At 36.2% G+C, this 61,507-nt stretch overlaps 2 long non-coding RNA genes and 1 pseudogene across 3 annotated transcripts; all 3 read right to left on the reverse strand.

The window, feature by feature from the left end:
• Nucleotides 1-20,243: 20,243 nt before the first annotated feature.
• On the reverse strand, nt 20,244-20,773 carry LOC133837914 (uncharacterized). 2 transcript variants are annotated; one of them, XR_009893883.1, is made up of 3 exons: nt 20,673-20,772; nt 20,340-20,621; nt 20,244-20,271 (listed from the first exon to the last, which is right to left on the reverse strand). It is a non-coding gene; the product is annotated as an uncharacterized LOC133837914 (long non-coding RNA). The 2 variants fall into 2 exon arrangements; XR_009893884.1 differs by having other exon boundaries at nt 20,249-20,271; nt 20,332-20,621; nt 20,673-20,773.
• A 13,373-nt stretch (nt 20,774-34,146) lies between these two features.
• LOC133838856 (uncharacterized) lies at nt 34,147-34,947 on the reverse strand. Its single transcript, XR_009894009.1, has 2 exons — nt 34,278-34,947; nt 34,147-34,194 (listed from the first exon to the last, which is right to left on the reverse strand). It is a non-coding gene; the product is annotated as an uncharacterized LOC133838856 (long non-coding RNA).
• A 22,991-nt stretch (nt 34,948-57,938) lies between these two features.
• LOC133836678 (uncharacterized) lies at nt 57,939-59,082 on the reverse strand (annotated as a pseudogene).
• Between the last annotated feature and the right edge of the window lie 2,425 nt (nt 59,083-61,507).

The following is a 61,507-nucleotide window of genomic DNA, read 5'->3' on the forward strand; positions in this document are numbered from 1 at the left end:
TTAATTTAATTTAATTTATAGACCGCAAAAGTACTGAAATATACTGGAGGTTATATGGTTTTTTAATATATATAACAATTAATACATTCCAAATTCCCAAAGAATACAAAATATACCAGATTGCCATTGAAAACAACAACAACAATTGGCACAAATATGATCTGTGTGCAAAAATATCAAGTTGTAGAACAAAAAAAAATATATATCTCTATCTCGATATGTCGCCTTCTGCCTCCATTCCCTGCCTAGTCAAAGTTTTAAGATAACATAAGCAAAAGAAATTTGCTACTAATGAATAAATAATTTATAAAATAATAACAAAAAAAAAATAAATACAAATTTCGTATTTTTTAAGGATAACATATTTATTGATATTTTCAGATTACAATCAATAGAAAGAAATTATCATAATATCTACTATCGACTATGTCACTTTAGCTATATACTCTAAGATAAGCATTAATTGAAACTTCGCTATATCAATTTAATAAGAATACTGATAATACTATAAAATCTGACACAATTTTTAAACATATTGTTGAATGCTTTTAAAGTTTTCAATAAAAACGACGATGGCAAAAGTTCGATGCTTTAATCTCTGTCTGTGATACGAATCAGGCTTTGTCTTAATCAAAACGAGTGTGGAACATGTAACCCATTTTCAGAGGCACGGTCAACAACTTGCACCACAGCTGCGGCAAGCTAGCTGAAGCCAAAGCCAAAGCCCCGCTCTGTTCCGCTCCGCATTCGGGCGACCTAACATGTGGCTGAAGGGGGCGGCAAAACATGTGAGTGGAGCTCGACCCAAATATCATTTAACACGCGTGTAAACAGAATCGCTTAAATACATGCGGCTGAACAGAGAACAGCGAACAGTGAACAGCGAATGGAGAACTGAGAACTGAGAACGCCCCAAAATAAACAGACATGCGTTGGCCACAGAGTTGGCTGTGGCTGAAAACGCTGTGGGCCAGATTGAAAATGAAATGGAACGAGCCGAAAGCTGATGATGATGATGATGGTGAGCAGAAGGAAATTGGCCAACAGACGCACTGCAGCAGCAAAAAGCAAAAGCCGTGAGCACACACACGCACACTCGCACACACACAAACACATAGATATTGTGGGACAAACATCGAGGGAGCCGCAAAGTCTGTTTGTTTATTAGTAACTGATGACTGAACTTGCTCATCATAATAATCTGTTGACCAGCGACCTTCCTGCCTTCCTGCCTGTGCATACTCACAAATCTTCTCCGATTTCTAATCAAACCTTAATGAATAATTAAGGTTAAAGACGAATTTTCCTGCTCAATCGGAAATTACTTACCACGCGAGACTAGAGACTGGGTAACTCTCAGAATGAGATTGTATGCAAAACTATTTTTATGTTTAGCTAAATTTATGTTTCACTTGGGAGTAACGAACTTTACATTTTTGCTGCAACAAAGAAATAAAGAAATAAGTCAAGCAATTAACATTTTACACTTTGTTTGTTTGACTTTACCTCAAATAAATGGCATTTATAATGTCCGAGTGGAAACTAAACTGATACCTTTTAGGGGTATAAATTGCATCTGATGGATGCAGCAAGTCAATGCCCCAAAGCATTGCTTTTGCTTACACTTAACCTCGTTTTTTTTTCCACTATTTGGGTTATACAAAACTTTACTATTCCCTGCGATTGCTGTTGAATTGGTGCCCACATTGGGTCATTGTTTTGGAGCTCTTGCTTCATGTCCTATTTTGTTGTTATTGCTGTTAATAATTAAATGCAGTTTATGCTGCATTCAACTGGCTCGAATTTTCTGTAAATTCCATTTGAAAGTATAATCGAAATGCAAACAGCCAAGAGAGGAGAAAATTAAAATTATTTTTGCAACAGCCGTTGCTTTGCTTTCCCACACACAAAAACACACACAAATGGAGTTCTTCTCTTCCTCCTGCCTGTCTTCTTGAATCGTTCCATGTTAATGTTTGTGGCAGCGCCCATTGCTGGAATCGCAGTCGCAGTCGCAATCGTAATCACAATTGCAGAAGCTGAAGTTGAAGCAAGGAGCAGGAGCTGGAGATGCTTTTGGTGTTGTCCTGTTTCTGCCACTTGAAGACTTTGCACTCTGCACATGGCCTGCATAATGAATGGAGAAGCGTCTCACAAACAGTTTGGTGTCTGTTCGCTTTTAGCTTAATTTTCTTCAGTTTCATGAGTTTTCATTTACCATTACAGCGCGCAGTAAAATTCCAATTTGTGGTCACTTTACTAAATTGATAATGCAATAAGAATTCGAACTATTTTGAATAACGTATTGTTTAGGATAATTTAATTATTTTAATTTTCCTTATTAAACGTTGATCTGAAAAATTAACTGATCCTTACATTACAAAACTTCTCTATAGTTCCCTTCTTCGTCCGATTAGTTCTTATATTTCTTCCCCAATATAAAGTTAATTAAGTTAAATTACAATCCGTCAAAAATCAATTCTTGCTCTTCGCACTTCGTGCCCTGAATTGGGATTTCAGTACTCACCGGTACCTATATCGTAGATTACTTTTACTTATAGATAAATCTCCCCCTCTCTCTACGTTCGTGGGAGCATGGTAAGGGTAATGAAATTGGACAAATTGATTATTGGCAAAATCGATTTCTCTGAATCAGTTTTAGGTTTCCGATTAGAAACCTTAAAATTGCTTACCCCATAAATTTCTTATGCCATCAACAAGCTTTTCCGAATTCTTCTATTGTTTTGCTCATCATAATTTTTATCGAATTATAATTAACGACATATCTAATACGTCTGTTTGTACTATTTTCTTATCTCATTTGTCTAGTTTATTTATGTAATTCATCTTGATATTGTTTTATAGAAATATATTAACGCATTCCAATTAAAATATATGTGTATTTCATATTTTTCAGTTTATCACCGAAAATAGACTTTCATTCCATACTGTTATTCTTATAACTGTTATGGCACAAAATGTTATTCAGCTCGTGTTGTACTTTCTTGAATGAGCATTTAAGTTCATTGTTTTAACACTGCAATTGTTGCCTCACAATGGCAAACTACAACTTCCGCCAGGCAGCACGAACAACGGAAATGTCAGATAAAAGCTACTTGCGGTAGGCATCATCTATTTCTGTACCACGCAGGATAACGTTCTATGTACAAGTACATATAAGTATGTGCCCCCTAGTAACATGAAGTACACACTATTATCCTTCATGGGGTAAAGAACTTCATGCAGTGCGATCTTTTTTGACTACTGGATAAAAAAGTATTTGAACCACCTATAATATTATCAATGTGATTTGTTAATAACAGAGTTCTTATTGTTGTATTGAAAGTATATAAAATAGTTGCTTGCTACGTCGTGCGCAGAACTTAAAAAAAAGAGACTTCAAATAAAATTGTATCGAACTATCGATACTTATTGACAGTGTGCCCAGATGAACATTAGTAGAATTGCCAGATGCACATTCAATAATTATATTATATATATTTAATTATTATATTTGCTTACAATTAAAATAAGAGTAACTGATATTGAAATAATTTTTATTAAATTAGATTTAATGCTTATGTAAATATTTATTTTTATGTAATTGATTTGTAAATTTAAAAATTTCATTATTATTCATCGCTTGACAAATTACCCACTTTTGAAAATACTTTACTTTGTATTCTTGTTAAAAAATAAAAAATTTATAATATTTTCGATTTATTTATAATAATTTCGATTTATAGCCCACAGCAAATATTTATTTTAGTGCTCGTTTTGAAAATTAAAATATTTAATTATTAATCGTTTTGACTGATTTTCCAACAAACTTAAACAGTTTGACTACGCACATCCACAAAGTAAATGTGTATTAGCCGCAGATGGCCGTGATTAAACGGAAATTTCTCCGGGTGCTGCGTACGTGCAATGTTTTGTTGTTAAAGGATAACACAGGAACTCTCTCTTGCACTCTCTCTCTCTGCATTCAGGGTTGTAGTCACTTCAATGGCAGTCACAAACACACAAACATTGAACGCATATGCTGCCAGCTATGCTTAAGTAGAAGAGGAAATGTTGCCCCAGGTTATGCAGTTGTTTGTTTGTTCCTGCTCCTCCTCCAGCTCCAAGTGAATGCCGCTCCAAGCTCTGCCCTCAAAGTGATGCATTGCAATTCGATTTTGGCTTTTGATCGCAACAGATTGCACGCTGCATACACACACAGCATTGTGGGCCAATTTGCAGTTCACCTTTATGCCCTTATAGGACATATTAAATTCAAACCATGTAAACGAATATGATGGATTGAGTTTATGCAATTTATTTAATTTATTTTTGGAAAGCTATAATATTGACATATTAAACTAACAAGTAAATACAAAAGTTCGCAATAAGGTATCAAATTTAAGATTAAATCGATTATATAAATTTAAAAAAAGAGATTATATTTGGTTCTATTAAATAACTTTAACAAATCAATGTATACCAGTCAAATGATAAACTAATCATTTCTATATTTCTTTCTTTCTTTCCTGTATTTCGTTTCTTTGATTGTACGGACTTCACCTGTTCAATTTATTCACAACTACTTAAATGCTTTGGTGATATATTTTCATGTTTCTTTTGTATTCGCATGAATATTTCACAATATGTATTTCAGCACCAATATTGCTAGTAATATTAATGTCGCAACAGGTTTATTAATAACATTATAAATATTATATAATAAAAAACAAGTAAGAAAGTTACAGTCGAGTGTGCTCGACTATGAGATTACCCAGGCAAAATATTGTTCAAAAATACCGAAAATATTACTAAAAATATACCAAATGGTATGTTTGGTAATCTACCATTCAAAATATACCATAAACGGCTATCAGATTGTCGGCCAAAGCAACTCAGAACCCTAGTAAGTAGGGGTTTTTGCCCATACAAAAGTATTTCCTTAATAACTTCCACAATTTTTATCTGATCGCAACCAAATTTTGTACTACGTATATACCAAAATTGGTATATAAAATTAAAATTAGGCTTGTTAATATTTCGGGGGCGGAAGTGGGCGTGGCAAAATTTGAAACAAACTTGATCTGCGTGCGAACATAACAAATACTTCGAAAAATTTAGCTCTAATATCTCTATCCAGTTTTACGGACGGACGGACAGACACACAGACGGACAGACGGACATGGCTATATCGTTCTGTTGACGCTGATCAAGAAATATATATTATCGGAGATGCCTCCTTCTAATATAATATAATACCCTTCTAAAGCGGCTAAAAAGAAATAACTCATATTTTATAAGAAAGTATTTTTAGTTTAAATATTCTGTATTTTTAAATTCAATTATTACCTATACGAGTTATTAAGATGTCACTATTCTTTAATTAGAAAGTATTTTATTATAAATTACCTTTGATTGTATGTTGAATTACTAATATATTTATTTATATATTTAGTCAGTCCTTGTTAAGTATGGAATACTTATTTGGTTCAATATTTATGCCATGAACTAGAATCACAGACATTCTTGCTCTTTTCACGCTTCGGCAATTGTTGCGTGCTAACTGAAAAAAAAAATCACTCATACGTCCCGTGTGCCACGACAAAGCAATTGCCAAATCGCATTTACAGTCGAGTAACGCACGTTTATGGCCTCACATTTCCGCAATTCAGTTGGCAGTTGGTCGTTATGCAAATTGCTTGCATCACAGCACTTCGTGGCTCCATGATGTAAGACAAGCAGTTGGAAGACTAGCATAGTGAGAGGAAGAGAGTGAGAGAGGTAGAGAGTGAGAGTGATAGAGGTCGAGAGGGATTCGAACTTTAAAGTGGCTGTGCCTTAAATCCACTGTGACTTCAACTACGACTGCCAGTGGCACTGGCAATGGGCATGAAAGTGGCACATGCACATGACAGATTTGATGTAAATTTGAGTAAATTATGACCATTGCGGTCCCATCTGCATGTCAAGTAGTAGAAGAACCCTTTTGCTTGAGTCCCTTTTTGCAGGCAGTCATCTCTCTCCCACTCTCTATCTCCGCTCGGTTATCAGTCAGAGCGCTCAACACTAAATTACAGCCAAATGAGCAGCTGCCATTTTTTCTCATTTTTTCCCCGTCTTTTTGCTGTTTTGCTTTCGTTATCAACATAATAAACGTTTGTACATGGCCAACAACTGAAGGCCAAGTTCATTGTGCCCCTCTTGGGGACTGTGTGTGTGTGTGTGAGTGTGTGTTTCAAGGGCATCCGCCGGCTGGCATAACTGGTCACATCCGCAGACGTGTGTGTGTACCCAACGAGTGACCCAACTAATTTTATGCCCATTTGCCAGTGTGCTGCAAAAGTTCCCTCCACATTTTTTGGTCCAAAGAAATGTGTTAACTTTATCTAAATTGTTAAAACATTTACCAAATGACCTCACGTAGCAAAATTTCAGCATCCTGACCGCTGCCTTCGCTGCCATTTTGTGACCGGGTCGGGTCGAGCCCAAACTTAAACTCAGACTCTGACTCGCAGCAGCCTCGGGCAGGATGAATATGTGTGAGATGACTATCGCTCGATCGGCTTGCGGGAAGTTCTCTCTGCTCTGTGTCCTATGTTGTATGCATGTCTTCCTGCGACGTGACGGAAGACCACCGAAAAATGTTGTATTTGTATTTTCGCCGAGGCGGCTGCAGTTCATTTAGGTGCCGGGGTATTTTTTTTCAGCTTCTTTCACAGTTGTCTCCGCTTTATTGGTTTACCAACATGTTCTTTATGGCATTTTGATGCACGCTGCAAGACAACCCTTCTTCCCTTTTATTATTTTTCTTATTTTTTTACCACTCTGACGTTTATTATGCTTGTTGCTGTCGAGCGGCACGTCTTTTGCGTATTAAGTATACACTCTGTTTGACGTTGCTGCCAGTCAAATTACGAAACCCTTTAAGAACATGCCCATAGCTATTTAGCCAAATGCCAAAGGAACTTTAACTCCTCGCCTGCGAAGGTTGAAGATATTAGGGAAACCGAACTTATAACACATAAGCTTCAAACGTTCCTCATTACCGATTCCTTTTTTGCTCTAAATCCTCAATACAATGTTTTGTGAGCCACTTTGCAAGCTGAATACTATTTTGCATTGCGGTGTCAATGAATGTTGTGCAGAACCAATTGAAACTTCCACTTTACAATCCTTTCATCAGTTGTCGAATTGGAAGTTTTTCAAACAAATATTTGAAAGCTTATCCTAAATGCACAGCCTAAAAGTTGCACTTCGTTTATTTGCTTTCAAAAGTTTTCACTTTGATTTCAAATATTCCAGCTGAATTTTGATTCAGTATCATTTCCATATATGCTTTTAGGAATGTTTAAAAAATATTTGTACAAATCAAGGCAAAGAAGAAAACTTTTACAACCTTTTACCCTGGAAAAGAAAGTAATCTATGGAGTGTATTAGCTAAATGAATGATACACAATTGTTATTGTATTTAAATGTGTTTTTTTCTTATATTTTTTATAGAAGACTAGAGTATTATAAGAAAGATGTAGTCTTAGTTTGCTTTGGTTAACAATCTGGTATATTTTCAACTGACAATCCGGTATACTTTTAATACAGTACTTTATTATTGTACCAAATGTAGCCTTAGGTATTTTTTGATATATATTTTAAGAATATGTCTTACTTGTTTTAATTTGTATTGAGAATTTATTTTATATAAATATTTACATTGTAGTTCAATCTCTTTTGTCGAAAGGTATTTGTGTTGTGAGTTATCATATCAGAATATTCATTGATATCCCCAAAAAGTAGACACATGTTACAACCTAAGCCTAATTCGATAGGACACATAACAAAGCGCACACAAAGACAAGCTACCTGGAACGTAAATATGCAAAGTTGGGCAAGAGTGTAAATCAGATTTGTAGATACAATCTACCGGGTGCGTAGGTGTTTTTTGTGGCTTATGAAAAATTATGCTTTGTTGGTTTACGAGATGACTAAATGAATGCGTAGCAAGGCCTCAAGGCCTCAGCATGCTAAAGGTTGTGAAGTGAATAAAAAAAAAGTAAATACAAGTGGTCAGAAAAGAGTTCAAATTGTTGAAATTTCATTCCCAGCTTTTGCTTTCATGTTAATGCTAATGCCCACTACACGATTCGTGTATGTGAGTTCAACTAGAATATGAGTGAGTCTCTATGTATGTGTGTGTGTGTGTGGAGAGAGAAGTCTGAGTGTGTGTGTGTGCGAGCGTCGCACTTTAATGTTTGTGCAGGGCATTTACAAAATGTTTCTGGCTGCGCCTGAAAGTATGTTATAAAAATATTTTATGACATGTAAAAGCATCAATAAAAAGGTTGCTTTTTCGCCCCTCAATTTCCCATCGCCCTCCCCCGCTCCTCCTTCGACTTCTCCCGCCGCAACGCAATGCTTTTGTTGCGAATGTTGCTGGGATCCTGGATCCTGTTTATTGCCGCTGTTGCTGCGGTCGCGCTTTATCCTTTGCCAGGCTCGTTACTCATTTCGTTTTTGGGTTATGTTTCATGGTTTTTTTTCTGCTCCTTCCTGTTACTTTTTTTTCGGTTTTTCTTTTTTCTTTCGCTGTTTTTGTTATTTTGTTGGCCTTTTGGTTTGCCGTTTTACGGAAAATTACATTTAAGTATGTGTTAGAATTGACGCCGTAACAGGTTGTAAATAAAATTGTATAACATTTGACTTTATTTGGACATACATTATTTGACTGCCGATGACCACGCGCCACGTGTGCGCTGAGCACAGAGCAGAAATTTTACATTTGCAGTAATTTCCGAACAAGAGTAAATCACTTGTGCTCAACAATGTGAACAGATCCAGTTGAAAGTTTTTCAAGTAATGGAGAAATATTTGCGTCATATGCGAGAGAACTCGCATGTAATTAATCAGACTTACCATTCGAATGCAGTGCAAATGTTGCCAAGGACGCAGCTCGTTAAAAGTTCAAAAATAAATTTAATGTACTCGAACGCACAGGCGCAGCTAATACGATGTGAAGGGCGTGGCATGCTACTGCGAGTTACGCCAAAAGAACGCGACAAAAAGCGCATTTTGATAAGCGGCTTATGAGCAGGCATTGCTTTCGGGGACAGGTCTCCTCCACCTCTCTCTGCTCTCACCCATGCTTCTTTACATGTCCCTCGACTCGCCTGGGGCGTGGCAACATTTTTGCGACAATTTTTCTGAACAACTTTTTGGTTGTTTTTGCTGCTGCTGTTGTTGATGTTGTTGTCTTACTTTTGCTAATTGTCAGTGCAAAGCCGCAAGCGAGTCGCGTTTTTGTTTGCTGGAATGGCAAATGTAAAGTAGAAATTAATTTCACTGTAAATGCACATAATCAAGTGGAGTCCAACCAAAAAATATTGCAGAGCAAAGGATATCAGACACTCCATCAAAAACTTGCAAACTACTTTCACAACCAAGTGCTTGATAGACGAGCCTTAATGAAAAGGCAATCTTGTCTGGTTTGCTTTAGACTTTTGGGCGAATGACGTCAACATGACATGGTGCTGAAACTCAGTTTGCAAAATGTCTAATTAGAAAATAAAATTGCAATCATTGCTGCAAAGAGAGAGAGAGGCTTTAATTTCACTCTGGCAAATATCACGTATACGCAGTGAGTTATCTTCACTTTTCAATCATTTCACATCCTGACTTTGCTGTTATTCTTCAGGAAGAAATCGTATCCGGGGCAAACAGCAAAAACATGCTTTTTTAATCATGGCGCAAACAATTGGCTTTTCCTGCCACAGAATAATGCAATGGCTAGCGAAATTTACACTCCAGCCACTTATAATCTATGCTAATTTCGGTCTTCTTTATGCCCAGTGAATTGTTGCGCAGTTTCCATTTCTTTCTTTCAATGCAAAAAAAATGTGGGGTGAGGGGGAAAAATGTGAAAGAAGAATGGGAATTAAAATTAATGAAGTTCAGCAAGCAGCAAACAATTTTCATGAGCAACCAAATGCAAAGTACTATCAGAAAGGGAAGTAAAATAAAGTAAAAACGAGAGAAAATCTTAATCGTGATCTTATTACGCGCGTTAATTACGAAATACAGCGGCAACAACGACAAGTACAAGCAAAAGCATCAGCAAGAAGAGCAAGAGCAACAGCAACAAAAGAAAATACTCGCAGATGGAGTTCAAGATAGAGATGGCAATGCTGAGGAAGAGTAATGGTAACGACTCTGAGGCTTCTGTTTCCACTATATGGTCGAGCTTGCAAAAATAGAGTTCCTCGGTCAGTGAGCGAAAAGCAGGCAACGTGATGGTGAAATTAAGAAAATAGACGACGCATAGATAAGCAAGTGCAATGTGCCGCATTTTGCGGGTTGTTCTTTTACTTTTTCTTCTTCTTGTTCTTCTTGTTCTTCTCGTTGTTATTGTTGCTGTTGGAGCTGCACAAGTTTTATGACCCGCTGAGCAACATTGTTGTCGCAGGCCATTTTTCATTAGAACAAAGCAAAGCAGCGCATTTCTCCCGGTTACGTTGGCAGAGGGTGTGAACTGAGCATAATAGAGAGTTCAACACATACCCAGACAGCAGCAGCAGCAGCAGAGCTTTAATCAAAGACACAGCGGCTGCTTCAGGGCAAGGTGCCAGACTTACTTATAACCAGTCTCTGTAACTAAATTATGGGCAGACAGAAGTGATTACACCCAGAGTCAGGGTCTGTAATAAATCATAATAAATTAAATTCTAAATAAATATATAAATCAATGCATCCCTGACATAGCTGTGAGTTTGAAGTAAATGTATATTACAATATAATTGAAAAATACAATACATATATGTATGTATATAAACAATTAGCAGTATGAATAACACGTAAACAAGAGATAACCGCTATCCATTTTAAATAAAAGTAAAACCTTTTGACATTTTTCTTAAAATGTACCAAATTAATATACTAAAATATGCAAAAGGTACTAGAGGCAATGATGATGCTACTGATGATGCTATTTTTGAATTTTGCATCTAAATTTAATTTAATGTCGGTACCAATAAAAGATACAAGTAGGAAAGCTACTGTCGGGTGTGCTTGAATGTGAGATACCCACTTCCCATTTTCAATCATAGCATATTCTCAAAATATACCAAATATATACCGCAAAAATTCTAAAAAACTACCGAAAGTCATGTTTTGTATATCGATCAAATACTACATTCGAAAAATACGGTGGGTCAGATAGACAGACGGACATAGCAATATAGTCTCGTCTGATGACGTTGATCAAGAATATATAGTATAAATATATTTTATAGAGTCGCAGACGTCTTCTTTTGCTTGTTAAATATATTTCCTGCCGGCACAAAGTTATAATTCCCCCTTAACCCCATGAATAGCGGGTATACAAAGAAATTCTGAAAAAATGACGACTTTAATTTTGAGAGTTTTCTTGGTTTTGTTTTTAACATACAAACTACACTCAGAATTGGAGCAAGTTCCATTAATTATTCTGCTTAAAACTATAAAGCGGAGTAATCAATTTTGTGCATCTCTTTGCACTCCATTTTTGGGCAAACTTGTTTTAGTTCGTTTTGCGAAAATGATAGACAGTTTAATTTATGATTCGGAATATGAGAAGTTTCCCTTTGAAGGTCCTCGTTAATTAGAGCCTGTTATGCAGCTTGATTTCGAGTGAAAGCTGACAGGCAACTGGCATGAAATATAGCCACAAAATGAGAGTAAAGAAAAGGCTGAAAAGTGAAGCTGTCAATGAAACTGGCAACTGTTATATACTATGACGATGACCAACTAAACCGACTACAAAAAAAAAAAAAGAAGGAAAAAAAGATAGTGCAAGGTAAAACAATTGACTGTGTATTGCAGTTGGTAAATCCGAATAAACCGCTGACCAGGGATTACACATATAAGCGGCTTGGTGGCACCAACAGAGCAAACAGACAAGCAGATAAACAAAGCAACAAAGCAACTTTAACAATAAAAAACAAAGGGGAAAATAAAGAGCGAGGGAATTAAAGTCGTTCTCAAATATTTATATGCTCAGTTACTGGAGCAGAAAACATACATTTAAAAAAGCCAAATAATTTACAGAGGCAGACAGAAGACGCCTGGGCAAATAATTATAAATCACAGGCTGTCTCAGTGTTTTGGCCGAGAGAGCGCTCAAATAACTTAACGCCGGCGTTAGATTTAATGCCAAGCAGACATTGAAAAGCCATCATCAAGTGCATGTACATGGGGAACGATAACAACAACAACAACAACAACAACAACAACGACAAGGACTTGATACATATCGGCAGGACATTGAACGACAAGTATAAATGCTGGCCCATCAATAGCAGGACCATGCAGACCAAAGTGAAATTGGCGTTGACATACGTGAAGAGGAGACACAGACACACAGATAGATAGAGGACAAGTCTCGTCCAACGGAATAAATGGCAATAGGACGCTCAACAAATGGAGCAGGACCCTACATGCTGATATGTAGCAGAGCAGCATCTAATATTTTGTGGCCATGTTGTGCTCTACTCTGCTCCAATGGAATGGATGCTGTGGTCAGCTGCAGCAGCTGGTCACAAATTTTCGAGTATTGGTCGAACTCTCAAATTGTCGAATTGAGGAATTCAATTAGCATTTGCTTTATGCATGAGACACGTAAAAAGTGGAACCTGCATATCTGCTGCTGTTGTCCGATTGAGGCAATCTCAACCCTAAGCTAACCCGAACGCGTATCTTCTATAATTGCCAGCACATTTGATGCCTCGCTCTCAACTGTAAAACTTTCCTATTTGTATTTATCTTTGGCAACTTTCATTTATACGCAAACACACGTGGCTAGCACACAAATGTGTAAGCTCACAGACAGACAGAGACAGAGACAGAGACAGAGATGGGAGATGAGAGAAAGAGAAAACAGAAGGGATATGCGTGGCAGCTGTTTCTTATTGCATCACCAGGGCGTATGCGTAATTTTTCTTTTTTACTCGGCAATGCAAATAAAATATTCTCGTTGCGTGTAGGTTTTACTTTACATTTTCTGCGTTTACATCAGTCCAACCAGAAGAATCGAGGGCGTTGCAACTTTGTTGACTGCCAGTTTGTTACACATCGAAATGTGTTTCGCCACAAACAGAAGCGGGATATTCATTCGTTCTTAAACATGCGCTAAAGTTACAAGAGTTTCCGTTTGTTGGCTGCCAAAAATAATACATAGTCTTCGCTTTGCATAAAAAAGCGGAGAATTGCAGCAATGTTTTATTTGCTTAGCACTTTAATTTTATTTGATAAAATAAAGTATTCAAATGCAATTAAAAATTAATTAAAAATAATATTTAGGAAATACGTTTTATATTTCTAAAACAAAGTAGAGTTCTACATATTGGTATTAAATTTTTCAAAATTATATATTACTTAATACATAGAAAAATTGAAACTAAACACTTTGTTGTATCTAAAAATTTAAAAAAGTATTTTCAAATTTAAAATGTTATTTATTAATTAAAATTATATATTAAATGCAACTAGAAGTATTCTTATTACATACATATTTATATATATATATATATAAATATTATAAGCTACAAAGTTTCAAGTTTCATATATTTTCAATTTCTTTATAGTAGTCATTTTTTTTTTAAATTTTTAATAGCATGCAATTTAATTCAAAAGGATTTGCAATTTAATGAATAAGCAAATATGAGACGAAGCAAAAGAAAAGTAACGAGACGTCTTACTGCCAATTATGCGTGATTGTAAATCAAAAGAACATTCGATGTAGCGCCAGAATTCTGAGAAAAGAAATCTGTAATGAAAGCGGCAAATGAAATAAGTATATATGAGTGTGTGTTGCTTTGTAACTAACGGAACGGATAAAAAATGGCAAAATAGCATCTGAAGTAGACGAGTGTGAGTGTGTGAGTATGTGTGTTTTTGGCGGCTCCTACTGCCTGTTTGCCTGTTGTCCTGCTGTTAAATTGATGAATGCGGCACAAAAATAACAGCATCGACAGAGAAACAACACAATGAACGACAACAACAACTAAAGCAGCAACTGGCAAACAGTCTGCATACATTTTACAATCAAAGATGAAGGCGCAAATAATGTAAGCCTGCTGTGGACAGGACTCGTTTGCTTCCTGTTGCGTCCATTCTCCTTCTCTCGCCCCACACTCGAGCAGTAATAAAACTGGCCCATACACGTGTGTGCGAAGGTGTGAGAGTGTGTGCGAGTATGTGTGACTATGTGTGTGACTTACATGTAATGCATGTAAACAATAAAATGAACAAATCAACATTTTATGGAATATTGACAAGTGATATCAATCATTGTTGCCGCCCTCTCACTCCTCCTCTCTTTGGCCAGTGGCTAGTCATGTCTGATTTTTGTGCTGTAAATTGATGTGGATCGTTTCAGGTGCCGTTTGATTAGTCGTAAAGTTGTTAATGCCTTCCACATAAATAACAGCCATCACTTGAATGTGCATACTAATGTGTTCACATGTATTTTCGTCTCTATATTTTAGTTTGAAACACATTTTATTTCAGTGTCAATTATTTAGCTACTGTGGGAAAACTTTCAGCAGATTAGCAAGTGATGGACACAAAAGTTTTTTGACAAGTGTATGTTACAGACTTGTTATGTGCAATTTAAATTCAATTTTACTAAATTTGAAAGCAAAAGGAATATTTATTACATGAAACGTGCCAAAGAAAAGCCTTTATATTTGGATGCTCAGTTTACATAAAAGAAAAAACGAATTTAAATCCAAAATTACGCATACGAGATGGATGAAAACTAATATAATAAATTGTAGAAAGAAAAAATAAATAAATAAAACATTTTCATTGGTTATTGCTCTTTGTGTTCTGCTAAAATATATGTGCAAGCCTTTTAAATAAAATCCAAAATCAAATCTCCTATACGCAAAAGTAACGAACTAATTCAACAACCAAGTATAAAATGTTACTAAGAAAAATTAGTAAATAAAATGGGTTCCATGTCTGTGACTCTTTGTGCAACATTATAAACCTCTAATATACATTTCACTAATTTAATTTCGTTCTTCTTGCTCAAAATTCATATTTTGAAATAATTTTGCGAACACATTATGCACAAATATCATAAAACAATTGCGCAATTTTGGTTGTCCAAATTAATTAAATTAAAACGCTTATTTAATTTTAGCGGGATAATTGCAAACTATTTTCGTGCTGCATAATTTTGAATTTCGACTCGTGTAGAGCAGATAAATGAAATTTCGAGTGCGTGTATCTTAATAAATTTCAACAATTTTTGGTCAGCAAAATTGTTTATTGTTTGGAAGCTGCTGCTGTTCTTGTTGTTTTCCAGTTGTTGGTCAACGTTTTTTTTAATTACAAATAACCACATTTGTAATAATTTTTGCCTAATTAAGTTCTATGCATAAAATGGAATATTGTTTCAACAACTACTATATTTACATAAGTAAAGTGAAGAGTTTTATATTAATTGCAGCAAATATTATAAGAAATTAGTTTGTATATGGGTAATTCCATGGCGGAATTCGTTCCGTGCGAGACTCTTTACATTGAAAATAACATAAACTGAAACAATTTTGAAAATAAGAAAAGTTTATTTTTATAGCTCTAGATAAGTACTTTAATTAGAGCTAAGAATGGTTTTTGAATCTTCTTTCTGTTTTGTTTTCTGTTGTGATAATTGCAAAAATTAACCAAATTCGTACGCAAAACCAAAAAAAATGAACGAAATTATATATTTTATCGGAAAACAGATCAAGTTCCTAAAATCAATCTTAGCTCTAAATATAGTGTTTATCTAGAGCTTTAAGAATAACATTCACTTATTTTTAAAATTGTTTCAGTTTATGTTATTTTCACTGCAGTGCACTGGAATTACCCATATATTAAAAACTATTCAAAGATATTTTCCAAAAATTTCTAAATAGGTTCATAGGTAGTTTGGTAGGACCAACTGCCGGAGCATAGATCAGAAGAGATCGGTAGCTGTACCTGAATATGTTGGGTTTGTCTCAGAAGTTACACAGTATGGATGCATCATCCAGCATTCTAAGGGTTAGCCGTGAAACGTCACGAAGATCGTTTAGACATAGTTATTTAAGGTCTTTTGGCTGTTAACGCCGGAGAGATGCTTCACAGAGGAAATGCTTCACAGAGAAGATACTTCAGTGTTTTCTTAAGTCCAGTCTCGTTACATTGCCTGATCACTGAAAACAGTGAACAGTTAAAATACCGAGAATTTGCCTGAAGTGTTTCCTTGATGGATGCATGACTTACTTGGATACGTGGATGATGATTGAAGCACATCAGCCTGCCAGAATCGCATGAGTTAGTAGTCCCACCTAAGCTTAGAGTGTGCTTCAATTTCCCTGTCAAGGGATCTCAAGAATATCGGAACATTTGGGAAAGATGTCTGGGATCTTAATATCTTCGATGACTTTGGATCGAAGAGATGTGTACAACCGCAGTTGTGTTCAGCGATTGTATTGCTCTTCTGCTCTCCAGTACAACCTTGGATTTGACCACATCAGAGTGCATTGATCTTATTGTAGCTTGGCTGTCAACAAATATGTTGATGGCATTGTGATTGGGGAGTAAACTCCTGACCACTTTGCAGCCTTGCGGATAGGACTAACACTCAATGACAATAAAAACCATTTAATATAACGACATCATAGCCGTTAAATAAATTTCATATATTTATTTATTTATTCGGTGCTTGTAACAAGAACATAAACGTTTCAATTCATACTCAGTTCTCAAAATATACATTCTGTCTCGCTAAGCATCCTTATTTATTTAATAGTATTGCTGCAAGCTTTTGTAGAATTGTAAGCATTTGCATAGCTAGCAAACAAACGAAACATATACAGTTAAATATTCGCACGCATACATGCAAATCAATTACTTCCGCTGGCGCTTTGTTTCCGCTTCGCAGACATTGCACAAATAACGTTCGGCAAGGCGTCGACACACTTATTCATGGTCCAAATTTTAGCCAACGTTCTCTATGCTGTACGTTCTGTTCCTTAATCGCCCTTCTGGCCGCACCCTTCACACGTTGACTTTCTTTTTTTTCATTGTTTTGGTGTAATTTTATTTGTTTTGGCCGACGGCGCGTATACGCAACGCACTGCAATATTGAAAAATTCCTTTGTTGTCATTTGCGCAACGGGTTGACGTTGGCGCGGCTTTCTCTTTGTGTATTCTAACATACATACATATGCGAATTTCTCCTCCTTCCTCCCTTTTTACAAACTTTCCTATAATTTCTATCTGTTCGTGTGTGTCTCCGTGTGTGTGTGTGTTTGTGTGTGTGTGTGTGTGTTTGTCTGTTTGTTTGTTCGTTTGCTTTCCTGCGCACGGTTGTTTCCATTCTAGAATTTTTTGTGTCAATTGCAATAAAGCCATTTGGTAACCGACACACATTTGTATTTTGCCCATGTGTCTGTTTGTGTATATGTGACATTTTATTTACGATTGCGTGTGTGTAGCATTGAACTTTGTTTCCCTTCGGCAAATTTAACTAGCTTTGTGCTTAAGTTTTATACCATTTTCAAACTCAGTAATTCGGTTTTTTTACAATGCAACTTTAATTATTAGTAATTATACCCGCTACCCATAGGGTAGAAGGGTATTATAACTTTGTGCCGGCAGGAAATGTATGTAACAGGTAGAAGGAGGCATCTCCGACCCTATAAAGTATATATATTCTTGATCAGCGTCAACAGCCGAGACGATATAGCCATGTCCGTCTGTCTGTCTGTCCGTCTGTCCGTCTGTCCGTCTGTGTGTCTGTCCGTCCGTCCGTATGAACACCTAGATCTCAGAGACTATAAGAGATAGAGCTATAATTTTTTTTCGACAGCATTTGTTATGTTTGCATGCAGATCAAGTTTGTTTCAAATTTTTGCCACGCCCACTTCCGCCCCCGCAAATCAAAAAAAATCGAATGACAAGCGTAATTTTAAAGCTAGATTCACGAATTTTGGTTTATACAATAATTACTATAGTAGTTATGATTCCTGAAAATTAAGTTGCGATCAGATAAAAATTGTGGAAGTTATTAAAGAAATACTTTTGTATGGGCAAAAACGCCTACTTACTAGGGGTCTGAGTTGCTTTGGCCGACAATCTGGTACATTGTGCCGTCTATGGTATATTTTGAATGGTGTACTATATCGATATACCAAACATATCATTCGATGTATTTTTAGTATTTTTTAGTATTTTCGGTATATTTTGAAAATGATACCGCAATATTTTGGCTTTATTAAATTTGGGTAGCGGATATCTCACAGTCGAGCACACTCGACTGTAACTTTCTTACTTGTTGAACTTAATTACTCGTAAATCTTTATTTGTATACCCATCTTGTTTTCTTTATATTATTGTGACAAACACGTTAAGTGGGCAGCAAACTGGAGGCGTACTCTGCCTACATCGTCGACTTCAGCACAGGAAAAGTGGGGTGGGTCTTTTGTCACCTAGTAAGCCACCGTGCCACACAAATAAAACAAGTAAGAAAGCTACAGTCGAGTGTACTCGACTCTGAGATACCCGCTACCCATTTTGAATAAAAGAAATATGTTTTGCGGTATTTTTCTCGAAATATGCTGAATATACTGAAAAAATACTGAAAATATACCAAATGGTATGTTTGGTATATCGATATGTTACCGCATTCAAAATATACCATAGACGGCACAATATATCAGATTGTCAGCCAAGGCAAATTAGACTCCTAGTAAGTAGGCGTTTTTGCCCATACAAAAGTATTTCTTTAATAACTTCGACAATTTTTATCTGATCGCAACCAAATTTTCAGGAATCATGACTACTATAATAGTTATAGTATATACCAAAATTCGCAACTCTAGCTTTAAAATTTCGCTTGTTATTCAATTTTTTATTTGCGGGGGCGGAAGTGGGCGTGGCAAAAATTTGAAATAAACTTGATCTGCGTGCAAACATAACAAATGCTGTCGAAAAAAAATTATAGTTCTATCTCTTATAGTCTCTGAGATCTAGGTGTTCATACGGACGGACGGACAGACACACAGACGGACAGACGGACAGACGGACAGACAGACAGACGGACATGGCTATATCGTCTCGGCTGTTGACGCTGATCAAGAATATATATACTTTATAGGGTCGGAGATGCCTCCTTCTACCTGAGTATAAAAGGTAGATAGAGTTAACATAAGATAGGAACAGACTTGTAACAGCTTCTGGAGCAATGCTTTACCCAAAATAAGCAACAATAAGTAATATCAGGTGCCCATTACTTGACAATTTATATTAAATTCATGATTATTTACCGTTGACAAATTCTGAAGATTTCAAAAATAACTTAATGAATATACATAACTTCATTGTATGCAATTTTTGCCTATAGTATTTCCTAATAGGATGGGTATGTATCTCACACCTTATAGCTGTCATATATTATTTATAAACGAACTTTTGGCTATGCCGTACTAACACATACTCTTTATACGCTGTTTTCTCTTACTGCATCGATATCGATAGGCCCGTGACGATAACAGCTTTAATATGATTTTATATACATACCCATTTGAGGGCCTTATGCTTCAACTAAATGTAACTTAAAATACTAAATAGAAAGCTCAAATTGAAATAAGAATTGCCTATTACTAATAATTTTGGTTTGAATTTATGTTACATTATAATGGCATTACTCAAGTATTTAAATTTAAAATTGAACAATTTAGGTTAATGAAAAATCATATAAATGCAAAAAAAAAGTAAGAAAACAACAATCGCGTGTGGTCAAAGCAGGGATCAACTTTATTATCTGATCGTAATGAAATTTTCAGATTATATATGATTGTGATTATGATTTATTAATATTTTTAATAGTTTTTCGTAAAGGAAATTAATTGACCCATCGGATAAGCGTTCCCTGAAACAATATTTCGAAGTAGAACCAAGACCAAGACGATTAATTTCGACAGTTTCTCGTTGTCTGCAGACAACGAGAAACGATAGCGATTTTTGAGCTTTGGTTTTGGTTCTTAGTCTTGGGTTCTATTTCCATTTCTTCCAGGGAACGCCTTTCCGACGGCTCAATGAGATTCCTTTACGACTATGAGAAACCGATTTATGGGTTGTATTGATGCTGATAGTCATTTTTGTCAGCCGCAACATCTTCAGTACATTCTTCTTATGGGCGACTATTATCTTGGGCATTCGATTCGGATTCGGGTTCGATTCAACTGGATGATGCTTGTCCGGGAAGAACTATAAATAAAAAAAAAAAATAAAATATTGCAAAAAAATATTTACAAAAATGTTCACAACCGAGATACTTGAGAAATTGAGGAGCATTTTAGTTAAATAGTTTTATTTTAACTGACTCTGAGCTCTGGACTCTCATTATCCTGTCATCCTTTCAATGATCCGCGAGAGCCGACAGCGTTTGCAGTCTCTATAATAGCGGAAATGCTGAATTTGAGGGAAATTTAAGCAGAAACATCTTAATCATCTTATCACCTCATCTACGTAATCCATCTATTATCTTTAATCATTCGATTCGAATTGGGATTCGCATTAGGATTCGATTCAACTGGATGACGTTGGGCCGGGAAGAACTATAAATAAAAAAAATAAAATATTTATAAAAATTTTCACAACCGACATACGTGAACAATTTAGGAGCATTTTAAATTTTTAGTTAAAATAGTTGTATTTGAACTGACTCTGAGCTCTGGACTCTCTAGACTAACTATACAATCGTCTAGATAACCTTACTAAGATTCTGTTGCAAAGGTATCTGAGTTATTTTACAATATTATTTAAACTTCATTTCGAGTTGTCATTGAATTTGATAGATCTAGCTTCTATAATTGTATCATGGTCTAGCCTAGTATAAGCGTGGGTATCGTTATTGCTTGAGTAATCTTAGTGTGGTATCGATATGATTTAATATGATACGAATGCCAATGACAAAACTTATCCTGCCAACTCACCTCAAATATTCGATTACTATATTATATACTAACATCTGTTGGCGAGTGCATCTATTATCGAATGCAGATGTTATCGTGCGCAGCTGTTAGCTTGCACAACAGTCGCATCGCAAATATTGATACCACCATACAATTAAATTTCAAATTGCAAATTAAGTGACAATGCTCACCCCTACATTACATTTAACGTCGGATTGCGTTTACATTTATGAATTATTTTAACATTAGATTAACACCCTTTCATTTAAACATTAATGAATAATCAATTGTGCAATTTATTACCAACACTTTAAAGCCTTTATCTATATTTTTAAATTATATAAGCTCTTGAAAAATGTTTAAAGCTCTTGAAAAATGTTTACACAAATTTGGTCAAAGCAATTAAATTAATCTACACTTTGAAATCGAACTTGGCAAGTGAATCGAAATATACATATGCGGAAATGTACTCGAATTGATGCAGACGTTTTCTAAATCTAATTATGTAATTTCAAATATTTATTGGAAGTTTTGCAAATGTCGTAAAATTTTACATAGCAAAGTTCACAAGTGCGTCGATGGAGATGGCGATGGCGATGGCGATGTTGAGGAAAAGTCTGCCAAGTCGGCCTATTTACAATCATTAATCATGCGGACCTGTAATTTATCTTGAGACTGGCTTTTATTCTCTCACCCGTGGCGTGAGGCGGGGCAAAAGGTAGATGACAAACTTCGCTTAGGACGCGCACCTGCAGTGCCTGGACAAACTTTCAGCCCCCCAAGGATGGCTGGGCTCAAAATACTTCCTAAATACTTTTTTAATAGCTTAAGCGCATTTTCTGTTTTTATTAAACACAAAAAAAATATTGTATACTATATATAAGCAAAGTGAGCCCCCCCCAAAACATATGCCAAACAATTTTTTCCTTTTTTTTTAATTTTTTGGTAAACGCAAAACTTTGTCACCGTCATTGTAAAGTTTTGTGGGCATCCCGTCGTCCGTCCCCTGCCGTCTCTTGACTCAGGCTTGACAGTTTCCACACAATACATAATGACATCGACTTCAACTTGCACCTGCAGCAGCTGGACGAGACGCTGTCGAGGAGGAAGACGAGGAGACTCTCTTATGTAAATCTGCCAAATTAAGTGCCAGGCGACTGTCAGCAAAGCCCTCGTTGTTAGAGGCAAAACGCTTGTGCTCCCCCAGGTGATTGTCATCTGCTTGCTTCTTTGCTTTTTGACGAATACTCTCGTCCATTTTATTAATTTCCAACTTGCTGCTTGCTGCTTGTCGCACAAAAATTTAAATGAAATATTTTTGAAGATGCAAAGGCATGGGAATGGGAGAAATTCAAATTGCTTTTCATGATATAGTTTGTTCCTGCTTGTTGCGACAAATTAAGTATTATTAGCGGTCAATGAGACATGCCAAAGTGATATTAAATTATAAAGATAAATACATATTAAGATGATTTAATATTTGTTTTGTTTTGATTGACTTTTAGACTTATTACATTAAGTTTATACTAGTTCTGTGTAAACATGGTTCATTTCATTGAATCAGTTCATAAGTTTCTTTTTGCAAGTGAACTAGATCGTTCAATTCGTTCGCTCGATCTTGCTCCCCACATTGTCCATCGTTCACTAATTTTAGACCCGGTTTGTTGTATTTTGATGCAAAATATTATATTCAGTTTCAGTTCTTTAAAAATGTATATATTTTTATTTAACATTCGTAGGGCACTTGACTTTAAATTAAGTATTGCCACATCAATTCAAATAGATAATCAACCACAGAAGATCAATTAACATAAGGGAACTAATGATGAAAAGTGAATCGCGAACAAAAGCTAGCAACTGAACGAATACGAACTGTAAACGTAAACTTATTCAGATTGTGCACTTTACTGAATACATATTTGATTTTTGTTCGTTCGTTTTAGAACTCTAATCTGTACTATTTTGTTCTTCACGAAAATAATTTTCGTAGAGCTCTGAAAGTACGCTGGCTGGGAAAACATCATTACAAAATTACTTTTAGGCAATGAGATTAGTTTAGGCAAATTCTAAAAGCGGAATTTGCAAGAGACCAAATCCCTCTACTAAATTCCGTTTACATCGTTTGAGCTGAATTTTAAATACCTAACGCCTTGGGGCTAATGACTAAGTCAGGCAGTGCGGAAATGCAACAAATAAATACAAAGGCAACTTAATGCGCAGCGCAACAGAATCAACAAGAACGACAACAACGAAACTGAAATAAAGTTGTCACTGTTGCCTCCAGCGGGGGCAAATAGACCAGCTTTAGACTCGGATTCGGATTCGGACTCGGATTTGGAGCGGACTGCGATGGGTCACGGGCCAACTGGGCAGCCACACGCTCATTTACTTTGTCGCTTGCCAACTGCAGCTGCAACTAAAGTGAAACAAAATATCCAGCCAAGGGCGGGGAGATTAGTCGGAGTCGGAGAGGAGGGGGAAGGGGAGGTGGATATATACAGACCAGACGTAGGACCAAAACAGGCGTTGCGCGTCATTAGGGCCACATGCATCGCTGAGCTGCAGGCGGTTGCTGTGCCATGGGGCTTTGGACTTGGACGTGGACAACATGAAATTGTTGGTAGAGTGAAAAATTTATTTCACAATTCGCTGTTAAAGGATTTCTATTTCCGCAATGGGCCGCAGACATTGCCGCCCAGCAAAATAAAAAAATGGAAAAGTGCAAAAACCAAAATGTAACGAAATAAAACTATAAACACAGCCAGCGACATTTTGTGCGGGGTGTGTGAAGGATGTTAACGGAGAAACGGCGAGCGAAATAAATAATATATGGTGTCGTCGGCATTTTAATAGTTTTGTTAGCCTCTTTTTATTTTTTCTGCAGTCGCCGCCAGGCGACAGGAAGTAACCCTTAAAAGCGACTTTCGGGTGAGAAGAAGGTTGGAAAATGTTCGCGAATGAAAGGCGTTGCCTCTGGCTGGCTGCCTCGTCGAATGTATTTGAATGGATTTTGTGGTTCGCTATGTGTATTTGGCACCATGGAGAGAACCTGAATGCAATCCGACAGCCAAAGCATGCAACGCTGCATGTTTCAACTCTTTAAAATAGGCACAGTTGGTTTTTTCCCCCATTTTTATTCCCCGCCATCGTCTTTGTTTCCATTTCGACTGACCGCTGTCTGGCCGATAATGGAACGTAATGTCATTTACCACTGAGCACCAAGCACCAAAAGCAGCCCCTAGCTAGTTGGGGCCACTGCCAAGAAAAACACCAAAACCATTGTCACGCTGAGCACTGGTTTTTATAGTTTTTCTTTTGCTCTCACTTTTTTGAACAGTTTTTGTGCGATTTTCAGTTGGGTAATTGTTCTAAAATTGAAATGATTGGACAGTCAACTCTAAGTGCCGAACTTTTTAGTTGGTTTTAAGTTAGTCACGGCACACAGCTTACAAATATCAACTATCGGATTTAAAGTATCCACAAAGAAAGTTTTTAACTTTAAGAATATTTTCTGGTTAGATTGCTTTTACACACTGAGAAGATTGTGTTCTTAAAATAATTGATCTTAACGATCGAACGAATTCTTAAAATTAGGAACATTAGTCCAAAAAATGGCAAATTCTATAATCCAACGAAATTCCCATTAAGTTTATATCTAGCTTTGGGTGTTTTCGTTTATAGGTTAGTTGTTGGTCGAACCATTTTTCATGAAAGTCTGACTATTACACAAATTAAAAAATACTAAAATAACGATTTATTGCATCTATATCGAAAGAATATACCTAATGAAAAATTTCTAATGAGTTTGTTATTTTAATGAAATCAAATACCATATTTTGTTTGAGTTTTCAAGTATCTGCAATTATTTAATCATTAATCGATTTAAAGACAATAAAAAAAACGAAAACAACAAACTTTGCATTCAAAAACCGATTTGTGGTTAAATGACAAAAACTCGAAACTAATCAAATCAATCCCAAGGGGTGAATGTTCAGAGAAACTCACAAGTAGCATAAATAAAACAAACAGTCAAGAGTTTCGATATATGTACATTGGACTCATTTCTGAATATTCTCTAGAGCAACTCTCCAGGCAGCAATTGAAATGCCAGATAAAACTTTTTGCTGTGCTTCGTGGATTGCGTTAACTTTGCATTTTAAATGTGAACAACATGGAATTCTAACTAGGCGTCTTTGCAATTTTTGGTTTTTGCAGACAAGCAAAGTCATCGCTTGTGGCGTAATATTCGCATAATAGTCAAGTGTGGGAGGGAGGCGAAGGGAGAAACAAAAGACATGTTTGAGTATCTGCTGATGTCGGACGACACGTAATTTGGGGAGACTTCAAGTAGTTTGAACATGTTGCAGATGCTACTCGACGGTTCCTATTCCAAAATGCACACGATGATATTCGCTGCCACTTGAAAGTTGCGTGGCATTTGAAATGGCGAGACAAAAGTTTTCTAAGCGGCTTTTAATTAACAGCCATCAAGTGCAAGGATTTCAAGGATTTTCATAGCAGTTTCACACACACTCACGACGACAGAGTGAGCAAGCGTAGGGAAGAGAGAGACAGACTGTTGACTGACGCCATATTGAAATTCATTAAGATGGCGTCGCCGTCGCCGTCGCCGTCATTGCCATCTCTATCTCCATCTCCATCTCACGCTTGTCGCCAGCATCGCATTAATATGGCAAGTAAAATATTTATAGCATAATTCTAGGAGCTGCTACATCACACAGCACAGCATCGCATTGTGCTACTCATTGTTGTGGTGCTTGAGAGCGCGCGTTAAAGAAATTAATTAATATTCTGCTCCACGCTTTGTCCCTCAGCACTCGTGATACGCACACACACATTCACACACGCAAGCTGTCTTGGCTGCCTTGGGTGGATGGGTTTAATAATGGCGCATGTGTGACGCGTTTTTTCTTGCGGCTTATACAAAGCCGTAACCAAGATACCTCTTCCCGTTCTTGGCCTGATTTTTGCCAGCACACAGCACACAGCCTGCAGCTGTTTCTACTTTAATATTTATTCCTTAGCGATTTAGACAATTCGAAAGTGTATAATTTGAAAAGTATCTTAGCGTGAATTAATCTCATTGTGCAGGGTATTAAAAGTGCCATCACACCATATCGAATTACTGTGATGATGTTCTTTTTTTCTCTTGTTTTTGGTTTATTGCCGCGAGTCTTGCACATTGTTTTTGACACTAGCAAACATTCACAAATACTTTTACATGCTTATAAAATATGTAAATATATATAAATATATATTGGAAGTTGCTTTATGTGTGTGTTTGGTACATATAATATATTCCAGCAGCTTAATGCCACGGCTTTGGTGTGCCAGCATTTTTACAGAAACAAAATTAAAAATTGAAAACGAATTAAGTTTTGATCTCAGGCTTAAGTAAATAGAAAATTGCAGGATTAACGTTCCCAATTCGCTCGAGATGCGTTAAGATGTCTCACAAAGATTTGGATAATATGAATTTAAAGACTTGGCTGTCACAAATTTAAGCTCAAAATCAAGGTCACCAAATCTATGCGTAATTAAACAGTATTATTTTAATGTGAAACAAAATGTCAAAAGTAAAATACACATGTGTACAATAGTTAGTGAGATGAAGACTTTATTTAATGAATTTGAATAAGAAATCTTATTCAAATGGTTGAGGCATTAATAAAGAAACAAGCACTGGTTACGAATGAGTGGAATATATTTATTTTATAAAAAGAAGAAAAAGAAGTAAAAGGTAGATTAAAAATCGCATGATGTTAATTCAGATAAACTGACTGATGATGTGTAAAAAACTAGGTGAGCAAATGAATATGAATTTATCAACATTATTTAGATACCAATCGACATAAGAGCTTAATTTTTATCAAGAATCGACTGAATGATGAAATATTTATTTATTTTAGTATATGATATAATTACAAGTTAGTTTACAATACAGTTAAGATACTTTGTTAACTTTATTAATTTGTTATTTTGTAAAATGTAGTCTAGGTATTAAGACAAAACTTAGGAACTCTCACTCTCAAGAATAAAATGATTTCTTAAATTTGAACTTAATTGCAAATGTACTTTACTTTTGCATATTGTCGAGTCACTGATGTTCTTCACAATATAGCTAACTATGTATATGATGGATATGCATTTGTGATAGTGTTAATCTGGGTGCACTGTCAATACTTATCGATAGTTCGATACAATCCTATTTGAAGGTGGATTTCTGCGCACGACGCAATAGGCAACTAAAAGCAATTACTTTATATAGTTTTAATGCATCAATAAAAACTCTGACTTCAACAAATTACATTACCATTTAAACCATATTTATGAGGAATATTAGACTTCAAGAATATTTCGATATGTATATTAAATAAAAATACCTTGACAAATACACTGTGTATTTTAGCAAGTACAATTTAGAGTTTAGATTTCATCTACTCTACAAATTTTACTTTATGTATTTCGGCTTTAAGTGTAGATCATCATAATAGTTAAACATATGTCTGTTATATAAAAATACTTTGCCAAATACAGTTTTAGTCTGTATTTTACCAAATATAATTTAGAGTTTAGATTTCATCTACTCTACAAATTTTCCTTAACGTATTTCGGCCTTAAGTGTAGACCTTGACAATAGTTGAACTGCAATTATGAGTGTTTGTTTTGCAAAGATTTTTCCGTAGCCAAATTACAGGCAGCAGTCAGAGAGCGGTCATAAGAAAGGCGTTTGCTAGGAAGCTGCATTTAGCCCCAGGGATGCGAGTATTAGAGCTCCTATGCACTAATTATACAGCCATACACTTGACTCATGGCAAACAACAAGAATGCCGCATTTCTGTGATGGGGTCGGGTGAAAGTCTCGCGAAGGGGGGGGGATGCTGGGGGCCCTAGAAGCTATGAGCTAGGAGCTTGTGGCATAAAAGGCCAAACCCCTTTGAATGAATACGGTTGAACGCGCTGCGCTCGCCAGGCAGTTTAACTTAATTACAGCCTCTGTTAACTGCTGTCGCCGTCACATCAGGCGTAAATGAACGGAAATGAATTCATAAAATGTGTGCGAGTGTGTGTGTGTGTGTGTGTGTGTGTGTGTGTGAGTGAGGCACAAACTGAACGCAACGCAACTCAACGTAACTCAACTAAGCACAACGTGACGCAACGTTGCGCGTTTAAAAGTGTAAATAATATGTGTGCTTAGTTTGTCAAGTACAGACTGAAGTGGAGTGCAGAGTGAAGTCAAGTGTTTGCCTGCGAGTATCTCTCTCACTTTCTCATTGTGTGTGTGTGTGTGTGTTTGTGTGTGGTTGCAATTGTAGTACACACACTTCTCTATGGACTTGGGGAGTTGGCAGCCCGAAAACTCATCAACAGCAGCAGCCATCATTTTGTATGAAGGCAATAACAAAATACCGCACAAACACAGCGCACAAATTTGTGGTCGACATTGTGTGTGCCTGAAAGGGGAGGAGAATAGGGGTGGAGGATGCGGGTTAGTAACTGTCACCAAATTAAACAAATAAACTCCCTTTGGCACCGGATGTTGCATTCAAAATGCGCTTACTTTACATTTCTGCAGTGCAGTGCAAACAAGTCAAGCTAACGTGAGTTTTCACACTGCGCCGGTTCATGTCCCGGCTATCATCGCATTTTCCATTTCCCATCTCCATGGCGACTAATGCATTTTGACGGCCCATAAACCAGAAATTTGATTTAGAATTTTTAATCCAGGGGTTACATAAGTTCATTTACTAAAAATACGAAACTTTCAAATTTAGTTTTCTCTTTAGAATATGTAAAACTATAAAAATAGAAGAAAAAAAGAAATAGGAAAAGAGATAGCTTAAAGGATTTATTTGTAGAACGCAGTTAATAGTAGAAATAATAGTTGTATAGTGGGGTCTAAATATAATATTTTAAAAATCAATTGTTCACATTGAACAGATAGGGTAAGAAATTCTATGGGAATTTTATCGAACGTCAATTTTACAGTAAAATAATATTGAACTCTTATATGTAGAATTTATGTATGAGTTTGCTAAATTGATGAAAAGTTAAAGTTAGAAAAACATTTTAGATCTGTTCAAAGCCAATATTATTTAATTAAACATTAGACATTGGACTGAACTGTTTTTATTTAAAAAATATACAATATAATGAAATAAAATTGACTAAGAAATAATTCTCATTTTAAACATGATTAAAATTAATAGTTTGTAAGAAATTATACCATCCAAGTTTATAAAAAGCCAATTTCACACTTGGTAAATCTTCTTAAATATATTAGAAGCAACAATATAATTAGTCATCAGATTGGACTCAAACTTAACCGTCATCGATCCAAAGATTCATCTCGTCTCCAACTTGAATGTCAACAAAAATTTGGGGCAATGTCACATTACACTTGCTAGTTTTACGAGTATTTGTGAATAGTTTTGCGGATACAGCCTTGAATGGCAGTTAGAGTATTCAGTAAGTAATAAAATGTGCCTTTATTCTGCCAATCCGTCTTCGGTAATTCATTACAACTTGAGCTCAAGTCGAAACGCTCACATTTGCGATGTGTGTTGTTGCCAACAGCAGCGGAGGGAAAAGTTGCAGTTTGCTTATCTTTGGCATGTTGCCGTTGCCTGGATACGTGCGGCTGTCATCCTGGATTAGGCACATATCCTTGACTCTCCCTTTGGCCTTTGTGTGTTGTGTATGCGATGGCATTCGCAACGAGTCTGGCGCAAAGCGGCAATGGAACAACTTTGGCCCAAAAGTTACCTTTTGACACACATGAGGCGACGACGCGTGTAAAAGTTTTTGTTGCTGCATAAAATTAGGCGTGGTATCCTTAGAAGGGGAGGGAGAAGGGGCAGCAAAATCTTCTCAGCTGCTTTAATCAGCGGCGTGCGCTCGTTTAACGCAAATTAAATTGTGTTGTGCTCTGTGTTCTCTTTTCTCTGTTCTCTGTGTAGGGAAACTCAACTCCACTCATGATTAACGCATTTTGCTTTTAATTTCCCTTAGCATACACACACACACACACATATACACACACATCCACAGACAACTACCGAGTCGAGGCTCCTGCAGTTGTTGATAAGATTTTAACACGCCGCATGTATTTTTCGCAACAAGCCCAAAAACTTTTTGGCCGTTGACGCCCCAGCGGCAGTCTCCAGCTCGACAGGCCAACTTTTCAAGCTTAATGCGCCTGGAAAGGCGACGAAGGTAAGCGAAGATGAGAGACTGTGGAAAACGCACCCGAAAAACGCAAAACGAAAAAGCCTTTGGCGCACTTGGAAACCCGTAACCATACAAGAACTTACAACCAAGTCACACGTCTCTTTTGTTTATGGAATACTCTAACAAAACACAAGCAGGGTCGACACAAAACATTTTAATTTTAGTTGCCAACAAAGAAAACTCTATTTGACATCTAACTAAATCTTCAAATTTACTTGAACAGCATTAAATTTATGTTTTATATAATGTTTTCGTATAGTGTAATTTCGTTTCACCATGTTTTTCATCCCTTTTTTGTGGTACTTATCTCTTTTTCCCTTTCTTTCGCAATGTTGTGTGGAAAAATCTCTAAGCTGTCTTAAAATTTCTGAGGAAAAAGTTGAGTGCGAAGTGGGGAAAAAGCTACATGAGAATCAGCTTGGTTGCCACTCTGCAACCCACCACAGCTTTTCGCTCGCATGAACAGATCAACAGATTAAATAAAAGTTTGGTTGCCATACCTCGCTTATTCCCTCAGCTAAGCACCTGCCGCATAAAGAATTGTACAATACATTGTTTGTCATTTTACAGCCAAATACGCGCTGATTGCGGTTAATGATGACACTGCAGATAACCCTAAACATTTTCACTTCCAGCCGCTGCTGTTGCCTTGCAATGTCACAAGGTGAATGGAGAAGCCCCTCGAAATGGCAAATGGCTGATAAGTCGTATCTCACAATTGCGGAAAATTCATGTGTTGCTATTTATTATGGAGTTGAAGATACAATTAAGATGCCAGCAGGGCCATCAAGTGCTTAAGTGCAAAAATGTTATCACTAATGACACTTTCGATCACACTAGAATTGGCTCAACTCAACGAGGCCAATTTATTTTATATTAAGCCATTTAATGGATAAGCAAGCGCTTAGAGCGAAGGTTATCTTGTACATATATATTTCTTATTTAAAATTTGTATATCTTTCTATGTTTTCCTAAGGACAATTTGCTGTAGATTTAATTATTGATATTTTGAATAAACAAGTTAGGGCTGAGATTATCTTGTCCTTATTTTATTTAAAATTTTTCTTTATAGTATATTTAGAATGCAGTTCTATAAAGATATACCAAATTTAGAATTTGATATATTTTATTATGTTGAGGTATATTTTTGATATATTGAAAGAATATTGTTTTATTGAAAATGTCTTTCTTTTATTCTTACTTGCTTAAAATTAAATCATTATTCTCTACTTTTAATGATTATTACAACAAATCACAATTGCTAAGTTCTTGCAATTATGAGTGTGCTTATTAAAGATTTGGTATTGACTCGCAATTTATTCATTTTAAATAAAATTGCTGTTTAGCAAGTTATTTAAAGGATAAACAAAATAAATTGCTAGTTTTGTCTCTAGGTTTTCGCTTTCATTACTGCAATTTAATCTAGTTGTATTTATTGATAATTTGAATACAGCAAACACAGCACAATTGTTAGGCACTTTCGTGTGAGTGTGTGTTCATCGAAATTTTGTTATTGACTCGCATATTGCCTAACCAACACTTGACAAGGGCCCTCATAATTTAGCCAGAGAGCATCGTGGAAATAAGCATAGCTCAATTCGTCAGCTGTCTGGATGAGAGCTGCGTATAAATCCGCTACTACAACATTCGCAGCAACTTCAGCCAGAGGCCGACACATGACAAGTGCACTTAATGTTGCTGTATGTGTTTTGTGAACTGCGCTTAGTTAACTGACAGTTGCGTGAACGAGTGTGGCTGAAGCATTCACATAGCCAGTGTCATTGGCATTTGCGTCGAGGAGGCGTGAGATATGTCTGCTCCTGACATTCATTTGAATAGAACGAATACTCGTAAACTCCTCACTCATACATCCACTCACACACACACACACACACAGACACACTCAGTTAGTAACAAGATTATCATTACGTTTATTATCATCTTCAGTTCCACTTCAAGGACGCACGCAAGCAGAGCAAAAAACCCAATGACTAGCGGAAGGGAGACGTTCTCATTTCATGTTGTATACTCGTAATTAAGTCGCTCATTTGACGCTTAAATCCTTGCCGCCGACCGCAGCAACCGCACAATCAATCTCAAGTCGTCTGGGTAAATTCGCTCGATTTATTTTTGCCCACTCGATGCGAGCGAGCAGCATTTATCAAAAATGTTGTTGAGCCAGCGAAAATTTGAAGAGTGCTCAGCTGAATTTAATAATCATTTAGGCAGCAAGTAATCGTAAACACTTGTGTGCAAGTACTTTACTACACTACTGTATAGATTGTGCTCGTCGTATTAGCTGAGCAGCTGTTGCTGCTGCTGTTGCTGCTGTATTTCTCCAATAAACAAATATCACGTATACGCCACATTACGCACACAAGACGATGGCCCACGTCTGTCGGGCAAATGCTCGGTAATTGAAACTATTTGCTTTTTGGCATTTTCATTAACGCCAATTTCCGTAAAATTTAACGCACTTCCTGACAAATGTTGCCAGCGCCTGAAATTGGCATCCACGATGCCAAATAGAGGCAACAGCCGTTGGCCAAATGAGCGTCGACTTGAAATGTGCTAATTACTTGAAAATCAATTGTCGCAATTCATTTCAGTCTTCCCTTCCTTTCTCTTGGGGTGTGTGTGCTTGCTCTTTCAAAATTAAGTATGTTAATTTAAATTTAACGTTCCAATGAATTTTACTTTGAGCTGTGCAGCTGGCATGAAAGCAGCTTGCATATTCCTTCAAACGAGCAGATTTCGCTCGCGTTCTCTTATTTTCCTTTCGCTGGAAATGATTTCTGCAAATGTTCTTAATGAAGGCCAACCGACATCACAGCCGCCGCTTTAGTCCTTAGTCCTTAGTCGTCGTCCTGTCATGTAATCAACGCCAACGCAAAGTGACGACCATCAAAAAAATTAGTGAGCAGCGCGGAAAAAATGTGTAAAGGATTTGTGGGAAGGTGAATGGGATTGAATTGAGTCGCGTGTCCTTCGAATGCTCACCAAATAAAGCTACAATTAATAAATGATTTATGCGGGAATCTTTGCCATGAATATCTAATCTAATAGCGATAGATAATGAGAATCATTGAGACATCGAGCTGTAATTTATCCACAACCCGCATTTTTTTTTTTGTGATTTTCTCAATGAAGTGCATAAAATATTATTAATTATTTGGCAATGCTTCTTAAAGTAGATTGTACGCTTGCAATTTAAGACTTGCTCAAACTACTCGTAACCATGGTAAAAACAAAGCTTTGCAAGTTACAAACTTTCCCCTTAGATATTAGGATATTGTTGGTTTCTAAAGTTGTGGCATGCGAAGTTTATTGCAAAAAACTTTAGAATACTTTACTTTCTTATTTGTGCGTCTAGCGGCGGTCTCATGCTTAGGAGATGATGGATTTTGCGAATTGATTGGCAATGTTTCAGGTTTCACATTTTGATGGAGCTTCAAATTTCCCAATCAACGAAATTATCAAGTTGCGTCTGTGCTTCATTTTTACTGGGTATTTATTTCTTTCTAATTTAAAATTTATATCTATAACAATATTTAATAATAAATATGAATGAAAATTTAGATTATATATATTTCACGCCTTCTTGAAAATTGTCTAAATGCTCAGTAATTTGAAATGTAACAAAACATTATGTGAAGTCATTGACATTGAAGAAAGAGAAAAAACACGCATTGGCAGTAAAGTAATTTAAAGAAATCGAATTGGTCTGTTGCACTTACGATAAGTATGTGCTTGCAACACCCAATTTAAGCTATTCAAAGCGCTGGCAGGAATATTGTTTGAATCGTGAATGGCATACAGAATAACAATATAAATGGCTAACGAAGGGGAAAAAGTGCAAAGCAGCATCACTCGATAGACAGTTTAAATGGCGCAAGAGCAAAAAAAAAAGGTGAAATAAAGAAAGTTTAAATGTAATTTAATGACCAGTAGAGGAATACTTCCACTATGAAGAAGAAAACAGAAATAATAGAATAAATAGAAAACATTTCAAGTCAAGTTCACTAGCATCTTCGCTCGTACTCGTACCTTGCACAAAATTGCATTTCCACATTTTTTTGCAACCCGAAACGAGAAAAACGTACAAAGTTTTCGTTGGCAATTTGTTTGTTTGCTTCTTGCTTCGTTCATTTTGTAAACAGCATGGAAAATTACGCAGAACTTTGGCAACAAAACAAAAGTTAAAGGGAGCTGCATGTATTGGATAAATCAGACTGCAGCTCATTGTTCTCGTTTCTCAGCTTTTTCCTTGTCGTTTAGAGCACCAGCTGACTGACTGGCTGGCTGGCTGACTGCCTGACTGACTGAATACCTGACTGCCCAATGTGCAAACATTCTGGTGAATTGGCTTGGCTCCTGGCACAGTTCATTGCCAGTTCACTGCATACGAAAGCATTTGAGGGCATGACTGCAATTGCGATTGACTCGTATCCATCGGTGGTCTCTATTGATCTCTTATTCACAATATAGACGGAGAGAGTTGAATGCTTTTATATATCACTTCTGCTGAACAAAAGATTTCTTAATATGACGAGAGTTCCAATACCAATCACATTGAGAAGAAATAACTTGAGATGGTCTGCGGGTCTCATATTTTAAATTTTAATCATACAACTAATACAACTTTTAGAAAATAAAACATAACATGAAACACAGAGCCTATAAAGTTTTTAATTTTGAAAATAATAAAGCTTTTATATTAATTTATGGTTTCACATATTAATAGATGAGTTTTATACTCGCTATAGTGCCGGAAGAAATGAATCTAAAAGGCAGAAAGAGGCATTAAGAATATACATATACTCTTAATCAGTGTCAAAAGCCGAGACTATATACCAATCCGTCCGTCTGTCTGTCTTTCCGTCCGCCCTTTTGAAGTCCTATATCTCAGAGACTAAAGAGATAGAAATATATTTGTTTTGCGACTGCACTTGTTATGTTTAGAATAAATAACTGCAGTACTTATGATTCCTGTGAAAGTTATTTAAGAAATACATTTGTTCGGCAAAAATCGTATCTAAGCTGCTTCGGCTGTCAGTCAAGTATATCTTTTACCCTTTGTGACAAAAACGTTAAGTGGGCAGCAAACTGGAGGCGTAATCTGCCTACATCGTCGACTACAGCTCAGGAAAAGTGGGGTGGGTCTTTTGCCACCTAGTAAGCCAACGTGCCACACAAATAAAACAAGTAAGAAAGCTACAGTCGAGTGTTCTGGAATGTGAGATACCCGCTACCCAATTAGATTAAAAGCAATATATTTTGCGGTATCATTCTCATAATATACCGAATGTACTGCAAATATACTAAAAATATATTAAATGGTATATGCGGTATATCGATATAGTACCGCATTCAAAATATACCATGGACGGCACAATATACCAGATTGTCAGCCAAAAAAAACTCAGACCCCTAGTAAGTAGGAGTTTTTGCCCATACAAAAGTATTTCTTTAATAACTTCGACAATTTTTATCTAATCACCAAATTTTCAGGAATCATAACTACTATAGTTAATATTATATATACCAAAATTCACAACCTTAGCTTTAAAATTAAGTTTGTTATTCGATTTTTTTGATTTGCGGGGGCAGAAGTGGGCGTGTAAAAAATTAAATAAAAAAAAAACTTGATCTACGTGCAAACATAACAAATGCTGTCGCGTCGCAAATTTGGATACCACCATAACATTTAAATTCTGCAAATTAACTAAAAATGCTCACCCCTGCAACTTGTTAATTTAGAACAACAACGGCAGTACTTATGATTACTGAATGAATTGTTGCGATCAGATAAAAAGTTTTGAAGTTATTTAAGAAATACATTTTTGCAAAAATCGGGTCTAAGCTGCTTTGGCAGTCAATCAGATATTTTTTTAAGATATGGTATATTTTGAATGTACTATAACAATATACCATATATAGCTTTCAGTATTTTGTATATTTTTATAATACGGTTTTCTGAATAATAAAACATTTATTATTTTGTGGCTTTAGATATTCTTACCATCATAAGTTAATAGACGAATTTCAATTGCTCATTGTTGCATTGCGGGAATATTAACTATTTTTCATGCCACGAAATCAATGTAAATATGTACTTCAATGGCTCCAATTTGTGGTTTTCATATCGAAATTATCGAACCTTTTAGTCGCTTTTCGAATGTCGTCACCCACCATAAATGCATTTCCCATTTCACCGTTGCTAGGGGCTGTCAAAAAGCATTCATTAAAATTGTTGAACATTTTCAGTGAATTACAATCACACCGGAACCACAGGCACTCACATTAAAACGCCGCAGGTGTTTCGGCAATTGTGGAATGGGGCGAGATTGGCACTTAAGCCTTTGGAGCTCGCACATGCTTATTACAATCCTGGATATACCATACACACACACATACATATTTATTCACACCTCTTGGAATTCATAGTACTCAGCGTCGCCTACTTTCGACGGTAATCATTTCCGGCACATGAGAGAACTCACCTTAAACACGCAATTATTTAAAAGAAAAATTTCCATTTAACGCTATCAAGCTGATAACAAATAAAATTGTACATCTGCCATCGGGCAAGGAGAGCCAGGTAAGTGAGGCAGTCGCAGTCTTTATTGCAAACAACAATGGAATGGCCTCTAAGAGGTAATGGAAGCGGCAATGGCAGAGGCAGAGGCAGAGGCAAAGGCAGATGGCTGCAAAATGAAAAATCCCTCAATATGCAATTTACCATAAATTTATAATTTACCGACAAATTATTTTCATAAGCCATTTGCATTTATATGGCCCACAAACTGAGACACATGAGCCTGCAGCGCCCTTAAAAGAAGCATTGCACGTAATAAACTGAGCAAAGTCCCTTTTGTAAGATATTCATTACATGAAACCTAAAAGCAGTTTTTTAATTTAGCAAAATCTCTTTCTTTCTCTAATTAGATGTCTAATGATTTAGCCTAATATTTGGTAATTACAACTGATTTATTATTAGCCGGAGATACCGTTTGGAAAGCCAACTCTAGGGTATTGTGAAAAGACAACCACAGAAGAGAACAACAGGCTGTTAAGCAGTTAGCAAAGACTTCGCTTTCACTTGCTCCTCAATGCCATTTTTCGGCTTTTATGTACGAAAATTTTGCAACGGGGGAAGTCGACTCATAAAATATAAAATTGATTTTCACGCGAGTCATTAACTTCCTTAAGCATCCGCATACAAGAATGTGAGTTCTGTTTTTCTCTTTCTTTCTTTTTATATATATTTTTTTTCGAGGGAAAGGAAACTTGCCTGAGTGACTGCATTATTCATGTGCTTGTGTGGGAACTTGGGGAAGTTGCACACACCGAAGGAACACTTCTTCCAAACAATGTGGCAATCCGATTAATTTGCCGAAAATTTACCAAAAGAGCTCAGGAAATTGTTTAATTTCATATGAAATTTAAGATGGGAAATGAAGTCGGGTGGAATTTTACAAAAACAAAAGTTTGTTGCGACAAAATTTTGTTAAGTGATGTGTGAATTCTCTCATACAATAAATGAATGAGTATTTTAAACATTAAATCCCATTATGTTTTAATATTTGCAAGCACAAAAACGAAATTTCAAATGCAAACTCCCAAAACACTAAAGGAAAGCAAATGCAAAAAAAAAAGTTTTAAAATTATATTTACATTTCAAAGGGTCATTAAGGCACACGTGAAATTTGAAATTTAATTATCAACTAATGTCAACAAACTTAACAAACATTTCATTAGAGACCACGAAAAAAATGTAGTAAAATCAAATTAGATTTGATTGTTGTTCACATACAAATTTGTTTCTAGTTTGCAAACAAACTATTACAGCTTTTTGTAATAAAGATGCTATTGAAATATAATCACATAAAATCAATAAAAATGTATGATAATTTTTTCAATGATCAAATAGTATATTGCACTTGTCTTCGTTTTGTTTTATGCATCTGTGCATATGTTACTTCATTGTGTGATTGTGTGACCACACCCAACTGACGATAGTGGCAATTGGAAATTCAAGACTCATTCTCGTATTTGCACATCAATAAATCGCTGTCCAACGACTTTTCATGCTTGTCTTTCTACGGTCAATGTTGCCTCTGTTGCTTCCGGTTTGCATCGAATGCTCACTTCTCGTTGTAGTCTGTCAATGCTAAGCATTTGATGTTCCATCTATGAGTTTTGATAGGATAAAAAACATTCGCCTTTCCCCTCCATCTGTATTCTGAATTTTAAATTATAAGATTAACTCCAATTTCTACCAGTATTGAACGGAACACTTTAAAAATAGAAACAAATGAAAATACTTTATTAATACGAACTTTTTATTTATTTTTCGTTTTCTCTCTCATTCTCTCTATTCTTGTATGTTTTCTTTAATTAAACAAAGGGTACAATTTATGTTAAAAGAGGGGAAAAAAGTAAAACAAATTGCAACTAACAAATCTCCAAGTTTCTCTCATTTCTTTTTGTTTTTGCACGCTGAGCAAATTTATATATAGCAAAGTAAGCGGTAAAGAAACTTGTGAAGTAAAGGCGCACGGTGCAAGCACCATGGAAAATTAATCAGTGGCGTTTAGTTACATCCACGAAATGTATTTAAAGGCCAAATGAGCGTGCATAAGTGATAGAAAGGAAAGAGAGAGAGAGAGAGAACAACGGATATAAGAAGGAAAACAAACAGAGGCACTCTCAGGCAGGACTGTCATTAAAGATGTGCCGGAGGCTAGGCTAAATTGCGTATACGCCGTGTATACGAAAAACACTTGAAAACGCGCAGTTAAAACGGAAATTGTGTAGCGTTCTTTCTAGTTCTCTTATTCTGGCACTCTTCTCTCATGTTCGTCGCTTTGTTTGCCGTCTCCGCCACCACTTCTCGGTGTAAATTTCCAAAAGGATACAATTTAAAACGTCTTGGAGCCAAAGGCATTGCTACTAGGCAACTCGAAAGAGCAGAAATGTTTTCACTCTTCTGCTGCCCACGCTTCGCAAATGTAAACACAGACACTCTCACACACATACACACACACACAGACACACAAAAGATACAAGAGAAAGCTTGAGACTTCGGACAGCGCTTGTGTGGGTTGTGTGAGTGCGTCTGTCTCCTAATGAGAATGTGAGAAATGCCTTCAAGTTTTGTGTTAATCCGTTAAGTTTGCGAAATGTAAACTCACTTAAACTGAAATTTACACTGTCCATTCCTCAGCTAGATTCTGTCTTAAGAACACAAAACTCAAACCACAAGATCTTACTAATTTTACAATTTTATTTGATCTTTTTGAAAAGAATTTCAAATTACAGCCAGCAAATGCTTAATATAGAATAATCTCCGTTCCCAACTAAAATGTGGAAATATATAAGCCGTCGACTAATTCATTATATTTATATTTATATCACTGAATTTCTAATTAAAATAATACTGTCAATTATCTCTTGTTTAAAATCAAATACAGTTCAATTGAGATTATTGATATTTTAACACAATTTCATTAGTCAATAATTAACTTACTCCTACTTAATACTCATAGCCAATTATGGTAATTGGTAAATCGATATTATTACATAGTATTTATTCATTTATTTTCATAAAATGCAGAGTGCATCCTGTGATTAGATTGGCTGGATTGCCAAATTAATAAATTTTATTTTCAAATGCCTTTGGAAAATCAACTGTCGCACATAAAGTTTATTATTTTCCTGCCATAGAACAATTTCAGGTAATGAAATACTCTCGACGTCTGAAGACTTTTCGCGACACGTTTTATTACACTTTACATGTTCAATTTGCAGTGGCAGCCGAAAACAAACAGCCAAAAGCAACAACAGAAACAAGATGAAATGGAAAAAATAGAAAGAAAGTCAAGACGAGACGAAGGAAAAGTTGACGTCAAGGTTGCCGTCAACGTTTGTTTGCCTGTTTGACTTTTTTAATGTTTTTCTTCAGCATCGCTCTTTTTATTATTATATCCGGTTTACGTGGCGTATGATGAACACGTTTATTGGTTGCGTGGCATTCGTCTTCTCTCCCGACCCAATGTCTTTCAAAGTCTCGCCACGTTTTGCATTGTTTATCTATCGTCGGAGTGACGGCGGGTGGTTTTGTTTGCCTTATTGGATCTTGATATGTAAAAAGCGTACGCACACACTCACACACACACGCACAAACACTAACACATACACACATGAGGGCGAGCTTGTTATTTTTGCCATTTCACACAAACCAATTGACAGCACTCACAATAAAGTCGTCGTGGCAACCATTCGACTTTGATTTCATGTGCAGCTGCTGATATCATAGATTCCTGGCAATTTATTTATCCCACAAAAGCATTTGTTGCCTCTAAGTCCACATAACCTGGTAACAAAAAACACACATTATTATACTTATTAAATGCTTTGTGCAAATGTGTGTACATTATATTGATTTAGGTTGGCTCAACTTTAAAGCTAGCAAAGATTTCTTCAGTTCTCTGTTGCCAATCGACGTTCAAATTATTCTCATTAATTTTTATATTCAGCAAATTGTTTATGCAATTTAAATTGTAAAGATACTTGATCATATAAATTTAACTTTGTTGCCTTAATATCATCCGCTCGACGCCTGCCAACATTTGGTTGGCAACTCCAGGTTAAAGCGTCAAATGAGGGTCACAAACCAAGACAGAGATTGTGCGATAGCGAATCGCACAAATGCGCAGCTCACACGTAAGGCAACAGCAAAGAGCATAAACCAGGATGGAGTGAGGGCATCAGGACATTAACGACACCGCGATAACTTCAATTTTTCATTTTGGTGATTACAAGAATCTCACTCCAAGCGCATTGCCGCCATTTCCGTTTCCGGTTGCCGCTGTGCCGCATGCTCACTCACACACACACACACACACACACACACACACACACACACATGCATACATATAGAACACGCTATTAGCCTCGGTTCACATTTTAGTTGTCGCAGCTCAGACACTTGACAATTGCAACACGTGCTCACGATTTCAACATTTCTTGTCTGTCTTATTGTGGCAGACATTTTAGGCTCAATTCTGGCGACACTTTTTTCGCCGTTGCAATGGCGTCTTAAATCACACACGCACATACAAACACACAGGTAAGACCCCCAAGTTGTGAGCGTAAAATATTCAAATTAAAAGGACTTATGTAGGCACTCAATGTAACCGCCATTATGCTACATTGTTGTTCTCAGTCAGCAGTCAGCGCAGCATCGACTGAGGACAGAGACCTCGACCTCGACGACTTCTCCCTCGCCATCAACGTGGCAGTATGGGCTGCTGCTTCCGGTGCTTTCAACGCTAAAGCTGCCATTTTTTTACACTTTAGTTGACAGTGGCAGCCATTTGTGGCAACAACCAGAACCCGCTTCCCACTCGCTGCTAGTTGTCCTTGTGGCTGATGTGATGTGTTTGCCCCTTATTGCTGCCACTGCTGTTCTTCGTCTTGTTGTTGTTGTTGTGGTTGTTGTACCTGTATATGTCGCATTTTCCGGGTAATTTACATTCTCATCACAGCACATACACACACACATACACACACTCTCAGATACTCATAGAAAGAGATGCATATAGCAGCAACAATGTCAACTGGCTGCCATTCTCTCTGCTGCTCCTCTTCTGCTCTTCAAACAATCTTAAAATAATAAAAAATAATAATTTCTTATATCGCCGCAAAGTTATTTCACCCTCTTTGTTTTAGTTGCCATAGTTTAGTATTCTGTCTGCTTTATATATTTTTTAATTCTCATATTTTTCCCGTAACGGCTGCGCATTTTATTACCAACAAATTAAGCGCATAAATTTGAGACACAGCATTCCCAAGGAATTTGTTGTGTTTATTGAAATGATTCGCAATCTTTAGCTTTCTTTTATGGAGCTGAGACTTCGTACGCATATTCAGCAATGAACGAATTTAGTATACGCAAATTTCTGATGTTTTAAATTCCAAACATATCTTATAGAATATTGAACAACATAAATATATTTTCATTTATAAAATATATAACCAATGTTTATGTGATAAAATATTTAAAATATAAATCAAATGTATGTTTTTATTTATATTAAAAATAGAATGATATGTTTAATACATTTTGGATTTACTATCCACAAAAGAAGACTTGGGCATGCGAAACCTTTAAGTCATCGCATTGTAAGTTGAAGCCACTTATTTTTTAACGCACATTAAAAATATGTAGTCGTAGTAAAATATGTACGTTCATTCACGTTTATATTCATATTTATGTGTGTACATTTGTGAGGCCTTGAGCAGGCAAGTGGAAAATCGGCAGATCACATTTGATTCATTAAAAATACAATTTCACAGAGCGTAGTTGTGTGTTGTTGCTCGGAGACAGAGAAAGCTGAGAATTGATGTAAAAACTGATTCGGCTCGAGAAGAGAAAAGGAAAAGCCCTCGAGTGTACACTTTTCTTACTCTTTGTCTGCACTTCTTCTCTTTTTTTTTTGAGACCGAGACAGAGTAGCTGCTGAAGCGCACTCAAAAATTTATTGTCGGCAACTCGAAGTTCGACATGAATTTTATTTATTTGCATGTAAATCGGATTTGTGTGACCCCAAAGACATTCGAGCGTGAAATATACCAGCAACAGTCGCCACTCACCCCTGGAGCAGTTCCTTTTGCTCACCAGATCTCTGTCCAGCCTGTGTCGGTCAGACACATTGCATCCTGGCCAAGACCACGTGACCATCCGGAAGGTAAAAGACGCAGAGTTCGTCGCCTGAATGAACACCAAAAGCAATCGTGGGCGTTTGTTTTCGAGGCCTTTTCACTTGGCACTGTTTGAATGTCAAGGCGTGGTCGAGTTTACTGTTTGTTTCGTGTTTGCTCTTGATTTTCTGTTTCCCTTCCACGGAGTACTTTGAATCAAGGAATTAATTGGGTAACTCGAATCTTCTTTTTTTAAGATTTTTCAATTATTTCTTCCCAACTACATGTTAACATTCAAGTGTATTAAGTGTATTAATATATATTTTTTTATTCATCTGATCTTGAAATACAATCGTGAAAGAAAATTGAAAATTTCGTGAATTTGGAATAACAGATTCTTTTTTTTCTCAGCACTTTATACATATATATGTACATAACTTTAACTTAAAGTGAATCTAATATATATTTTTTTTATTTATCATTAGGTTTAGTACAATCCTAAAAAGTTGTCTGACTGAGTAACTCTAATGCTTCGAAATGACTTCTAAAATATTTGTCATTATTTTTTTTTTAATTTATATTTATTTCATAGCAGTATTCACTGAGTGAATGAACCATTCTCTACTTACTTTTCAGTTATTGTTAAAATCCAGAAGAGCCTTATGTATTTGGCTCATCACTTTTCAGGTTCTTTAAAAGGGTATTCATTCTTCAACTTTCGGAGAAGACAATTTCCATCATGTTTTTATTTATCTGCAGCTTTTGGTTGTTTTGTGGATTCAGTTTATTGTTAGCCACGGAACCTTTTTGCGGCATTCCTTTATCATTTGAAATTTAGTCGGATATGGACGTGGGCAGTGTGTTATGCTTGCATGATTACGAGTACAGGGGCCAACTGGTCGACGGCTCTGTTAGCCAGTTTTCAGTGTGTTTTATTAGCTATTATGCCTAAAATATGGCTTACGTCTCGTTTATTGTTATTTATAATGATTCATTTTGCACGTTTTTATGGTTGCCAAGTGCTAAGAACGGTCGCTCATTGGTCGTTGCAACCGTCCGAGCTTCAATTCTGCGCTGAATCTCCGGTGCTCTGGTCTGACAATATTTCACTTCAGTTTTTATTTTCGTTAATCCGTTTTATTCGCATTCATACGCCCAAGAGTAGGCATTGCCTTTTGAATTGTTATCTTCTGTTTGGCATATTGCTTTTCCTTCGATCTTACATCTGTCTCGTGCCATAAAAGCTTGCAATAATTTACATGATTCGCATTACCTCTCGTTTTTAACATCTACAATTTCACCAGAATCTACAGAAAATCTTACAGCTGGAAACTTGTTATTCAATAGCAGCATTAACTTTCAACTTTAATCAGACCTAAATGTTCATTGTGAGATATAAAGAAATCATGATGACTATAGATATTATTGAAGATACCAAAAATATCGTCTCTATCTTTAAAATTACACTTGTTATTTGATTTTTGTCAATTTGAGGTCTTGGCAAAAGATTGAAACAAACTTGATCTCCGTGCAAATATAAAAATTACTGTCAAACTAATTATATCTCATACATATGTATATTCATACAGACGGACGGGCAGACAGATATGACTAGATCGTCTCGACTGTTTACGCTGATCAAGAATATATATACTATATAAGGTCAGAGATATAACAAAAAGTTATAATACCCTTCTACCCTACTTTGGGTTGAGGATATACAAATACCAATATTTGATAAAATTTACCAGACCCTTATTTGTCATATATAATTTAGTTATCGCTTTATATAATAAAATCTTAAGTGCTTTGCCGTAAGCCGTTTTTAAAAAATTTGTTCATCTTTAAAATGTTGTAAATTCAGTCAAACTATTCAAAATTCATAACATATGGTTTACATAATAGTATCTGGAATTTCTCTTTAAAACTATTTGCGATAATAATATTCATAGTTTTGTAATTATAGCTTATCAGCATACAAATTGAGAATGAACACGTGTGTTCACTCAAGAAGTTTTCACCTTAATAGGAAGTATAAATCGACCGCCGAGAGCATTTGTAACACAGTCTGAATTGTGAGCTCAGTGAAGACTTTTGAAATTATGATTAATCGCATAATCCTTGTAAATTTAGTGATTCTGTTTGTTATCCTATTATGCAATGGGGACTGTGATTTTGAGTGCCCCTTTGATAAAAAGTGCCTTAGATATAGTGCAGTGTGTAATGGAACAAAAGAGTGTTCTTTTGGCGAGGATGAGTTACATGTTAATTGCAAAAATCCCATAACTAGCCGTCCTCGAGTTTTCTACTGTGCAAACGGAGTGCCTATCGCTAAATCTCAAATGTGCAATAAAAAAATTGATTGTATCGATCAATCTGATGAATCGCCTGCACTCTGTAAGATGCAAGAAACGCTAAAAATGGTCCGAATTCTTTATTCGATGCATCAAAAGTACGTAATAAACATGCAAATACGTTTAAATTCACTTGACAGTATTTTTATCATGCTCAACCATAAAAAAAATTAAATTTTTTTTTAAACATAAAAGAAAATAATAATACTTACTAAAATGTGCACACAGCTGTATAGTACAAAACGACACTATTTCAAATTTAAAACAGTGAGAGATATAGAGAAATAAACTGCACTGACTCGCAGTGATATATTCATTTATATTGATTAACTATCACAATCTATTAGGCTATAAATTTTGGTTCACAAAAATTATGTAGTATCATTAAATATTATTTCGGCTGAAAAAAAAAATAAAATAATATAGGCAATATAAAAAAATAAGTTTCAATTTAATTTCATAGAGGTGATTTTCGAACTTAAAGTAATACAAACCTGTCGTAGGGGCCGAGGAAAATTCAATTTCCATCAATTTCAATTAATCTGTGAATTTGGCTTCCAAAAACTTCGACGATTTTACCAACATCGATTTCGATTTGTCTTGGCTGACAATCTAGTATATTTTGAATCTAATAATAGCCTTTGGTATAATTTTAGAAATATTGGGTAAATTAATATGGTATATCTTAAAATTAATACCGTAATATTTTGCTTTCAATCGAGGACCCTGGACTGTAGTTCTCTACTTGATGGTATATATAAATAGAACCTATAAAAACACTAGCGTAATCGGGTCATAGTTGCTTTGGCAGACAATCTGATATTTTATATTTTTAATGTATATCTATTTCGAGATACCAATTATATAATTTATTACATTTTAGTCTTTTTTCAGTATATTATTTTATATTTGGAGAATATTGATTTATTAAAAATAAATAATAATAGCTTCCTTGCTATTTGTTATTTATTATTTGCGAAACGACATTTTTAAAATTTAGTTGCAAAATAAACAGACGCAGTCAAACATGATATTGAAAGTCTATAATAATGCAATTACAAATTTTAATTAGTTTAATTATAATTGAATTAATTGGTATTCAATTCTATTATTTGGACAAAAAATGTCCGTTGTCAGATTGTTGTACCGAATTTGTCCATATCATAGTTTCAGAATTAAAAAAAAAACATATAATATAAGAAAGCTACAATTGTGCTTGATGATTGAGAGCATTTATTCGTTATCAACGAAGATCGTGAAAGAGTATTCTGCACTTTACTAAAATGAACACATTCATATATTTTAATACTTGTGGTTATTATTTAATTTAATTTATTTATAGACGTAAGCTATCATGCCAAGCTTCAACCCAAGACGATTATATTTCCGCGGATAAAATATGTGATAACAAGTTCGATTGTCCGAATGGCCGGGATGAGTCTATAGAGATGTGCATGCGAAAACTTCAGTATCCCCATTTCCAGTGTGGCAATGGAAAGATCATCTATAATAGTAGTCAACTGTGCGACAACATATATGATTGCCTCGATGGCTCTGATGAGTTGGAAACTCATTGTGAATCTAACGAAAAATGGAAATGGAAGCCGGCAGTTACATGTGCAGAGCCTAAGGGAAAAGGTTTAAAATTTACTAGCAACACAACAATGTATGCTAAGAAGAAAAATAATGAAACGCATTATTTTGTCTATGCAAGCGGTGTAGTTCAATTTGAGTGCTACGATTCATATCAAGACTTCAAGGGCATAAAGTGGAATGTGTGCACGATTGATGAAAATGGAAATGGAAAATGGTTACGTGAATTACCAAAGTGTGTGAAAAAAATGGACAATCGTAATAAGAACCCAGAAACTAATGGAGATTTGGGCTGCAGATTAGATACTTATGAGCATTATAAAGCAAATTTGCGCATTTGGAAATGTTCACACGACGGCACAAATTGCGTAAAGAAGATAGAACCTCCTTTAACTGACCCGTATATTATGTTCAACTGTACGAATAACTTTATGTTGTTCCCGGAAATTCTACGTGAAAAAACATTTCATTGTCGAGACAAAAAATGGCAAGGCTACAAACTGGAAGCTCCACCCCAACCAAGATGCGGCAGTGTGTACTTTTAATAGAATTTTCAACACCATCTAACAAAATGAATATTTATCAATTTTTTTTTTATCTTTTATCTAGAAAAGTGCAATACAAGTGAACTCTATTGGCTGGACACGATGTTTCCAAAGTGCAAGAGACCGGACGGAAAAATTTTAGACTGCAACTCTATGGGCATAATGGAACCAGGAACCACAGTTACTTATGATTGTTTACCTGAATACAAAGAAACTAATTCGAAGTTTACCTCGGTGTGCCTAAACAACGGAACTTGGGAACATTCTGGTAGTGGAAAAGATTCTTGCTCTATGAAATGCGGACTAACCGAGGAATCGCCAATGTCTGTAAATGGACCAACACCGCAATCGCACTATTCACAATGGGCAGTGGCTATTTATGACAGAAACAATACGAAGCAGTACGAATACTCCTGTGGTGGTGTCCTAATACGACATAATAGCGTATTGACTGCTGCTCATTGCGTTAGTGATGGAATAAATAAATTTGCAACTACCCGATTTTGTGTGAAGCAAGTCCAAAAAGCCAGAAAATCCTTCACTGGTGGTGACAATGATTGTTGGATTGTTTACGAGATATTTATTCATTCGTAAGTTCCATTCTGTCAATCATATTTGCAGCTCTTTTGATATCTTTTACCTTTTAGCAAATATAATTCGACATTGTATACATCCGATTTGGCTCTTTTGCATCTGAAAGTAAACCCATATTTGCCATTCAAAATAGTTTGCGTACCGGGACTCCACTTTAAGTTGGAGGATGCTTATACAAATCGCAATGGCAAAGTTATTGCGTGGGATTCGAATGAAAGAATATTCAATCAAAAGCTAAATTTATCTATGGTCGATGGAGCACTAAACAAAAGAGATAACATCGCAAATAGTAACTTTAACATAAATGTAATTTCATACGAGAATTACAATAGAAGTACACTTTGTAGAGGAGATAGTGGCTGCGGTTTTTTCGATTATTGCCCTAACTCCAATAAAATGTGTTTATTCGGGATCGTTAGTACAGGTCAAAGCTTCGATAAAGATAATTGTACAAGTAACGTTAAAATCAATAGTGTTGTGCATCCGAGCGCAATTGCATTTGTGAAAAAAACTATAGAAATAATTTCTAATAGAAGTCCCAAATAATCTATCAAAATTGATAACCATCACCTATATAGAGTTTATAAAAAACAAGTAAAAAAGCTACAGTCGAGTGTGCTCGACTGTGAGATACCCGCTACCCTATAAAAGCAAAATATTGCGGTATTTTTTCAAAATATACCAAAATACGAATATACTAAAAATATACCAAACGGTGTATTTGTTATATCGATGTAGTACCACATTCAAAATATACCATAGACGGCACAATATACCAGATTGTCGGCCAAAGCACCTAAGACTTCTAGTAAGCAGGCGTTTTGCCCATACAAAAGTATTTCTTTAATAACACAATTTTTATCTGATCGCAATCAACCAGCAATCATAAACACTATAGGTATTATTGTATAAGTTAACGTGCCGAACAATACTGACGTCACAAATAGTCAGGCTTGGAACACTAACTTGCGAATCGTCGAAAGGGAGGTGCAAGTTAACGTGCCGAGCAATACTGACGTCACAAATAGTCAGGCTTGAGACACTAATTTGAGAGTCGTCGAAAGAGAGGTGCATATGGAGCTTTGGTGAGCGTCGGCTGCGGCCCAAATGCACTCAATCGCCGATCTAGAGCTTGAAAGCTGAGAGTGCAGAACTTTGTGAGATTAGTTTTAAGTTATGCTAGTTAGATTAGATCTGAAGCTCAAGCTCTCAAGAGCAAGAACCACAAAAAATGAAAGAATAAATAATTAAAACATAATTATATTAACTATAAGCTAAAGCTTATGCAACTTATTTGATTCTTTTGAATTTATTCCTATACTATGCTTTCAATAAATAAATAAATAAATAAAAAGTGACTATTCCATCTTTACACTTATTTAAATTTTTACACAAGTAAAAGCTTATGCCGCACAATAAATAAAACAAAACCCATATCGTTACATATCTATTGCCTTTTTTCAATTAAATATTGTTTATGCATTTACTAGTATTTAGATAAGCTTATTCCGCAACATATGTAAATAAAAAAGCTCCTTTCCACATGTCTAGCGACGAAGAACTTATCGAAAGTTACAAAGAAACTTTAGTGCACAATCGCAATTACAACCCAGTTAACCAAATTACTTCGTACAGAAACAATATCATTCAACCATCTAGAATGGACGCGACTACTCTTCGGGCCATGGAAGAATCCATTAATACTGCTTTAGAGAGACAAAAAATAGAATTTGAGGAGAAAATTAATAAACTTACCCAACAATTAAATTCATTTAAAACAAATAGAGGTCTATCAAGAGATCACTATTTCTAATGATGTTATATGCAATGAACCCCTCGATATTGTAAAATCTGTTTGTGAATTCGATGGAAAACAAGAAAATTATGTTTCTTGGAGACAATCCGCAATCGCAGCGTACAAGGTGTTTGAGCCTTATAATGGCAGCAGCAGGCATTATCAAGCAGTTGCCATACTTAGAAATAAAGTCAGGGGACCAGCTGATGCCGTGCTTGCCTCTTTTAACACCGTGTTAAATTTTAAGGCGATTATGGCAAGGTTAGACTTTACTTATTCAGATAAAACACCAGTACATGTTATCCAACAAGAGCTAAGTTTACTACGGCAGGGCGAGATGCCTTTACTGAAATACTACGATGAAATAGAGAAAAGCTAACGTTACTGATTAATAAAACTATTATGTCACATGATGCTACGGCCGCTGCCGTACTTAATGAAAAATACAGAGGGGACGCCCTTCATACATTTGTGTCTGGGCTTAGGAAAAGTCTAAGAATGGCAGTTTTCCCATCACAGCCCCAAGATTTGCCAACAGCGTTGGCCTTTGCTCAGGAGGCAGAATCGAGCAATGAAAGGAGCATTTTTGCTGCTAACTTCGCGAAACACAATGAAGAGCGAATGCAGAAAAGTGCGAGTCAGCGTTCAAACGGCTGGCGCCATCAGTCTCAACATAATTCTGAGAGTCAAACGAATGAGGGCTCGAGAAGGAACCCTCACTTCACAAAAACCCAAACACCAGATCATAAGATGGGTGCTTTAAGCAACAAGGTTCGAACGCAAGTCGATCAAAATCAGACTGCTTCATTGCCTGAGCCTATGGAAGTCGACACTTCTTCTCGATACAGACAACCGACTAAATGGCAAAACACCAACAGTCAGGGTGCTGCAAAATCCGGGAGGACTCAAAAGGTTCATGCCACCACCCATGAGCACGAATATGAAACAACAGCTAGAGCCACAGTCGCCCAGGCCGAGGATGAGCTGTCAGATGCAGAAGCATGCAATTTTTAGGAGAAGTCCCTGTTACCGTACATCGTACGAACAGTAGCAGGGCAAACCATAAAACTCTTGGTGGATACAGGGCCTCCAAAAACTACATTAAGCCACTTCCGGGCTTGAAGCATATCATCCCTGTAGAAAACGAATTCCAAGTAACATCCATCCACGGAAGCACAAAAATTACTCATAAGTGCTTGGTATCACTTTTTCAAGTTAAAACATATTTCTTTATACTTGACACACTTAAGGCATTCGACGCAATAATCGGCTTAGACCTTTTAAAAATGCCAAGCAAACATTAATTTGATTCAAAATATAATTTCAACAGAGTATACCTCTGAGCCCCTCCTTTTTGCGAGATCTCAAAATGTGAATCTTATTCATATAGATGACGCTGATGTACCATGTGCTATCAGGCCATTCTTTAACTCAATGATAAAAGATCATATCAAAACATTCGCAGACCCTTGTGTGGCCTTACCATATAACATTAATACTATTGCTACAATCAGAACAGACGGAGTGCCAGTGTACTCAAAACTATATCCACATCCCAGGGGCGTATCTGATTTTGTTAATGCAGAAGTTAAACAACTTTTAGCGAATGGCATTATTAGGCCTTCAAGATCGCCTTACAATAACCCCACTTGGGTGGTCGATAAAAAAGGGACTGATGAAAATGGGCATAGGAAAAAAGGCTTGTTATTGATTTTAGAAAACTGAATCAAAATACTGTGGATGACAAGTATCCAATCCCTACAATTTCGACAATACTATCGAATATGGGCAATGCTACATTTTTTACAACTCTGGATTTGAAGTCCGGATTTCATCAAATTGAGCTTGCCGAAAAGATAGAGAAAAACAGCTTTCTCCGTGAACAACGGAAAATATGAATTTTGCAGGCTCCCTTTTGGGCTGAAAAATGCCCCAAGTATTTTCAGAGAGCCATTGATGATGTTTTAAGAGAACAAATTGGGAAGAGTTGCTATGTCTACGTAGATGATGTTATAATCTTCTCGGAAACAAAGGAACAACATATTAGGGACATCGAATGGGTCCTCAAAAGTCTTCATGATGCGGGCATGAGAGTATCACAAGAAAAATCTAAGTTTTTCAAAAAAGAAGTAGAATATCTAGGATTCATCGTATCTAGGGGAGGAATAAAACCGCACCTGAAAGGTTCAGGCAATAAAAGCGTTCCCGACCCCAACCACCCTATTCGACCTCAGATCATTCTTGGGTCTTTCCAGCTATTATCGCTGCTTCATCAAAGATTATGCTTCCATAGCCAAGCCCCTCACGGAGCTACTGAAAGGCGAGAATGGCAAGATCTCAAAGAATCACTCTAGGAAAGTGAAAATAGAGCTGAAGCAAAATCATCAAGAGACTTTTGAAAAACTTAGAAACATACTTGCGTCGGAGGACGTCATGTTAGCATACCCTGACTTTAAAAAGCCTTTTGATTTGACAACAGATGCTTCGAGCTTCGGCCTCGGAGCCGTATTGTCACAAAATGGACGACCCATTACAATGATATCACGAACACTACGCGACAACGAACTAAGCTATGCGACAAACGAGAGAGAACTCTTAGCTATAGTTTGGTCATTAAAAATCTCCGTAATTATCTTTACGGGTGAAAACCTTGAACATTTTCACAGATCATCAGCCGTTGACGTTTGCGGTATCCGATAAGAACCCAAACTCAAAGATAAAGCGCTGGAAAGCATTTATCGACGAACACGGAGCGAAGTTGATTTATAAACCTGGCAGAGAAAATCATGTAGCTGATGCACTGTCACGGCAGCATTTGAATGCACTAGACAATGAGCCAGAATCAGACGTTGCGACCATCCATAGTGAGGAATCTCTAACTTACACGATTGAAGTAACTGACAAACCGGTCAATTGTTTCAAAACCAAATTGTTATTAAAGAAGCTGAAACGACCTCAGTAAAACAAGAATCTTATTTAGAGATAAGACCAGGCACATCATAGAGGTTTCCGAAAGGAAAGAACTTCACCAAATACTTGTGGATGCAGTAAATGCAAATGTTGTCAACGCTATACATTGCACACTGCCAGTATTGGCCTTTATCCAACATAGGCTAGTAGAGGCGTTTCCTTCTACAACGTTTCGATATTCGAAAGACTTAGTAATTGACGTCCTAAACGATACGGAACAAAGAGAAATTGTCACAGCTGAGCATAATCGAGCACACCGTGCAGCCCAGGAAAACGTGAAACAAATCCTTTGCGACTATTTCTTTCCAAAATGTCTCGTCTTGCAATGGAGATTGCTGCTAACTGCAGAACTTGTTCTGTAGGTAAATATAATAGGCACCCACAAAAACAAAATATTGCCAGCACCCCGATCCCAACTTTTGCGGGAGAAATCTTACATCTAGATATATTTAATACGGACAGAACATATTTTTAACGTGTGTGGACAAATTTTCCAAATTTGCTGTTGTCCAACCCATACCTTCTAGAAGTACTATTGACATAAAGGGACCTATTTTACAGTTGGTAAATCTCTTCCCTAAAACAAATACAATTTACTGCGATAATGAAAAATCATTAAATTCAGAAACCATTAGGACCACCTTAATGAACCATTTTGAAATAAGTGTGGTGAACGCACCACCATTGCACAGCACTTCTAATGGCCAGGTAGAACGATTTCACAGTACCTTGGGGGAAATTGCACGTTGTCTAAAGATTGAAAATAATTTAAGCGACACAGTGGAGACTATCCTTTTGGCCACGATACAGTACAATAGGACCTTTCATTCAGTAACTAAAGAGAAACCGATTGAGATTATTCACTCAACTCCCATCGACTTTCAAAACAAAATAATGCAAAATTTACAAGCCGCTCAAGAAAGAAAATTGCAACAAGTTAATAAAGATCGAGTTTACAAGGAGTATTGCGTGGGCGATAAGGTTTTTGAAGAGGAATAAGAGACTGGGAAATAAATTATCTCCTTTATGCTCTGAAGAGGTAGTGGAAGCCGACTTAGGAACGACGGTTCTAATTAAGGGGAGGGTGGTCCATAAGGACAATTTAAAATAAAAAACTAGAATAACAAAATTTTTGAATTATAGAAATTAAAGGAATAAAGTAATAATTTGCGATATGATATGATATGGAAAACTTAAGAAAATATATGGAAAACTCATTGAAGAATTAATAATCTGGAAATAAATAAATCTTAACAAAGCCGATATTAAAATGAACATCTCACAAAATCTTAGAGTAGGTTATGTAATATAATATATGTATCTAGTATTAAGAGTATCCAAATAATTACATATTGCACTTTGTAATAAAACTGTAAGATTACAAATTTCAGTACGAAGAAGATAGTTGAGACTGCAGAAAAATCCTCGCTGAACGTGGGGCAAGCACTTTCATCATGGGAAATTACACGAAACTCATCCGCTCTACGCTCAGTAAGGAGCGAAGGCATATCATGGCACACGACTCGGGATTTTAGACTCTACAGTGGAGATCGATGATGGAATGCTCACCATTCGATCGAGCTTCTATCAATGGCGTCTGGTCGAACACAACAAAACACAGCCTATAAGAACCAACATTGTCTCGGCAATCTCACAGTGAATGTGACATCGCACAGAGGAAACTGGGCATGCTATTCCTGCATCCACTGAGTAACTAGAATCCTGACACCCCGGTGATTTGCGAGATGAGCTTATTGCAGTCAACGTTCCACTCTGTTGCTGTTTAGTTATTCGGCTTATCGACGCCTTTAAACGAAACACCAACATCGAGCACAGAATTGAACCATCGTTCCGTAGAGTACCGAGGACGGCCCTCACTTAACCGGGGGAGGAGTTAACGTGCCGAACAATACTGACGTCACAAATAGTCAGGCTTGGAACACTAACTTGCGAATCGTCGAAAGGGAGGTGCAAGTTAACGTGCCGAGCAATACTGACGTCACAAATAGTCAGGCTTGAGACACTAATTTGAGAGTCGTCGAAAGAGAGGTGCATATGGAGCTTTGGTGAGCGTCGGCTGCGGCCCAAATGCACTCAATCGCCGATCTAGAGCTTGAAAGCTGAGAGTGCAGAACTTTGTGAGATTAGTTTTAAGTTATGCTAGTTAGATTAGATCTGAAGCTCAAGCTCTCAAGAGCAAGAACCACAAAAATGAAAGAATAAATAATTAAAACATAATTATATTAACTTATACACGAAAATTCGCAGCTCCAGCATTAAAATTACGTTTGTTATTCGATTTTGATCTGCGTGCAAACATCACAAATGCTGTATAGCTCTATCTCTTATAGTCTCTGAGATCTAGATATTCATACGGACAGACGGACATGGCTAGATCGTCTCGGCTGTTGTCGCTGATCAAGAATTTTTATACTTCATAGGGACGGAGATGCCTCCTCCTACTTGTTACATACATTTCCTGTCGGCACAAAGTTATAATAATTAAATTGAAATTTATTATTATTATTATTATTATTATTATTATTATTATTATTATTATTATTATTATTATTATTATTATTATTATTATTATTATTATTATTATTATTATTATTATTATTATTATTTTTATGTTTTTTACTTTCCTTTATTTAGCCGTAAAAATATTCAATGATCATTCATAATTTTTGTGAACCAAAATGTTGGCTTCAACAATTTTGATAGTATGGCGATGTAAATGACTACAATACATAGCCGCAATTCAGAACTTTTTATTTCTTTACATCTTTTAATGCCTTAAATTTGTAATATTTTTTTTGTTCTTACTTTACTTTTTTACACTTTCGAATATATATTTCTGAAAATCAGCTGTGTGCACAGTTTGATAAGTATTATTTTCTTAAGTGTTTAATAAAAATGGTTTCACACATTGAATTTTGAATTCGGAGGTTCAGCTTTATTTCTTCCTCCTTACAAATCGCAATCGATTCATCAGATTGATCGATACAATCAATTATTTTCTTGCACATTTGAGATTTATCGATAGACACTCCGTTTGCACAGTAGAAAACTCGAGGACGACTAGTTATGGGATATTTGCAATTAACATGTAACTCATCCTCGCCAAAAGAACACTCTTTTGTTTCATTGCACACTGCACTATATCTAAGACACTTTTTATCAAAAGGACACCTAAAATCACAGTCCCCATTTTATAATACGAATAGGATGTCTAGTAGAATCACCAAATTCACGAGGGTTATGCGATTGAACATAATGTCAAAAGTCTTCACTGAGCTCACAATTCAGGCTGCCTTACCATTCCTCTCGACAGTCAATTTATACTTCTTATTACAGTGAAGCCTTCTTGACGAATACACTTCATAGCGAACCTTTTGCTTATGACATTTTGTGTAGTTTCGCCTCTCAGTGGCGTTCACTTCCCTTAAAAAATCCGAGAGTTACTAAACAGTGCTTGTCCAACCAGATTGGTTGAGAGATTTAATTGTGCTCATTTAGAGAGCTCGAGATCTTATGCACGATAAATAAAGCTTATGTTGAAAAATTCGTATTTTAAATTTTTAAGCTGATAAGCTACAATTACAACAATATGAATGTTATTATCACAAAGACTTTCAAAGAGGAATGCTATTATATTATATAACGCAAATATTATGAGTTCATAATAGTTTAATGATGTAGCCAATGGTATGACGGAATTTACAAAATTTTAAAGATAAAAAATATCATTAAAAAACGACTTACATAACAAACCACTTAAGCATTTATTATCTAAAGCGATAACTAAATTATATATAAACAATAAGGTTCTGGAAAGATTAAACCAAAATTGGTAGTACTTTTATACCCACTATATGTGGCACAGGGGATCTCACAGTCGAGCACACTCGACTGTAGCTTACTTACTTGTTTTATATTTGTACAAATATAAACTAAAATCAAATAAATGTGTACAAATACATACTGGCTGAAAATATATTTGATTTTTAACTCACACTTATTTATCTAGGAGCTGTCTGGAAATTAAATTGCAATGCGAAAATGCGCAGAATACTCAAGATTACGAAAAGTGCGTGTCAAGCCGAAGTTAGGTTCACAATTGAAATCGGATTGCAAGGAACCAATAATCTATAGCATGTGCCGAGCGTGTGGGAGCAGCCCCCAATAAGAGGACAAGTGAAATTGGATATGGCATCCGATGTGGATTCCTTGGCCGATGTACTAGATATACAGCGATTTGTCAGCGACGTGTTCACTGCGATGAATGTGCCACTTGAGGCCGCTAGCGAGATAAGAGACGCATTGATCACAGCCGATTATATAGGAGAGCGAAGCATGGGAATGCTTTCCTTGTGGATGGGAAAAATGCACCAGGACCCATGGTTGCTAATTTCTGGACATGGATTTGGCCATGTCCAAGGCAAGGCAACAGACCATTGACCTTGTGGTGTCTCGATGCTCCAACAACATTGGCATGGCTTCGTGATACGCTTGCCAGGCATTATCGCAGCGTTTGCTCGGCATAAGGTCAGGTCAGGTGTAGATTGCCATTGATCCAATGCGCTTTTGCGTATCCTTTGAGCGATTTCCAGCAGCTGCTGCGAGATGCTTTGCCCTAGGACGCCAATCAGACGCCATTGATTCCTGGTGACAAGGAGAGTCTGCATATGCAGATGGTTGACGATCAGGGTGGCTTGACTTTATCACCCTGCACTCTATATGCCCTGCGGGAATATTATTATTGTATGAAACATAAATTCGCGACTCTAGTTTAAGAATTACGCTTACTTATGAAAAATAAGATGGTTGATAACGTGCCTTGGACTTGACACGAAATGAACTCATCTAGCGAGTACTGAAAATATTAAGCTGATAGTCGAATTGAGTCTTGGGAGCGCACAGTGGTTATTTTCAACACAATAATATCAAAACGAATTTATTGTCTCATTCACTAATAAACATTACACAACTCAATTAAAATTTACACACAATAGTTTATTAATCTATCTTTTCGAACTCTTCAAAATAAAATAAAAATCTGGAATGCAGAAAGTTTATTTTACTTACAAAAACAAAGTGCATTTTCTATCAAAAGTTTCTAGTAGTTTAAATTTCTGTCAAAATATTATTATAGCTCAGGAGACGGCAACCGAACGTAATCTGCGATATCATAGCTGATAATTCTGGGAGCGATAAAGCCGCCATAACCAGGACTACCTTTATAGTAGAGGCCAATGCCGAACAACGGAACTGGCGGATTTGACGCAACTTCCTGCATATCCAGAAATGGAATCGTGGTTTGTGCCGCATCCTTTTCGATTCCTGTATTAACAAATTCGATATATTGCTTCTTTTGACAATGGCTCTGAGCTGTGAATTGATCGTGTTGGCACATCAAATTATCGATGTTTAGTTTTTCGGGGACATATTCAAAAAAACTTAAACGACTGGCCACCAAATCTGTTAAAAATTCTTTGTCCGTTATTAAATTATATGTATTTAGTTCACCCGTTGCAAACCAATACGCGCCATGAGATACTCTGAGACTCAATCTTCCATAGAACACATCCAAACTCACGCCATTTACAACATATGTTCTATATTTATGTGTTATATCATGCAGATGTATGCGACGGTTTTCATAACTCATTGCATGGTAGTCGACTCCTCGGTGACATTGAAATCATCGATTTTGTAGTCATCAATGGGCTTCCACTCAACAGTTGATTCGTTATTTGCAAATGGATTATGCGATTCTTCTTCACAAACCGCACTCCAGTCACAACTTTGTTATCCCACACATCCGATACAACTGGTCGAAGTTTGAAGTATCGATCAGACCTTGGACCCGGTTCATCACATAGGCAGAAGCAGTAGCTGCATTTGTAAAACAATCTCCTCCAGCTCTCCACATTGTTTACGTCACGCCAACATTTCTTGCGCTCTCCAAATCGAGGCCCGTCACTATATTGAATGTAGTTATAGCGACGATTGCTGCTCTCCGGTGATTGACATACAGATAAGTCCGACTCTATGAACTCACAATCGTGAATTCGACCAGAGCACGAAGGTTGTTGAGAACAGAACTTTTGATCGAAGCATCCCATCTTAGTTGTGGTGGTGTAATCGGGGCAGCTCTGACTGCATGACCCGTCGCTATTGAGATCCACCTCGTTCTCCACATATCCTTGAAGCAGTCGAGTTAGCTCTTCGTAGGTAACGCCTTGAACATGGTTTTCTGGATCGCAACGCCATAAAACACGATCAGCTTTTTTTCATCGTATTTATGAGTGTGTCGAGAGCTTCTTCGTTGATATTGTTGTAGTTGTTGCGAACCAAATTCGTTTCCGTATTGAAATTGCCTGGGCCGGACACCCGTCGAATCAGCAGTGAGTACTCGATCAGAATGTATGCCTTGAGTTCTGTCAGAGCGATATCCTTATATAAGGAGTAGACAAGTTGTTGAGGTGTCTGGGAACTATGACAACGTTTTTCCGATGATATTTCATATTTTTGCCGGAGTTGACTTAAAATTTCCTTGCTGATATATCGTTGACCGTAAAGTTTCAAATAGAAATCATTATTTAAGAATTTAAGAGAATTTGGCCGAGTTATTTCTTCAGTGAATGAAATAATATGAGTGTCATTCTCAGAAATAGCCATTTTCGCAAAATTCTTAAATTCTTTGAAATCGCTTCCATGTCGTCAACCATATTGTTTATGTCTTCCATTTGTGTATCACTATCGGAAAAATGGTCATATAGCGGATGCTTAGAAACTGTAACGTAATTTTTTTCGATTTGATTAATTTGTGTGGCGATGTTCTTGAAATGTTGAAGCACTTTGATTTGATTTTCGAGTTTTTTCGCATTGTCAAATTCACCTAGATCATTATTTATTTCATTAACATCTGTGCGCAACTTCGCAACAATTTGCATTATAAACAAATGCTACGACTCCGTCTACGAGGACATCTAAAAGGTGAATTTAACTGACTTTGTTGACTGAAGAGCACAAATATCAGCAGTAATAGCCACGAAAGTGAGAACTGGATTTGCATTGTACGCTAAAAGTTAAATTGTTCTTTTGTTCTCAAATGACCGGCAACAGAACTTTTCGCGATGACAGTAAATTCACGAATGATTCGTATTGAAATGTATGATGAGAATGAAACTTTCATATATTCTATATTATATATGCATATAATATACAGTGCTTGCCACTTGAATAGATCAACTGTATAGTAATTTTGTTAATAATCTTTTCACCCAAGAGTAGGCATTGCCTTTTGAATTGTTATCTTCTGTTTGGCATATTGCTTTTCCTTCGATCTTACATCTGTCTCGTGCCATAAAAGCTTGCAATAATTTACATGATTCGCATTACCTCTCGTTTTGAACATCTACAATTTCACCAGAATCTACAGAAAATCTTACAGCTGGAAACTTGTTATTCAATAGCAGCATTAACTTTCAACTTTAATCAGACCTAAATGTTCATTGTGAGATATAAAGAAATCATGATGACTATAGATATTATTGAAGATACCAAAAATATCGTCTCTATCTTTAAAATTACACTTGTTATTTGATTTTTGTCAATTTGAGGTCTTGGAAAAATATTGAAACAAACTTGATCTCCGTGCAAATATAAAAATTACTGTCAAACTAATTATATCTCATACATATGTATATTCATACAGACGGACGGGCAGACAGATATGACTAGATCGTCTCGACTGTTTACGCTGATCAAGAATATATATACTATATAAGGTCAGAGATACCTCCTTCTGCCTGTTACATACATTTCCTGGAGGCAAAAAGTTATAATACCCTTCTACCCTACTTTGGGTTGAGGATATACAAATACCAATATTTGATAAAATTTACCAGACCCTTATTTGTCATATATAATTTAGTTATCGCTTTATATAATAAAATCTTAAGTGCTTTGCCGTAAGCCGTTTTTTTAAAAAAATTTGTTCATCTTTAAAATGTTGTAAATTCAGTCAAACTATTCAAAATTCATAACATATGGTTTACATAATAGTATCTGGAATTTCTCTTTAAAACTATTTGCGATAATAATATTCATAGTTTTGTAATTATAGCTTATCAGCATACAAATTGAGAATGAACACGTGTGTTCACTCAAGAAGTTTTCACCTTAATAGGAAGTATAAATCGACCGCCGAGAGCATTTGTAACACAGTCTGAATTGTGAGCTCAGTGAAGACTTTTGAAATTATGATTAATCGCATAATCCTTGTAAATTTAGTGATTCTGTTTGTTATCCTATTATGCAATGGGGACTGTGATTTTGAGTGCCCCTTTGATAAAAAGTGCCTTAGATATAGTGCAGTGTGTAATGGAACAAAAGAGTGTTCTTTTGGCGAGGATGAGTTACATGTTAATTGCAAAAATCCCATAACTAGCCGTCCTCGAGTTTTCTACTGTGCAAACGGAGTGCCTATCGCTAAATCTCAAATGTGCAATAAAAAAATTGATTGTATCGATCAATCTGATGAATCGCCTGCACTCTGTAAGATGCAAGAAACGCTAAAATGGTCCGAATTCTTTATTCGATGCATCAAAAGTACGTAATAAACATGCAAATACGTTTAAATTCACTTGACAGTATTTTTATCATGCTCAACCATAAAAAAAATTAAATTTTTTTTTAAACATAAAAGAA

This window comes from Drosophila sulfurigaster, chromosome 2R, assembly GCF_023558435.1.
Source record: "Drosophila sulfurigaster albostrigata strain 15112-1811.04 chromosome 2R, ASM2355843v2, whole genome shotgun sequence".
Classification (NCBI taxonomy): Eukaryota; Metazoa; Arthropoda; class Insecta; order Diptera; family Drosophilidae; genus Drosophila; species Drosophila sulfurigaster.